Raw genomic sequence first — 72,089 nt, forward strand, 5'->3', positions numbered from 1 at the left:
CATATCACGTTGTTGACTTACAAAAACATATTTCCATTTAAATCAACCTAAAAAAATTAGATTATCATTTTTTTTATTAACGTTTAATTCTACATATTACCTTTTTTGTATTATTTATATACACAAAAATATATATATACCGCGCTTGCAGCAATGTGATATTAAAAGCTGTAATTCCCCGTTTCACACAATGGCTCGATCTCAAATAGACACGCTTTTGGTCTATCTAGGGTGCACGAGCCGTTATTTCACAGCGTTACGTAGTGCGGTTAGAGAGGGAGCACGGAGCCATTTGGGACACAGCCGGTAGCTTAGCAGCTAACTGAAATGGCCGGCGGTGCGTAGCGTCGATGCTAACAGGCTATGCTAATGCGCTATGAGGAGGAAAAAAAAACGGAGAAAACTTCATTTGAGCTAGAAACGCTGGGGAAAATCGTACATTCAGCCACGACGGAACACGTTACAGCGAATCCTTGTGCGTTTATGAAACGAAGAGTAACATTAGAGAAATAAAGTGACTGACAGACTGAATGGCGGCTAACGGCAAAATGAACCTGACAAAAGATGGGCCGGCTATTTGAATACCAAACATCCTCCTAACAAAGGAAATCTTCGGAAAATGTCACGGGGATTAAACAATATACAAATGAATCCGTGTTAAATATATACAGACATGTTAACAAACTCACCAAGGGAAATTTTGACTCCTGTATCCGTAGAGATTCTGTGTGTATTAGTAGATTGAAGTACAATACAACAGCGTCGCGCGCTTATCCCAAGTGCGCGTGTCTGTGTCCTTCTGCCCAAGAGAATACGGAATACAGTGGAGAGTTTCTATTGGCTACCGCCAAGTCCGAGCCGCTTTCGATTGGCTGAAGGCGGCCTATAGGCCATTGCAGGGGCAAGCGTCGATTGGTTGGTTTGTCGAAGAAACGTCACACTTTTTTGAATGGCGGGTTAACTTGAAAAAAGTCTCCAGTCCAATGCTAGACTATATACAGGTTTGTAGTAGCTGTAGCCTGCTACATACACATACACACTGTTACAACAAGTAACTTAGACAGTTAACTATTGAGTTGAAGAAGGCATGTGAAGACATGTGATGTACATTTTGGAAGATAAGAGCATACAGTAGAGTCCTTTGTGATGTTGTGTGGTGGATTTAAATACTAAATCTCTTAACAAGCCTTTTATTACCAGAGAGCAAAAAAAAAAAAAAAAACATCTCACTGTTTACTCACAACCTAAAAATTGTAAAAATTAAAGATTTAATGTTCATATACTTTGCCACACATATCCCAATGGCATCGTTAATGAACTTCATACTACGGTTCAGTAGTAAACACAAACTTACTGCCAGACACAGGAACAGTTTCTTTTCCCAGGCAAATACCCTGATCAACAAGTCACCATAATTATATTCACTGCTTCTTATCATAATTACTGCATTATCAGGACTGTCAGTCATCACATCATCTGTATATTACACACTACTGCTGCTGTATATTGCACAAAAAGCATAATATTGCACAATATTGTTATTTGCACTCCCACACTTTATGTACATAACTGATCGTTCATATTCTACACTCATATTTTATATATTTTATTCATCCTATATCCATATTTTATACTCATTCTGTCTATATTGTATCTCATCATCTGCATTGTTTTTTTGTATAGTATAGTGTTATTTATGTCTGTACCTTTGAGAGTCACAAACTGCTGGAACGAAATTCCTTGTATGTGTCAACACACTTGGCCAATAAATCTGATTCTGATTCTGATTCTTATGGCAAATGTGTAATAAATAAGATAAGATAAGATGTAACCTTTATTCGTCCCACAATGGGGACATTTCACTGTTACAGCAGCCAAGAGTAATAAAACGCAAATATATAAAAATAATGGAGACATAATATAATATACAGTATATACACAACAAAATGTATAAAAAGATGTATATTACACATAGGTAATATTGCACGTTTTTCAAAATTTCTGTTATTGCACGTGTTGTTTAAAATACTTTGTTATTGTATATAAACAGTAATAACAGTGTGTATTATGGTGACTGGTTCACTGGGAGCAGCTTTGATTGTAAAGTCTAATAGCAGCAGCGTGAAAAGACTGTCTGTGTCGCTCCTTCAGACACTTAGGATGTAACAGTCTGTCACTGAAGGAGCTGCTCAGAGCTGGAACCGTTTCATACAGGGGGTGAGAGTAGTTTTGCTACTATCCTCCTACAGTATCCAGAGGAATCCCCAGGACTGAGCTGGCCTTCCTGATCAGCTTGTCCAGTCTCTTCCATTCTGCAGTAGAGATGCTGCTGCACCAGCATACCACACCATAGAATAAATAAATGATCAATAAACAAGTAAAGAAATGCACCAACCCAGAGCCTGAACGCCATGGTCAGCTTACAGTTGTAGTTATATTTACAGCTAAAATAAAGGTCTAAAAGCTACCAGAATTATGATCTCAAGACTAGTAATAACAATCATACCAAAACAAAAATAATAAACAAAATTTATACCAAACTTCAGATTGCATTTCTAAGATCTAGACATGATATAAAACATGTTCATGAACACAGAATTTTATATATATATATATATATATATATATATATATATATATATATATATATATATATACATATAGTCCTAAGGAAACACGTTGTCATTTCATTATGAGAGGAGTTCTAACCTTCAGTGGAGTAAATAATATGTAATTCTCAGTTCTAACCACCAGGTGGCGACACACTCAAACAATTAATTGGAGTCGAATATATTTATGTATGGATATAGAATATTGACATTAATTGTAGACACTGTGTGTGTGTGTGTGTGTGTGTGTGTGCGAGTTTGTGTGTGTGTGTGTGTGTGTGTGTGTGTGTGTGTGTGATTTGACAAGATTTAGTTGACTCTAACTTTTAGAACTTGTTTATCTCATAGATTCTTTTTAACCATATCACCAATATGGATTTGCACTGGTAAAAATGTCAGAATTGCTGTGTTGAAATAGATCTGTAATTAACTTATAGCTTATAGGGAAGATTCATAGTGAATTCAACCACACAATCTGGCAACCCTGCAGTCCACCAGTCTCTCAGCACCCTCTCTGTTGTTGTCATTAGTCTCCTATAACAACTGCACTTTCTCTCCACTGCAACAACGCACTTCTCATTTCAGTTCAATAAAGGTAAAGAATCCCTAGAGAACAAACCCACAAACATAATCTTTTGTTACATTGATATATTTATATATATTTTATCTTCTATCTGCATGCACAAGAAACTCAAGGTTATCAACTGACCAGAATTCTTTAAGTCATCTGTTACAGAAGAGGATCCAGAGGTGACCCAACAACTCAATCCAGGAAAAAGATATGGCCAACAGCGGTTAGTTTTTCAAAGCTGTTTTACTTATTTGATTTTTTATTTGTATTATAATATATTTAAAAAAATGTAAATGTTAAAAGTGTTTAAATGTTAAAATTTAGTCATGTTCATTCTCAAAAATGAAGATGTTAAGCTACATTCAGGTGCTACCATCAAGGAACAATTTATTTGTAAGTATAGTGTATATTGTTTACCTGCAATATATTATAGTGTATATAGTGTATTATAGTAATATAGTGTATATTGTTTATTTGTTAAGCTGCATGTAGTGTAAAATTATGTACCATGTTTTTTTACAGGCATAAGGGTATACATGCTAAAAGTACAAAAGATACAAAGGATTTCCTAAAATGTTGATAGCTTTATTTCAGAGAGTATTGCTAGATTCAGTGAGGTTACATTTAGTAATACCAGACCTCTGTCTTTGGACATTCTGTGGCCTGAGAGCCAGATAAGCATGGTCAGATGAGCATTGTACTGAATTTCATTTTAAAGATGGCAGAAAATGGGACCCGTATGAGACCTCACAGAAAAGGGATTTTGTAAGCAGACCCAGTACACCGGTTCCAGTTTTACGGTAAGCCTAACATCTGGAAAGGTGAAATACACAAACCTCATCACAGATCAACTATGTGTAATATTTTGATTGTGGATACTGCCAAAAGGTTTGACAAGTCTCAGACATGAAAACAGGCGAAATGAATGGTAGTGTATTTTGTTGCAATTATAAATATTGCATAAAACTCAACAAGTGTCTCTGATATGTCGCTTTGTTAGGCCAACTACCTCCAGGGCCTATAGAAATTCATATGCTTTGGATGGATCCATTGGTGTAACTGCATATAGCAAAGACTTTTGCTGGAAAACTCCATCTAAGCCTGAGTGTGTCCGGACTGGGACAGCCTCTGGCAACAGGAGAAACAACCCACACCCAAGCCAGGTGAATAAAAAAAAGGGCATTTACCTTTTTTTGCAGTAACTGCTTGTGTACTTTTAGAGGTTTAGTATATATACAGTATGTATATATATGTATGTATTATATATTACACTTATATATAAGTGTAAACTACAGCATACTTCAGTAATAAACATAGGATTTTTTTGAAAACTATACAACAAAAATCCGAAAAAAAACCCCACGAAATATATTGAAGTCGTACAAACAAATCTCTCTGTGTATGCTAACAAGAATATTTATCTATGTATAACAATATTTATGACTTATTAGTTACCCACTAAACCCAGTGTATGCACAATCAGGTGGTAGTTCTCAGGTTAAGGCAGTGGACTACTGACTGATATGTTGTGAGTTCAAATCATGAGCCCACCAAGCTGATACTGAGGTGCCCTTCAGCAAGGCCCTTAATCCTCAACAGCTTAGTTGTATAAATCAATTAAATTCTCTCTGGATAATGGATTAAATCATAATAGGTGAGGTGCACGTTATACATAGATGATCTCATACTATGCAAAATGTGTTAGACCGACACCCCTGTTCTCTTGTTATATTTCAGTGTGAATCTTTTTGCTTCCAATATTGCTGCTAAATTAATTGCACTACACAGTAGATTGCACAATAGATTACAGTACATAGCAATAGCTTTTCTGTCATCTTTCCTTATTCCCCTGTGTATTTATTGCCTTGTACTCATGTCACACTGTTGTGTATTTGCACTTTAGTCTCATGTCTAGTGTGCTGTGATACTGTATTTTTATGTTGCTCAGCTAATGTATACAAATTATTTATGTAGCGGGATGACAATAAAAAAAACTATTTAAACTGACTTGACATTTTTTGCAGGATTGTTTTGTCACAATTCTGAGCCAGTGGTTAATTCTCCCCAACAAGCCAGCTACTGCTCATGCTTTGTCTCAGGACAGCATCACATAATTGTAGGAAAGCACCCTCTCCCCTCTTTCACATTCACAAGCTCAGAATGACCAGTGCCAATCTGATTAAAAGATCAAATCCCTCCCACTTTGAGAGCACAGGAGTCCTCTGTACCCCATCTGTCAATAGTATGGAACCACATCAAGGCCAGATATGATTTGGTTGATAGACTATTCTCAGAGCAGTGATACTGATATAGTGGTTAAGAAGCATTTGTTAACAGAAATTTCTTAACCCTGCAGTGGCATGAAAGTGGCTAAAGAACACTCAGATTCTTCTGTTTCCACTCATTTATGCATCCACGCTGAGTGTTACTGCTGTCCTGAAAATAGAGCACCACTTAATAATATCTGTTCTGACCAATAACATTAAAATCGCTGATAAAATGAGGATTGAGAGTAATCAATACTGTGAGTGAGAGAACTCTCTATACGCATATATGTCAGAAGTGGGAGGTCAGAGCTCCGAAATGCATGGTTTTGGACCTTCATGAATTTGATCTACCAAAAAGTGGTAAAAAAAAGCATGGATGCTTTCAGTTTAACTTTTGTTTGAAACAATATAGCCAGCTAACTGTCATGCATGATGTATTTATACTGTCTCAAGGCAAAATGTTATATATCTTTTTTAAAAGATCTCTATATGTTGATTAATCTAAAGCAAGTGCTGCTTTGTTTACTATTGATGTGAGCAGCCATGTTGATTTGAAATCATTAGCTGAACTTAGGGTTGAGGAGAACTTTTTGAGTAGAAACTGAGAGTTTTGACTGTGTCTTCTTTGTGTTTCTTTTTTAAATTCTGAGGTCCAGAAAACAAATTACGCATTTTAATCAAATGCAGAATTAATACAGAGCTAGTTGCATTAGTTACAACATATTAAAATGGTATCACCTTCAGGGTTTTATGGTATGGAGGCTTCCCCCCGGATTGAAGCTTTGTGAAAACCCCCCACCAGAGGATGAAGTCAAAAACGCTCTGTCTGCTCAGTACAAGTCAACATACAGAAATGACTTTTTGGGCTTCCCTCAAGGTACAAATACTTAATATACTTAAATAGTCATGCTATTTTACTATTCAATATTATGTGTATTATATCTGCAGCATCTGTATTGTTTTGGTGCCATATTTTCTCTCACCTACAGGCATCATGATGAAACGTAGAGCCCTAAATCCTGTTAAGCACATTTCAGAAGTTCCCCAGAGCATCCAGACTGAGATGAGATATAACTATCGTAAGCCCGTTCAGAGACCTGAATTTCAGGGAAATATATCCCACCGTGAGGCAACAAAGGGGATAGGTAAAATTTAACCACTAATGTGACGCAAAATATATTCTGTTATAATGCTCCCAAAAACAGCATTTATGTTTTTCAAAATTAAAAAATGTACCTAATAAATTAATGTGAATGTATAAGAAAATAATCAATAAGAAGTGTTGATGTGATGAATGCTAACATCCTGATAACATCCTGAAGTTGATTATTGGAACCTGGAAAAAGTTTAGTCCCTGTAATATTTACATTATAGCAGCTATAAACAGCCATCAATCGGCCTCAGTTTTATTTCTGTTGAAGTTAATAAGACAAAAAAAAACAATACACTTTTACTTTCTCAAATAGCAACACATTTTTAATCCATTTATGATTAATCTTAGTCCTAGTATAAGTTGCTAAAGACCCATTTACTATTATACTGAGTACATTAATATAAACTGTCAGAGCTGATGTTATAGGAAATTTCTCACCTTTTGACCAATCAGAATCCAGAATTCAGCAGCATTGCCATATTAATACGTAAAACCTTAAAAAATGTGGTAAGCAGGTGTATTATATTAACGTTTTATTATACTTTATTGTTCTTTTTTACAATTTGTAGCCCATTAAATCTTCCTAGATGGAAACTAAGAGCTTATGATGAATACTTTGTTTAATTTACTCTTCTTTCTTTCTTTCTTTCTTTCTTTCTTTCTTTCTTTCTTCATAAAAAATAGTGCAAAATAAATATTTATTATTATTATGGTTGTTTTAAATTAGACAGTAGCTAGATTATTTTATTTATTTATCTCTAGTTCTTACATTTGTTTTTATATGTGTTTTTATGTTTAAGTCCCTGCAGTAGTTCCAAGGCATATCCACACCCAGGAAAGCATGAAGACTACCTACGACAGGCATTTCTGTGGCAAATCCACAGACTTTGCTTCAGTGCTCAGATCTCTCCAGCCTGAGGAACTCCAGCACTTCTACAAACATTTACCTGAAAAGGGTGAACAATTTTTTTAAAGAATAATGTGCACATCTTTTGTAATAAGCACACTCTGTGTGATTATTCCATTGGTTTCTCTTTTCACATTCATTGAAATGTTATGTGAAATTATTCAAAATGTAGTAATCTATAATGGGCAAAGTGGTTGTGATTTGAAACAGGGTTCTTTCATTTCATTCATTTAACAGAAAAAATGGTGTTGCAAACACTTTTGAAGAAAACCCCAAGTCCCTCTGGTCAAGGAAAGAAAATAATTGAGCCAGTGGCACTCACGCAACCTCCTGCAGTGCTAGACAGGATATCCGTCTGGCCTGGGCCTCTGTGACTGATTCTTGTGATGTGCATGTGTGTGTGTGTGTGTGTGTGTGTGTGTGTGTGTGTGTGTGTGCAAGAAAAAAATAATAAATTGCTTATTTTGCAGTGGATTGTGCTGTTCAGAGTATGTTTTTGCCTGCACATTATAGCACATATTAACATTCACCAGAAATACGTACATGTAGTCAGTTCCTTGCCAGTTAGCAGTTCACTGTTTCTTAGTTGGGTAGAAGGTGTTGATTAATCTGGCAGCTGTTAAGGGTACATTACATTCGACACAAACATATTAACAAAACATGTACAGTCATTGACATTTACATTTTCAGAGTCAGTGCTTTGTAACTTTACATTTTCCAACAAGTTTTATAAATAATAAATAGGGATATGTAATTTCTTTTAAACATGAGAATGTGATTTTTTTTCTTATTAACATTTAAAGGATTATTTAGGACACAGCATTTTATATATGATCCATAACATTTAATGTAACTATATATGGATAAAATGTAGCACGTGTTGATCGTTAATAAAAAAAGTTGTAATCCTTAATAAATTCTTGTATTAAATAAATTTGTATAAGAAATATTAAAAAAAAGTAGTTATATTATTTCCCAAATAATAATGTATATTTTAAAATAATCAGAATCAGAATCAGAAAGGTCTTTATTGCCAAGTATGTTTTCACGTACGAGGAATTTATTCTAGTTCTAGTAGTAAATTACAGATCAGTAATACACTGAATAATTCATGAGCAATCAAATTTAATTCCTTTTAACATATACAGAAAATAATTTTCCCCAATGATATATGAAATGTTGTCAATATTCAGCTTGTTCAAACCAACCGTAAGAATTTATTTATAGAAAATATATTTACTCTGCTATTTTTGCAAATGTAATCTTATGAAAAATAAATGTATTCTGGTTTAAACACATTTAGGTATAATTTGATGACTTCTGACCACCTTTGCAGCATTGAGGTCATTCACCGTTGGAAATGATCAAGAGAATTCCAAGAGAATGAAAATATCTTTTTAAAAAAACTAAACCTACCCTTGAAAATGGGGTACAAGTGAAATAGAGTTTGTCTTGTTTTTTTTTCTTTCTTTTTTTTTTAAACGAGCACGCAGGGGACCGACATTATGTTTCTGAAGGGAGGCTTGAATGTCAGGTAACATGAGACTCAGGTGAGATGTGGGTTGGACTCTGTGCAGCCATAGCTTCTGCTGAACTCTTAGCAAACAACACAATTGAGGAAGCAGTGCAGACGAAGAAAAACCTTTAAGCAAGTCATTCAGAACGCTTCCAGAGATGCTGCTGGGAAATAAATCTCGTCCCACCTCTGCTGCAGGCAAAATCGAGACCCGAAATGTACCCAGGTACTATAATTTTCTATACTTGCCTTTGTAGTATAAGGATTCTCACTCCCATCTTCAGGCTGATCGAGCTTTTCCCCAACAGCTCTTGCTGCCATTTGTTCTTCTTTGTTGCTCATTTTGCTTTTCCCTCAGTGTAAGGACCAGAGTTTATGTTTGCAGGTATTACTAGTCATGTCTATTTGTGCTCTTCTTCTTCTTCCTCGGGTGTTTAGTGATTGTTTGCTGTTGCCAGGAGAGAAAAGCAGTAGTGCATGGTGGCATCATGCATGAAGATGCTTATAAAATGAACATGAACCATATCAGTGTCTGTCCTTGGGGACTAATTATTTTCCGTTTTGATGAATGAAATTGAAGGGTTCAGCTGACTTTCATTTGATTATCTTTGGCCACCTGATATCATTGGGTGAGCAAATCTAATCTGGGAGGTTTAAAATTGTCTCTGTCAGTCTGGAACACTTAAATGAAGAAGCTCAAATGTAAAAGCAGTTGTTAAGAATATCAGCCGGATGTAAGACCTCCTAATACAAATCTGCTTGGAGTCTCTTTAAACATATAACTTAACGTATAACAAGCATTTAATCCCAGCACTTGAATATAATCTATGACTCAGTATCTATTTAATCTATGACTCAGTGTGCACATTATAAAAAGCAGGACTCTGTTTATTTCAGCTTTTCACATATACATTACAGCACAGTGAAATACTTTCTTTGCACATCCCTACTTTGGAGCTTGGAGTCTGAGCACAGGGTCAACGATTATAATTCACCCATGGAGCAGGGCTTGCTCAAGGGCCCAACAGTGGCAGTTTGGTAGTGCTGGAGATTGAACCTCAAACCTCTGATCAAGAACACAGAGCCTTGAGCCACCACTGTGTTTCTTCCACCAATTGTCATCCATAGACTCTCAATTTTGCTCTATTCATCTTGTTTGCTCTATGTTACTTGTCCCTGTTAATAAAAAGCATCCCTACAACCTGGTGCTACCACCACCATGCTCCATTTTTTATTTTTGTTGTTTGTTTTTTTACCATTTTTACAGAGTATCTAAATGCTATTTTATATGGAGTTTTAATGGTTGCCTTCTGAACAGTTTCTCTTATGTGTGAAGATTTACGATATCTGCACAATTAGGTCAATTTTCAGTTAACTTCTTTACAGTTTTTTAAACTATTTATAACAGTCTCTCCTCTTCTGCTGTCTTCTGTCCGAGCTCAGACCTGTGCATGAAGCCAATGCATGCAGCTTGACAAGGCAATCCCAATGTAGAGGTGGAAATGTTGTGTTCCCAAGGGAAAGATCTGACCTGAATGAGACACGTTCTGAGAAAAGCCCAAAGCCAGAGTGGCTGGAAAGGGAACTTCTAAGGCAAAAGCACAGACGACATTCATTCACTTATGGAGATGATGAGAAATTCACCCAGCACCATGTCCATGGTCCCTGCATCTCTAGATTCAAGGTAAATTTGTAAGTTGTTTTACTGTTTTCTGTAGCCAGTGTTTTCACTGTACAAGGTAAAGTAATTTATATTTTCCGTATCTTTTAGATGGCTTGCCTTTTATTGCTATGATAATATATACTGTATGGCGGCTCCACCTAGATAATACCTTGTAATGCCAAGTTCATGACTTGCAGCCTTTGTACACCAATAAGGTACCAGCTTCTCTTACATAGTGTTCACCTGTTAGGCATTACAACGATTAAGATGCAAAAGATGTTTATTAGGTGGACACAATATATTTTTATCATTTATTTTAAAGTTCTTTTGGTTTTAAATATCCAAATTGTTAATCCCTAACCCATTTTTATGAGTTTTTCCTGATGATTTATGCTGACTTGATACTTGTTGAATTAATGCCAAAACAGAACAGATGGGGTTTGCATCTAAAGTACATCATGAACACCAGCAGCTTCATTGCTGCTATTTTTGTTTCTTAGATCAGGGTTTATTCCAGTCTTCTATCTGGCTGTGGACCAAGTCTGGAAAAAAATGAAATGTCAAAAAAAGCCTAGAAGAGCTTTTTTAATAGCTCATAATGTATAACCAGGATTTAAGACCTCAACCTTTATCTCACAGAGCGAATCTGCTTGAAGTTTAACCTTGTTGCCAAGAAGGTCAAATTATTAATAATTTATTAAAAGTAACAATTACTAATTCCCACTTATTAAACCAGTATGTATATATAAAACCATTTAAATTTTGTTAAAAGACCATCCATTTATTCATCTACAAATGCAATGGTAAGAAAAAACATTTTGAATCCAGTTAGAAATTCATTCATCCATTCAACCATTTATCAGTTGACCGGTCAGAAAGTCAAAGGGGTAAATCCATCCTGACCATTCACTGGAATGGTGGACACAATATATTTTTTTAATTTATGTTAATCCCTAATGCAATTTTGTTTATTTTACTTTAACTTACACTTATTTCTCATCTGTCTCTATTCTGAAAACTAGTTTAAATTAAAGAATAATTAAATAACTTATATGCCAGAGTAGGGGGCACGGTGGCTTAGTGGTTAGCACGTTCGCCTCACACCTCCAGGGTTGGGGGTTCGATTCACGTCTCCGCCTTGTGTGTGTGGAGTTTGCATGTTCTCCCCGTGCCTTGGGGGTTTCCTCCGGGTACTCCGGTTTTCTCCCCCGGTCCAAAGACATGCATGGTAGGTTGATTGGCATCTCTGGAAAATTGTCTGTAGTGTGTGATTGCGTGAGTGAATGAGAGTGTGTGTGTGTCCTGCGATGGGTTGGCACTCCATCCAGGGTGTATCCTGCCTTGATGCCCGATGACGCCTGAGATAGGCACAGGCTCCCCGTGACCCGAGGTAGTTCGGATAAGCGGTGGAAAATGAATGAATGAATGAATAAGCCAGAGTAATCCTAGAATAATCTCAATTAACCTGTACAGATATACTGTCTGATTTCCGCAGACATGACATAGCCGTTATTTCATTAGCTAGCTGAAGAGCATGTTCATCATGTTCTATCTTTTTTAACACACTAGCATCTTGACAGAATTTATTTGTCTTCATCTTGTTAAATGTATAAACCTTCAAACTTGACCGTGTATATAATATAATTATACTGTATACTTACTTTTTAATTTGATCATTATACATAATTACAACACTTTTGGAATTGTATACAAACTAAACAAGACAACTCCAAAAATATTGGAATGACAAGGCTACTTGTGATCCACACTGAAGACATTTGGGTTTGAAATTTTATTGATATTCATTTTATGATATTTACATCTAGATGGGTTAACAACATGGTACATGACACCTTTTGTTTAAACACACTCTTTTGTTTAAGTGATTAAAATATAGGATTGTCTGACTGTCAGGTTGTTCTTGCTGCTCAGGTGTGCCCTGATGGATTGATTGTATAAATAGCTAATAGCTCTGGACGTCTGCTCTTGGTTTAAGCCATGGGTTTCACCTGTGAAGACTGCATTTGTTGCTAAGCATAAAACAAACATAAAGATCAGTCAGCTGAGTTTGGAAGAAAAGCAAGCCATTTTGCAGCTAAGAAAATGGGGAAAATCAAGCAGAGCTTCTGCTAAAGATGTAGACATTGGCAATTGGAATGTCCCAAAAACAACAGGCACTGACATCACCAACAGCCTCCACAGAGCAGGGAGAACAACTATTTGATGAAGACTTTGGGAGCAGAAATATAGATGCCATACCAGAATCAGAAGACAAGTTGAATCAGAATCTTGAATCTAAAATATTTTTATTTAATTTATGGCCATCTGTTTCAACACCTTTGCTCACTTAAAAAAAATGTTAAATCTAGATATAAAATATCATAAAATAAAAGCTGAAATTCATCTTTTGGTCATTATATTTTTCTTTTGATCTCAAGCTCAAATGTCTTCAATGTATAACAAAAAAAATTAAGCGTATACTTTTTTTTGTTATTCATTGCAGTTCCAATACTTTTGGAAGGAAATCTAATCTTATAAAGGTAATTAGCAAATTAACATAAAACCTATGAATTACCCATAACTGTGTTTCTCAGGTCAGTGAGGTGATGGTTTGTGCACTGGTTGTGTATCATTCCTATTTCCTAAGCCTTAAAAAAAAAAAAACTAATAAAGTGTTATAAGAAAAGATATCTAGACATAATCGGGAAATAATTGATTGTTTTATTTGGAATGTTTAATATGTTTATGCAACTTTCTCAAGCATCATTTTTGTAATATTGTAATATAATGTTTTTTCCATAATTTCTATGTTAACCTTCATGAGTTCAAAGACCAAAGAGAATCAGTAGACATGTGACTGCGTGTCATCTCTCAATAATTAATGTCATGAACCTGTTTGACCCAACTGTGCTTTCCTTCCTTTTCTTTGTTAGCTTCTCACTAGATAGGTTCATGTAAAAAGGCAGGCCATTCTGTGCCTTTACCAAGCATGTTTCATTGTTAATGATTTGTTAGACATGTATAATATGTACTATATGCTACGGTCCAGTCTTTTCTGTCTAAATGTTTCTTGCAGCTAAACCGAAATGCCACGTTGCTAGGAAACCATGTCAAATTGACAAAGATCCTATTAACAGAGATATTGTCCTTTTTGTTTGTCATGGCTGCTTCCATAACTACAAAAATCCTTGAGCCGCTGCCGCCACATTATACCTAATTTATCCAGCCAGCGGGCCTCCTGAAGCGTTCGAATTTCAATACATCTCTCTGGTGGATCTTTACTTATCTCTTGTTCTTTCTTGTTAAATAGTGCTCAGAATTCATTAATTGGCTGGTAAGCGCAGATTTTTATTCACCGTGCAAATTTGAAGTGTATGTTTTTTATTTCTCTGCAGCGCTCCTGTCCCACTCACCTTTGGTAAAAATAACTTGAAATAAATCACAGCTTGTTAAGGCAGAGAAAAAATAATTGGCTGAGATCACAGACATGAATGTGTGCATGCTTGAGCTCATGCACAAATCATTTTTTAGAATTGTTCAGGAAAATCTGTATTGAGAAAGGAACATTTAAGGTACTGGTTTTGAATTCAGTAGTCTTCATGTAGTCTTGTGTCTCAGTGTAGTCTTGTGTCTCAGTGTTTGGTGAAACGGCATCATTAATGAAAAAAGTATAAGATTTATTTCTTGGCTGCAGATCGAGCAGAAGGTGTCCCTTGAAAGTCTCACGAAGCTGAAAATGGCATTCGAGGTATGGTGGATAAAATATTTTCATATTGTGTGTAATATTTTTGCATTACAATAGAACTGACATGGGTGTCTTTTTGGGCAGGAGTTTGAAAAAGCTGGCACCAGATTTTTGGATCTTCGTAACTTTCGTCTTGTCATTAAGAAGTGTTTGGGTTTGCGTGCCATTGTAAGTCCCAGTGCATTACCGTCAAGTCATTTTTCTCTCTGTGTATGCAAATAACAATTCAATTCTTTTCAATATGTCAAAACATTTTGGATTGTATCTGCTCTCTCACTCGCTGGACCCTCTGACCCCTTTAAAAATGCCACAGAATGATGCTCAAATCCGTGAGCTCTTCATGAAGATTGATTACTCTGGACGAGGCAGCATTGGATGGGTATGAATATTACAAAACTATTTATATACAATTCACATCAGCTTAAACAGTCAAAGAAGTGAGATTTTTACCTAATGTACTGTTCCATATTCTTCACACACTCTCATAATAAAGGCATCTCAAATACAGAAAATTGCACAAAAGAATTTATAATATATGAAAACAATACAGATAAATTCATATGCCTCCATGCCAAAATATCTGATACGACTAAAATAGTCACTGAATTAATTTTAATGAGTGTTAAAATATTTTAAAAAACATGTATATTTAGTGTTGTGTTAAAAAGAAAAACAATTAAATAAAGATAAGGATAAAGGAATAATTTTTCACAATTATGCCCATGTAAAGCTGTTGCCGCATCTGCTCCTTCATGCTGGTCTTTTTATGCCTGCATGCAGTTTTTACACTCATAATATAATTAAAACACATTTTTGAAGGATTTTCAATTAATGCTGCCAAGTATACATAAATGTTCAAATAAAACAAACAAAGAAACATACAATAAAAGTCTGAAGCATTTGTAACTGCTATAGTTATTAATGTCCATTGTTCATCTCATGACTTTTCACAAAAAAGCCCAAAGAAACAGTATCTAAGTAAATTTATGAATACTGTGACATAATCTTACTCAGTTGAATGTAAAGGTGGAAGAAAATATTCCTGAACAAAAAAAGAATGGTAAAATTATCTACACTTATATATACAGAAGTATTGAAGATTAAAAATGTATATTTTAAAGGATTAAAGGTGCTTATTCAACAGTAGTTTATTTTACTAAGCAATCAGTCATAAAGAAAGTATAATGTTGATCCAGACAATCCTAGAACCTCAGTAGATGATTAGCTAATGTTTAGTAACCCCTTTGGAATGAATAATAAGAAAAAAAGAAAAAACTAGCTAAATAAGCTCAGCAAGTAACAAATGTAGCTAAATTACATTACTTTACTAGCTTATTTCACAAAGTTAAAGTTACATTAACATACTTCTTTAGATTTGGTAGCTAAGTTTAAAGGTCAGTGTTTTCACATACAAGGATGAACCTTATCCTGAATGCATATCCTTTTGGGAATTTATTTTAGTAAGAATTCATTTTCAGTAACACCTGATTAAAGTAGAGCTTTCAAAAATTCATTCATTCATTCATTCATTCATTCATTCATTCATTCATTCATTCATTCATTTTCTACTGCTTAACCAAACTACCTCGGGTCACGGGGAACCTGTGCCTATCTCAGGCGTCATTGGGCATCAAGGCAGGATACACCCTGGACAGAGTGCCAACCCATCACAGGGCACACACACTCTCATTCACTCACGCAATCACACACTACGGACAATTTTCCAGAGATGCCAATCAACCTACCATGCATGTCTTTTGGAGGCGGGGAGGAAACCGAAGTACCCGGAGGAAACCCCCGAGGTACGGGGAGAACATGCAAACTCCACACACACAAGCGGAGGCGGGAATCGAACCCCCAACCCTGGAGGTGTGAGGCAAACGTGCTAACCACTAAGCCACTGTGCCCCCATTCCAAAATTCTACTACATTATGAATCTAAAAACAGATTTATCTATAAAACTTCTTTGGGACAATGTATATTGTTTAAAGTGCTATGATAATAAAAAGAAAGTAAAACAAATATAATTTATGTTTTTGTTTAGGATGAGTTCTGCACATACATGCAGCTGGAGTACACAGAAAAAGAAGAGTCAGTGGTTCGAGGTAAGCAGGCAGCATTCACTTTGCCAGCCAGTATGAAGCCCCTCACTCATGGTGAGCCCATTCTGCGGATCCATTCCACCCCTGATGGATCCATAGTGACTGTGAGAGAAGATGGGACAGTCAACTACTGGAGCTCCAAACTTCAGCTAAGGAAGAATAAAAGTGTTTTTGTGAGTAACACTTTTGCTGTTCTTTGATACAGTATGCTTAGTAATAATAAGTCAATGTGACATGACAACATTGATATTCTAACACTCCCTAAAGAACTTCAGCACAAAACATGTCCAAGATTGCAAGACACAACCAGGTGCTTTAGCAAAAAAGATGCTTATTAATCCAAGATTCTATGAATTATAGGTTTGAATATTTTGTTTACAGATTACACAGATTAAACTCACATATTTCAGTATTTCAATATATCAGCATACAACTTCACATTTACAAAGAAGATAACATCCAGTGGCATAATATTGAAGCAATGTTAATTTAAATCTTGCAAAAAAAAATTTTTTTTAATTAAAAAAATCCTCTAAACTATTTTTATACCCCTTAAAGCTATGTACTTTATCTCATTTGTGCTTTCCTATAAAATCATATTTAATCATTTTAATATCTTTTGTTTTTCTTCACGAATTTCTTTTTTTAATGTTATTTTGTGTTATAAACCATGAGCAAAAATATTTGGACACCAGACCTAAAACTATAGGCATCAATGTGAAGTTGGTCCCCCATTTGCTACTATAACAGCCTCCACTCTTCTTCTAGGATATCTATCTACAAGTTTTTGGTGTCTGTCTCTATGAATTTGTGCCTGTTCAGTCAAAAGAGTGTTTGAGAGTTGAAGCACTGATGTTGGCTGAGAAGGCCTGGATCACAATCAACATTCTAATTAATACCAAATGTGGCTATGCAGTTGCTCGGCCATTGAAACCCAATTCATGAAGCTCCCGGGTGACAGTTCTTGTTCCAAGGTGGCTTCTAGAGGCAGTTTGAGACTTGATGATGCAACAGAGGATAGGTGATTTTATGCACTACATGCTTCAGCACTCGGTGTTCCAGCTCTGTGAGTTTTTGTGATCTACCGCTTTGGAATGAGCTGTTGTTGCTCCTAGACACCTCCATTTCACAATAATTTCACTTACAATTGACCAGAGCAGCTGTAGAATGTCAGAAATTACACTGAGTTCTGAAATTTCACAGATGGCACCAGATGACAGTTCCATAGTTAGTCACTGAGCCCTTCATTAGGAACCATTCTACTGCAATTCTACTGTTTGTCTATTGAGATTTCACAGGATTTTTTTGGCTTTTAGAAAGGTACCATATATTTCAAACAAATAAAATTGTTTGCTCTCTGCTATTTATGTATTCCTATTTTATCAAGTATGAAAGACCCATTGGACGGACACCAAAATGGGCCACAGATTTTATCACAATGCCTCAGTACAACAAGCTGATCATTGGAACAGGGTGAGTTGTGGTTGTTATCTTCATTTACGTGTTTATTTGTTGTACAAAACTTATCTTAAGACAAAATGCAATGTAATACACAAATCTTATTGATTCCTCTTTAAAGGAATCATTCAAACATTCTGATTTGGTTAAAATTAGGTTGATTGCAAAAGCTTATATTCTTACTGTCCTTTCCATTGATGAACATTTATCTAGTTTCCTGAGGATGTCCCTGAGAGGTCAGTTTATACCTTAGAAATGGTCTTGTGCTTGAAATATTCATATCATTTTCTGTGCCTTAGGGACAGAGAAATCCAGCTGTATGAGCTTTCTTCACTCGAACCTTACTGTCAGATAAACTCCCTGGAAACCATGCCTCTTAAGTTAGACTACTGGTGAGAATATTTTCAGAAGCATATACCTTATGAGATCATTTTTCTGGAAGATTAAAAGGTTGTTAAAGGAGCCCATAATGCAATATACACTGCTATAATGCAATATATACTGCCTTGCTTTGTAAAGCTATTATCCATTTCAATATCCTTTTAATAAAAAGCCTTATACCTGCTTGTGAGATAGCGGATTTACTGTATACTTGTCTTTATATAGCTATACTGGCCCTGATGAATGTGCTATCATATATGGTGATAGTCAGGTAAGCTCAGTTCTAATGAATACACATTTAGGATGAAGAGCAATGAAGTTCTTGGCATTAGTTTGATTAATTATGTAGCTTTTTCATCCTAGGGCTGTGTGAATATCATACTAATGACATCTGTGGGGGAGACACTGAGGTAAACATGCATATTAATTATCCTCATCAAGTCACACATGGTTTCATATGCAAAATTTAGCCTTTTGAGATGATATATTCTATATGGATAAGTTCTAATATATACATAGAGTCTTTAACCATGGCTTGAATGTTGGTGTGAGATAAGCTGGGTTGAGAATTATAGAAAAGTTATTTCACAAATCTCTAATTTCCTGGGATTATCACAAACAGTAGTCTCTAGAGTTTATTCATAATGATGCAAGCAAGTGAGTAGCATTTCTGCAGGGAGAAGTTCCATGAGGTTTCAAGCTGGGGTTAGGGTGAGCAGGTTCACAGATATTCCTATTAAAGTAGCTATTCGTATTAAAGTACAAACAAAGACATATATAAATACAAAGAAACATTCACATAAGGTCATGCTACATATTAGACTTTTTTCTGTCCCAGAACATTGGGTGGGAAAAATTGGGAGGAAAAAAAGACATGTTGTCAATTGCAATTCACTTCACAGGCAGCAGAGGATGCTAAACTTACAAACTGTCCCTTTAAGTATAATTTTATAATACTTTCCCTATAGGATGTGGAAGAAATTGGCAAAGGTTGAAAATGTGCCCAGTATTGGCATTGATTATGCAGTCCAGTCTCCAAATGTGACATATATTAGGTGGAAAGTCCATCAAGACTGGGTAACAGAGGTAAGAGATTATATATATATATATATATATATATACATATATATATATATATATATATATATATATATATATATATATATATATATATATATATATATATATATATATATATATATATATATTATTTGTATGTGTGTAATACTATGAAGAAAATTTACTGGAGCATTTTATGTAGCATTGCATTAAATATATACCAATAACATAACAGAAATGTATAGTGATAAGTTGGTGGAATCTTTGTGGATTTTTGGAAATAATTGGAAACTGGGATTACATTATAAAAATGCTATTTATTCCTTGTCATTTTAGTTGAAATATATTAAAAGCATTCCTGCCATTGTGTCCACGTCAAACCATGAAGCCTCTGCTCTTGTTATTGGTAAGAAATAAAATGAACCTCTGTTTTGTTTTGTTCATCCGTAATGAGCACTAGTATGAGCTTTGACTTTGAGTGATTTAGACAGAATCTATCGCAGACAAAAGGTTGCTTTCCACCACACTGCCTGCTGGAACGGAGTGATTATCATCTCCCTTTAATCCTTAATAAAGTCTAAAAATAGTGTGTTTTTTAAATATATATTTTTAGTCTGGCCTTACAGAACAGGTCTGCATTTATTTTGCAATTAAACCATTTTATTTATTGCCAGTCAAGAGAACTGTCAGGTACCTTGATGTAATTTAATTCCAGTTAATCTCATTTGAATAGCATCCCATAACACTGAAAAGGGGCTATGAGTCACCTGGTCCTCTGTGCATGCAGAAAATTATGCACGTCATTATACTGTATGTGTCATCATGTAATACTTTTATAGAGCATAATCACATTACTTTTAGGTAAATTACATCTAAAACTGTTCTTACTATTTTTTCCAAGGTTGCATTCGTCCGTCCACCAATGTTGAACAGCAATTAAAAGAGATTAAGGAGATGTGGGGGGTTGAGGGTAAACCAAAAAAAGCCACACTTAGCTTCAGCAGCCCACAGCTAAGAGCACCATGTGACCAGACAGTCTTTTCTATATATAAAGGAGTCAAGACCTTTGACCTCTGCAAGAGGCATAACCTGCTGGTGACAGGGGGGATGGACAGAATAATACGCATGTGGAATCCTCATGTTCCAGGGTGAGCACCTGAGTTGTACAGAAAATAATAATGACTCTTACCTCTGACTCTAACTGGTCCTGTGATGTTATAATGCATGCGAATAGTGGATTTTAAATTAATTAATAACTAGGATCTTAAATGACAAAGTATAAGAATTGATAGTAAAATGTACACATTGGACAAACACTATATACAGTAGTACCTCAATGTTAATATATCTGTATATATCTGATGGCTGCTCCAAATATTCAAATACTATCAGAATATGAGCTCTCAGTTGGAGTGCTCTGCTCATTAGCATCCCAGAGCACAGGGGGGCTTTTTTCATTTTATTATTTTTTTTTTAAAAAATGTATTACCTCCCTGTTCTCAGGATGGCAGCAATGTGTTTGATCTTTCTCGGTTCTGAATAGTTGTGGCACATCTATGTTTAATGCTCTGCCAATGATAGGAGGCCCACAGGCATTCTGAAAGGTCATACTGCTCCCATCTTCTATCTCTGTATCTCCTCAGAGGACAGCCGCATTTTCTCCGTCTCCACAGACAACACTGCCAAGGTGAGTGAAAAAATGGAAATTTTGTTTTTAAAAAAAGTTTTTAGCACAATTCGAGTTGCAAATGTTTATTCTCATAAGGATTAAACTGACAAACAAATTTGCCAGTAATAAGAGATTTGAGTTAAAGAAACCATTATGGCTCAAAAATGCCTCAAAACCTTGAAAAGAATGTAGAATTTGTTGTCATATTGTAAGTCAAGCTTTTCACAAATCCCCGCTAATACATTCAAAATGTAGCTATTAAAGAAGATGCATTTCTCTTGCATAAAAGTCACAAACAAAATGATTCACAAGAGTTTTAAATACATTTATTTTCTAATTATTTATCTAATAATTTATTTATTATTGTTTCACATGGATTTTTTTGCCTTGCGTTGAATGTATTTTTTATTTTTCACATGCTTACTTGAACTCAGTGTGAAATTCCATGGGATAGCATAGTGAAATGCATCTTGACGTTCTTCACATGATCACATACAGTATTTTGTGCCAAATCGCCCGTGGAAAACACTGTACTGTATGATCACGTGGAATGTATATGATTTTATTGTAAATATGTTTTGATCACACAAGCAAATGAAGAAATGATGTATGTATAGGTTTGTATATCCCTATGCTCAGTGTGTAGTGGCATTCAGAAAAACAGAAATATATTGATCTATACTAGATTTGTACAGGTGAAAGCTGGAAGTGTTTTTTTCTTTTCTTTTCTTTTTTTTTTTTTTTTTTTGAAAAGATATGGAACATCCAAGATCAGTGCTGTCTGTTTGATGCCCACCCAAAAGCGAGCTGTGTGCGGGGAGAGCTGTCGGCCTCCCTGTATTTTATTGGAGTGAAGAGCCTTTATGTAGCCACCGATTCACTCTTCTTACTCTCCCTCAAAACCAAGTAGGTTCTGTTGTACAGTATGCTTACTTATAAACAAAATATAAAATGTATTTATTAGCACAAAAATAAAATTGTATATTGTCTTTGAAAAGCTTTTTATGCCACCTGTTTTGATAGAAAATACTATATTTATTATACAATATACTATAAAAACGATATTTCTATATTTTATACTATAAAAAAGAATGTCTATAAATGCAGTTTTCTCAATTTTGGGAGTAATTAGATTTGTGGTTGGGATAAAATATTTATGCTCATGAATATATTAGAGCGGAAAATGCCCAAATTTCTTATAACTTTTTTTACTCTACAAAAATTGGTTCTTTTTTCAACATTTTTTTATTGTTTCTCATATGCTTTTCATGAAGTACTTCTCTGTAATATTTAATATTTAAATATTTAAATTATATTTAAAAAAAAAACAACATTTGTTTATTTAATAACAATTACAACCATCCACTTCTCCTAAGGATGTCATAGTTGTCTGTGACTGGGGCCCCAAGAGAGCCTAATTGGCCCTGCTCTCTGGGTGGAAAGAATGTCTTTCTCCTCTGTGGATCAGAGGGCTAGGCTAGCCAACTGTGGACATCTATTAGCTAACTTAAACAGCAGTGATGGGAATTCTGGCTCTTTTCAGTAAGGAAAAATCAATTAACATCTCATATACTATGAATATGAGAAGATTCTTTCTACCTCTGGTAAATGAGAATTGAGAATTCAATGGTGCTGTGGTAGAACGCAGTACTTACCTTTAAAGTATCTATCTTTGTAGGAACTGTATAGAAATCAAACTGTATGCCTGTATTTATGTTGTGAACTGAAAACATAAAGGTGTGCTTTATTTATCTAGATATCCTGATACCTATTTGCTTACTGCGATACCTATTTGCCTACCACAGCACCATTGAATTCTCAATTTTCATTTACCAGAGGTTTTGAATTTATTTTCTAAAAGAACAGATCTAAAACAATAGTTTCTTGCTTCAAGGGAAATCACAGGTTTATCTTAGTGTGTTTTTTCTAATCTGTTTTTCTACACTAACAACTCATCCACTTGGGGCTTAGATGGCACATGCTCCACATAATTACCGGTTAATATTAAACAGGCTTTTTGGCAGGAGTCTTCAGTGTGAACTCTTTGTAACAGTAGAGCAGTTACTTTAATATTTCTGCCACTGGAGTAGGTAAACTGTTCATAGCTGCCATCACATGAATAATAACTTACATGAATAATGCTACTTACTTTGGACATTCAACAATCAATATCTTCTTCTTCAACTTTCCCGTTACGGGTCGCCACAGCGAATCATCTGTTTCCACCTAACTCTATGGCACTTCCTCTACCCTCACACCACTTAATGTCCTCATTTAACACATCCATATATCTCCTTTTTGTCCTTCCTCTTGACCTCTTAGCTGGCAGCCCCATCTCCAACATCATTCTACCAATATAACCATCTCCCTCCTCTATACAGGTACATGTCCAAACCATCTCAGTCTATCCTCTCTGACCTTGTTCTCAAAACAGACAACCTGAGCTGTCCCCTGATGTGCTATCCTCATCACTCCTAAAGAGAGCCTCAACATCCTCATCTCTGCTACCTCCATCTCTGCCTCATGTCTTTTCCTCACTGCTACAGTCTCTAACCCATACAGCAGAGCTGGACTCACTACTGTCTTGAACACCTTTACTTTGATTCTTGCTGAAACTCTTCTGTCACACAACACTCCTGGCACTTCTCCACCCACTCCAACCTGCCTGCACTCGCCTCAAACTCTTTTCCACACTCTCCATCACACTGGACGGTTGACCTTAAATAATTAAATTCCTGCACCTTCTTGATTTCAGCCCCCTGTAACCTCATTGTCGTACTTTCCTCCTCTAGTTCATACACATGTATTCAGTCTTACTACTACTGACTTTCATTCCATTCTCTTCTTTCCAGAAGAGACCTCATCGTATGCTTTCTGTTTGGCCTTGGCTGCGTCCTTCTTCACTCTGCACTGCAATTTGTGATCCTGTCTCTTTTCTTCAGTCCTTTCTATGTCCCACTTCTTTTTAGCTAGACATTTTCCTCTTACACATCATAATCCAATGCTGCCTACACTATCTGAAACCACCACTTTGCAGTCACTAATCTCTCTCATATTGCCTCGTCTACATAGAATGCAGTCTACATGCATACCTTCACTTGCATATGTAACTCTATGTTCCTCTCTCTACTGGAAATAAGTGTTAACTTCAGCTATTTCCACCTGCTTAGCAAAATCCAACACCATATGTCCTTCTAGGTTCCTTTCTTTAACACCAAACCTGCCCATCACCTCCTCATTACCTCTGTTCCCCTCACACACCTGCCTGTTGAAGTCTGCTATAATCACTACTCTCTCACAACTGGGAATACTCTCTATCACTTCATCCAATTCACTCCAGAATCTCTCCTTCTTTTCTAACTCACAGATTACTCGTGGAGCATAACCACCGATGACATTCAACATCACCCCTTCAATTTTTAACTTCAAGCTGATTTCCCTGTCTGACACTCTTTTCACCTCTAAAACATTCCTCACAAACTCATTTCTTTTCCTATTCACACCATAATAAAACAGTTTGTATACCACTCCAATACTACATACTTTGCTCCGCTTCCCCATGGTCTTCTGCACAAAAAATATCTACATTTCTTATCTTCATTATGTCCACCAGCTCTCTACCTTTCCTTATCATTGTACCAATGTTAAGAGTCCCTATTCTCAGACCTATACTCCTGCCTTTCCTCTTCTCTCTCTGTCTACAAATGCTTCTCCCTCCTCTCCTTCCTCAACCAACAGCGGTCCAGTTTTTGCCGGCACCCTGTAGGTCAAGAGTGCCGGTGGCAGTCGTTGTTAACCCAGGCCTGGGTATTGCAAAATTGACACTTTTTGCACGGATACCCTTCCTGACGCAACCCTCTTTATTTATCTGGGCTTGGGACCGGCAAAGAATTCACTGGCTTGCAACCCATTTGGTTAATGGATTAACAAATGGATATTGGATCCCACTGCTACACTTCAGAGGTGGTAGTGGCTTGAGTGCTTAAGGCTCTGGGTTGTTGATCAGAAGATTGGGATTCAAGTGCCAGCGTTGCCAAGCTGTCACTGTTAGGCCCTTATGGATGGCTGAACCTGTGCTCTGATCCCAATCTCCAAAGTTCACTGTGCTGTATTGTATATGTGACAAAATAAATGCTTCTATTCTATTCTATAAACTGCTGAAAGTACTACTGATATATATGGAGTTAAATAAAATGAACTATTATTCAATGCGCTCCATTTTTCTTTGTGTTTATCAGCTCACAGCCTGAAGGTAGCCATATTGTTTCCCATAAGGAGGCAGTGCTGTGCTGCGGGTACAGTCAGGAGTTTCGGCAGGTGGTGAGCTGCACCGAAGCATCAGTGAGTACAAATGAGCTTTCGGAAACACCTGTACAAAGCAGACATCCCTATGCTGATGTGATGAGGTACTGCCATGCACTGTGTGTGAACAGCAGTGTGTTTGATGACGCGCTGTGTACAAACAGCAGTGTGTTTGATGATGCGCTGTGTGCGAACAGCAGTGTGTTTGATGATGCGCTGTGTGTGAACAGCCTTGTTTTTGATTATGTTAGGATAGGACTGTTTATTCTGAGACTTTAAAAGAGACTGAATACACATACCAATAAGTCAGTAATTTTCTAGCTAGGGACCTTTAACCATACAATAAATTCCACAGACTCAAATGTAATCCAAATGTACAAAAGTCACAATCAATATACAGTATAAATACCGTTAAATACACTCAATATAAATACTGTTTCTATTTTTAATGAGTAATAAAGCTTTTTATTCCTGAAATGTTTTTAGACTATGTTCAGTCTGACTTTATTTATAATAGGCTTATGTGTTTTTTTAGTCATAAAAGCTGGGATTAATTTCATACAGTTAAATAACTCAAATAATGCCATGCATCACAGAGTCCCCAGATCCTATATTGAGAACCACTGTAATAGATTATTGTGTATTGGAAAGCGGTGGCTCAAGCGGTTAAGGCTCTGGGTTGCTGTTTAGAGGATTGGGGTTCAGGCCCGTGCATGGCCAAACTATCCTTTTAATAAAGTATACACCTACTAAGAAAACTAATACACAGAAACTGAAGCTATCAAACAGACAAACCAAAGTCAGGATTCTCTGATATTTACATTTACAGTTGCCTTATTGCACAAAGTTTCAATGGAAAAAAGTGAAATACCATAACAACAAAATCATCAGACAGGATCTAGCTAAATATTTAATGGGCATAAAGTGATCTTGGCATTTGTTGTAAATATTAAAGTTTGTCATGCTACTGTGTAGCTACTCCACACCGCTGCTTAAATTCTAGGTATAAAAACAACATGGGAATTACATTATGCTTTTGTGTTTGTTGGACTTCTTTTCAAACATAATTTGGTCTATTTTAGATTGTAAAAGTCTGGGACGTGGACACAGGAAGTCAGCTCTTTGAGTATGGAAGTGCTCACGGAGTTTCTGCCATAACCTGCATGGCGTTTGATCCAAAAGGAAGAAGGTATGTTTTTTCACCCATGTAGCATTTTATTTGTGTGAAATTACATTTTCCTTTTTTTTAATTCTTTCCACTTTTTTAATACTCTGTTTGTTTTAAAGACTTGTTACAGGTAGCAGAGATGGCTGTCTCAAAATCTGGAACTTCCACAATGGCCATTCCCTGAAGACACTGAGACGAGGTGTGGTAGGCTAAGTCAGTTGTAGGCTTGTAGACACGTAAGAAAATATCCAAAGTACCATAGTACATATCATACAGTAATTTGGCATGCTTACGAAGCAAAGCCCATTTATAATCTCGTCCTTACTCTTAACTTGTCTTCACCACAGAAACTGTGTTTGAGTAATGTTATTACATCCTAATTCAGCCTAATCCAATAGTGCTAATCTGGTTAATCAAGTAAACTGATTATCTGAAGCAAATGTGTCTAATTAGCAGAATTAGCTGATATTCTATAAGAAGGTATGTCTTCAGGAAAATGGTTGAATTATTGAATTTGAAATAAATAGACCCTTGCTGTACACTTTATTACTATATTCGGCACATACGTGACACTGATTTTCTGCAAAGTTTTGTTGAATCTGTAACCACTGTAGTCTTAGATATTTGTTTTTGACTGACAAGCATGGGATCTGATGCAGTCTTCAGCTGTTGAATCCATCCACCTCCAACTCTGATGTGTTTTAAGTTTCTAGATCCGTTTTGCTCACTATGCTTGTAAAGAGTGGCTGTGTGCATCAGCTAGAACCTGTCTGGTCATTCTCCTCTGATATCTCTAATCAACCGTGCTTTGGCTCACTGGAATTTTTTTATTATTTTTTTTATTTTATTTTTGCTTTCTGCACTATTCTATGCTAAACTGTTGTGTGTGAAAATCCCAAAAGACCAACAGTTTCTGAATTTCTGCCTGTCTGGAACCAGCAATTATGCTACGGGCATCGAGAATGAAATCACATCTTCCCTCATTCTGATATTTGATGTGATTATTATCTGACATGCTTGACCTGCATTGTTTATGCATTACACTGTGGCCACATGATTACCTTATTAAATATTTGCCTGACTGTCCTTGCATACAGCTGAACTATAAGTGTATTTTCACATATAATTTTATTAAAAAAAATTTTCGTGTGTCGATCTTTCCATATTATTCACAAGCTGTCGTATGAGTATTTGAATTCATATGTATAATTTGAGTATAATGACATTTTAATAATATGTAATTCTATATTATTTACCTATAAACACATATGAGCTTGTTTAAAATATATGTGGCACTTTTTGTAAGAATACTGTTAGCTGGATATCTGTCTAACTGGCACAACATTGCAGGGGACCACCATGATCAGCACACCAGCTCCCTGTAACTTAATGTAAATGAATAAGAAGGTTATTTGTTTCTTCACAGAGGATGAATGCCATGAGATCTGTGACTGCTCCTATCTGCAAGTGCACATGAACACGTGAGCCTATACATCAGCACAGCCTATTTATTTTCCCCTCTTATTTGTTTTTCACATTTTTAGCTGAATCATGGTTCACATTTATTCTGGCAGATTTGTGATGTCAGTTGGCTGGGGTCGAAGGATTGACGTTTACTTAGTGAGTATAAAGGCCCAAGGCAGACCAGCCTTCCCATTTCATATAAGCATAATTCCCCAGATGGCTCTCATAAAAAGACTGACTGCTGTGACCTGCTTCCCTTCACTGCTCTCCTGTTTATCGCTGTGCAGCGCATTTCCATTTTTCATTTACTGAATCTCTTGCACATCCGCTCTGCACTCTCTCTTCATTTTGCTGTGTATAATAAGGTATTATTCTAAACACTCTGCACAAGTTACAAAAAAAAAAATCTTATAACATGTGAGGGTGATAATATTGTAGAATATGTGCATCAAATTTATCCAGAAGTGGAATTTAGCACAAAAAGTCTTTAATGTTTCCAGTGATACAAGATGAATTTCCATTTCATCGCTTCTTGATGACCTGTTAAATTTCTACATTGAAAACACCTCAGGTTATGTATTTAATGCATTTTCCTTACAAAAGGAATGAGATGCTGTGTCATGGCAATGACATTTTGGGAATGCTTCTGTGAGTGCGGTGTCTAAAGCAGTACAATACAGTTCAAGCCACGGCCGGTGGAACAGTGCATTTGCTTATTGCCATGGGCGGCTAAATTTGTGGCCCAGGGAAGTTCTTTTACCACCTTTGGACCTCGCCATGTTTGGTTCACGTGTTTCCACCTGTGCTTTAGACACCACTCTCACAGACAAGTTCCCACACCACGACACAGCGTTGGATTTTCTCGAAAATGAACCACAGGGAATTCCTACAATGTGACAGTGAATGACATGACAGTGAATGTCACATATGTTAGAAAAGATTGTCTTAATTCATGCTTTTTCCTATTTGTATTACAACCTAGTCATACTGCCTAAGTAGAGATATTGGTAAAGCTGTTGAGGTCACCGCCATATTTTATAATGAGTTGTATTTTTTAGGACATACCTGATGACACTCATCATGTTCATAAGCCACAACCCTCATGGCAAGAAGATCTGGTAATAAACACACACATACATTTGAAAATCACTATTCCACTATCCTCAAATATCTTTAAGCAATATGACATATATTGACTTGATTGATTTATGAAATGTTTCATTTTTATTCAATTGTTGAATAGAAAAATGGGCACAAAGAGGACATTTTGTGTATAGCCCAGCGTCCTCCTTCTCTGATTGCTACCGGAAGCTATGACGGAGAAATCATCGTGTGGAACGTTGTGTCTGGACACATCCTGTGCCGCTTCCTTACACCTCTGCCTCCGCACACAGACCATGCTCAAGGTATCTTTGTCTTTTATGTTTATCATTAATAATCTCTAGTAATTTATAATATTTGTAGCAGGCTGAAAAATTCCTTTAATTAATTTTTTTCCTTTACTATACTTCTGAAAACCATAGGCTTTCCTAAACAGGAAAGGGATTCTCTTCTGCATATAATTTAGTTTTAAAATCTGGTTAACCCCAACAGACTTCCTCTATAACCAACTGTACTTATTAAAGGGAAAAATAACTTTATTGTTAAATGTTAAAGAATTCTATGTTCATGATGGACCTCTCTAATCACCTGAGGTAAAAGTCACTTGCAGCATTTAAACACATGCGTCGTTGTTATCTCGTGACTTGGCTGATCTCTATTTCAGGTGAATTAATTTAGTTAATCCAGTTCTGTTGACTAAATTTCATCTGTTCATCTGTAAATGCTTTCTTTTTCTTGATGATGAATTGAGGTACAGTAACTTCTATCTAAGAAATGCACACTTTACTTTATTTGACCTCTCGTATAAATATATCCTTATATTTACTGCTGCATTTGTTAAACTCTATTTATCCACATGAGCTTAGATTTGTTTTGCTAGAAATTGCAAAGTATATCATGTATGCCTATTTACTACAATTCTACAATTACTGCAAATATATTTAAATAAATATATATTTTTTTCATTTGGAATATATTGACAACATACTATATCTTAATATATTTTCTAGTTATATAGCTTTGAGAAAAAGCAAATCTTAAATAATATGTAAAATAATAGAATTATTAAATCTATTTCTAGGCTTTTCAACTAATTGAACTAGTTTCGTTCTGCTGGTGATAATGTAAGTTTAAGCATTTAGTTTTAAAAGAAGCAAAATGATCTGTCAGTAGAATATAAACATTTTAAGCTTGAAATGTTTAAAGGCATCCAGAGAAACGCTAAATAAAAGATATATATTTTTTTAAGCACTGTTAGACTGAAATCTCCTTTAGAAAACAAGATGTTGTGACAAGGGAACAAGCTGTTTGAGTTTGACCAAAATTCAAACAAGGACTCACACAAAGGGACCAAACATATATCTATTTTTTGGTAACAGAAAGTGCATGTATAATAGGTTGCTTGCAGTTCTTTAGTTCTGGCTCACAGGCTCTGCTCTCCAGACAAGCCTTCTCTCACACAGAGCTGTTTTTTAATAAATCACTTTTTGTGGTCTATTTTGAACTGGTCATTGCTGTGCTTTGCTTCCTCCAATACCCTGGTCCTTCACAGTGAGAACTCTACTCTGTAGGGGTGGATAGCAATGACTTTTCAGAATACATTTTTATATCATTTTGTGTATTTGAAGCTAGGGCTGTGCTGTCACACAGACCCTGGTTACACCCTGTTGTTTCACAGATTTTGTCTATCAGCAATGATGGGAATGGCACTCAACGAGAAAATTTGAAGTATATTTGCATTACGGGCACTGTTTATATATATAAACTACTTTTCTATGCACTCTATACAATAATTTCTACCTTTATTTTTATAAGATATTTTATGTTCCTTTCCTTTTAATTAAGTAACCATTTATGAGATATTTTATAATTCATTCATTCATTAATTCATTCATTCATTCATTTTCTACCGCTTATCCGAACTACCTCGGGTCACGGGGAGCCTGTGTCATCGGGCATCAAGGCAGGATACATCCTGGACAGAGTGCCAACCTATCGCAGGGCACACACACACACTCTCAATCACTCACGCAATCACACACTACGGACAATTTTCCAGAGATGCCAATCAACCTACTATGCATGTCTTTGGACCGGGGGAGGAAACCGGAGTACACGGAGGAAACCCCCAAGGCACGGGGAGAACATGCAAACTCCACACACACAAGGCAGAGGCGGGAATCGGACCCCCAACCCTAGGAGGTGTGAGGCGAACGTGCTAACCACTAAGCCACCGTGCCCCCCTGATATATTTTATGTTCCTTTTATTTAAGGAACCATTATTACAGGGGGAAAAATAATATATCAGTTGTTCTCCAATGTTTGCATACCTTGGAATAGTTTGCAAGATGTGCACCATTTTTTATTTATTATAGGACTCAAGTTAATATGTAAGGCATAGCAGAATGGCACAATCATCAAACAAAACATAACAAAAAAGAAAATTTGCATATCTTTAGTTCTTAATATGTGTATTGCTCCTTTAGCATCAAGGATGGCATGCAGTCTTTTGTAGTCATTTTTTGATCAGCGTTGTTTAGGTGAATTGAGTTATCATTAGGTTTTGAAAACAAAAAAATTTTGCATTATCAGTCATATTTTGCAAATAAATGGCAATGATTCACAATTTCTTTCAGAGTATGCAAACTTTTATACAAACAGTATATATATGACATCTTGATTTTTCTTTGTATTTGTAGCTGTGAACAGAAGTGTGCTGAGTCTCGTCTTCTTAAAGACTCGGGCGTTAGATCCCACCTTTACTTCAGCTGCATCTCTCGTGTCCTCTGGGGCTGAAGGTGAATTGTATTTCTATTGGGTAAAATATAAAATATGTAAAGGCTGCTGTGAGATTTCACCTAAAAGATTCAGCTCATAGTTTATCAGACAAAACACATTTTTTTTCAATGTTAAATGTTTAGATAGACTGTAATACTGGTTTGTGGATTGCATCAGTTTTTTGAAGCATAATTGATATTCTGTAGGTTATATTCATTTCTGGAACGTGCTGAATGCAGGAAAATTGTTGACATCTTTTAAGGCGGTATGTCTCATCATGTTTCTTCCCCTTAAATGTTCTCATAAGCCAATGAGAAAAATAAATGTTGACAGATTTGTTGATTTTCCAGTCTAGACACGAGCAGCAGGTCACAAAATTGGTTGTCACACAAGATGACAGTCTCCTCTTCGCTGCCGATCATGTCGGCTACATCTGTGTTTATGACATTAAGGAATTTGCTATCTCCAATGAACAAAAGTCTCTGAAAAGTAATGCTCTTTTCTTTTTGCTCAGATTTCCTGTAATATTGAATTGTGACTCTAAGGATTTCATTTAATAACCATGCTTTCATTCCAGCCATGAACTTCTGGCGAGCTCACATTAGCAGCATCACTGGGTAGGCTGAGCATTGTATTTATTTCTTACTGCTCGTGTTCTTTCAAAAATTGACAGCTGTACTGATTTACGTTTCTATTCAAGCTTGCAGATCATCGAGAATGACCAAATTCTGCTCACTTCCTCTCTGGACTGCACTGTACGCTTATGGAGCACCCATGGAGAGTTTATAGGTATATTTAATGCCATTTTTTAAAACAGCCTTCCTCATCTTCCTTTGTCTCTGGATCACTGTGATTATTCAATAGCATTATTATTGATAGGAGCATTATTATTGAGTTAGGATTGGTGTAAAGCATACATACACCTGTGAAGGAAGTGGTTATGTGCAAATCAGGATTTCCAGGTTGGATTGGCAGTTTCCTGTCCAGTCAGGGTTTAAAACCTTTCAATTAGACAACTATTATAAATATCCCAGTAAAGGGGAAATATAGGGAAAACATGTTCCCCAGGCTGTGTTGCGAGGGATCTTCAGTATTCTTTTTGTATTGATTTGCTGCATCCCATCCTTTTAACAGGGCTACTTACTTTATTTTGTCAGCCATATAAATCTGTATTTTATAAAAGTGGTATTTATATGGAGCAATAATTTTAGCTATTCCCACTGGGAAAAATATAGACTCTGCAGTTGCTGATGAAAGCCTTGATTTAAAAGATTCATCTGATGATTATTCAGAAAAAAAATCCCTCATCCTCATCCTAAAGTAAGGAAGCCCTAGAGGTGCTGAACTGCATCAAAGGTTAGCAAGTTATGCCACACATAATAAGCTGGATTTTGAAATTGAAGCAATAAAAAATTAGTAGCCAGTAGAACTTAAATAAGAGCGTGTGGGATAGAATAATATCTCCTAACCCTCAATAAGCAAGGAAAAGGATCACACAGTCAGTTCCAACTTCCAACTGGCAGACTTGGCAGCGTGAGGTGGCTTCCAGGAGGCCAGTCTGTGGTTGGCGGGCTCAGGGAACGGCATCCTCCTCTGTTTCATCCAGAATGCCTGCGTGGGCATTATTTTTGTAGCCGAACAAACACTCACCACCTTGAAAGCACCACACCCCATTCAGCTTCCTCTTCTTCTCTAACAGTAAAGAGTTTTTGCTCTACTGCCCCACTGCCATGTGCTTGCTGGCTATCCAAAATATGCGTGGTGCTGAAATGGTGCTGTTTATTCAGCACCACTGCAGTAGTAGTGGGAGGAGCGCTAAAGCAGGTGACAATACATGCTCTGCCATCACAAGGTATATACTCCAAACACTTTTGGAGACCTGAACATGCCTGTGTATACCTTCCCCCAAACTATTGCCACAAGATTTGAAGCACACGATTGTGCATGCTATTTTTGTATTCTGTAACATTGCAATTTGCCTTCATTGCAACTAAGGGGTCCAAATCTGATCCAGCATAATACCCCTGTGCACAAGCATGCTCCATGGAGGCAGGGTTTGCAAAGTTTGGTATGAAAGAAATCAAGTTTCCTGCATACTGCCCTGAACGTAAACCCATTTAACACTTTTGGAATGAACTGGAACACCCAATGTGCCTTAGGACCCCTCGCCCATCATGATCTCACTAATGCGCTTGTGGCTGAATGGGCTAAATCTGAGAGTAAATCTGGAATAGGGTGCACAACAAGCACATATGGAATTGCATCTCATGCATATTTACAACTGTCAAGCTACATTTGTGGATCAGAAGGCAGGACCGACACAGAATGTTATGCGTAATTTTGCTACAAACTGATAAAGCCGCATGCCAAATTTGAGCATCTATTAAGCAAGATGGAAAACACTAACTGAAAAACAATTTTCTACAAGGATAGAATGTATGACATTGTAATTACTGTATGTAATATATAATCTGTTTTTTTGGTGTTCCGTTCAACACTGATTATTTACTCAGCAGGGAAGCCAGCCAGCAAAATATTACAATTTCCAAACTAGGCTTTATGGAGGCATGTACAAGTTGCTCAGCTCTGTGTAGGATTTGCATGTTAATGTTAGCATGTACCATTTTTGAAATGTTACTTATCTGAAAGTATTGAATTGTATGCCGTGTGTGTGTGTGTGAGAGAGAGAGAGAGAGAGAGAGAGAGAGAGAGAGAGAGAGAGAGAGAGAGAGAGATACAGCATGCAAAATACATCTATATCTATACATCTGTATATTTATACACACAAATACAACAGGAACCTTTGGGCAGCCTGAGCAATGGAGCCTCCATACTGCATCATCATGGCAACACCCTGCTGTTCCCTATGAGGTTCTTGTAGATCCTCTGAGCATGCCTGCACATACTGTGCTCAAAGGCAAGACAACCTTATTAGATGAATCCAGCTCTACAAAAACTGAAGACACAAGCAGTGAGGTACCATCACTGAATTCCAATAAAATACATAGGATGCTAGAAGACTAAATATAATGTATGTGAGATTAAATGTATTTTATTATCTCTTTACATGTTGTTGTCAGTGTTATGGTGTGGTGTGTTTCATGATTCTGTCTATATCTTTAATGAAGCTTTGATGTCTTTGCAGTTGGATTCTTCCAACAAAATCAAATCCCCCTTGCCAAGCTATAGCGACCAAGACATCAGGAAAGAGATTAACACCTTTTTTCATCCTGAATGTGGGAAGAGGTAAGCTTGTTTCTTGCATGCATGTTAGCATTCCACTATGGTGAAACATGACCCGGTGTTCTGTGAACTGCTCTTTCCCCTCTGGCTTTGCAGACTACGACATGAAATATTCAAGCACTCTAACAAGTCCCTGAACCATGGGGGCCTTAAGGCTTACCACAGTCTGAGGTATTTCGAGGTTGTTAATGTCCCCACTACATATGAGAAGCCAGACCTCTCACTCGCAGGGATCGACCCCTTCAGAAGCAGCGCAGTGGATGAGAAGACTGCAGGAGATTGAAGAATACATGTGAAAGAATAAAATTACAACATGGATTATTCTTGTTGAAAGACACAAAGCAACACTAAGAAGGGGAGAACATGCAAAACTCCACACAGACACTACAGGAAATAAGCAGAACCCTGGATTAGTGAGGCACAATGATAATCCCAGATTATTTATACTTTTAAAGCTACTTTAAAATGTGCTCACTCTTAGCGTGCACTTTTCAGTGTTCATGCAAAAAGACACAAAAATGCAAAAATTGCTATTTTATTATTTTCTGCATTAGGCATGCATTTGATTGAAGATTTTTGAAAATAACATACAATAAACATAAACAATAAACAGTCATTGAGCATAACTGTGTGATATATCCTGATGATAACTGATAACTGAAGCAGATTGAAAGGGAAGATAGAAAGAGACCAATAGAATTAAAACGATTATCAAACCTCCACTGTAATATCTTTAACATGAGCATTTTGATTCAGGTTTGGTGCAAGTTCAGGTTGCAACCTTGAGAGATCATTGCTTAAGTGTGTACTGTAAATGACCCAGCACTATAAATGAAAGATGTCTCACCCCCTCAGGATATAGTCCTCCATTCCTTCCCTGTATTTCTTTATTTTTCTTGAGAGCTCCTCTAAGATCGGCTGTCTCCTCATAGACTTCTGTTATCTATATTTCACAGCCTCAGCTTCAGGAGAGCAGAAAACAATGCAGAAGTATGCTTCGGTGCTTTCAGGGACATGATAAACCTGAGCTGAGTTTGTATTACACAGCAACTAATTAGCATTCGGTGAAAAATTCCTCTGGAATTGGACCTCTAAGTGTGCAGTGTCAAATGCAGCATGCCCTCCAAGCCTCACTCAGTAGTGACTTAACAGACTGTAATGTGCTCACACTTTAAGATAATAGGACATTAAGACTTCACCTTTAAGAGTCCAAAACAGCCCATTTTGCTCTGAGGGCCAAAAACATATTAGTCTATGAAAGTCTATTAGACAAATTGACATCCATGTTTTAAGAATGACACAGCGAATGCTAAATGAGGCATAAATGGATGTGTTTGTGGTGATAAACAAAGACTTATGACTCACACCGAGCTCTGCCAGTTTGCTATATTGGCCTGCTCCTTCATTATACAGCCAACTCTCTGTCAGATTTAAAAGATGGAAGAACTTCTGCTGAGCCTGGAAAGGAAATTGTCTGACTAAATAACTGTGATTGGAAAAAGTCGGAGAAGTAAATGGAGTGAAGAAATGTTTTTCTAACACAATATGACTGGTAACTTATTTTGTAGTGAAAAATCTGAAACTGAAATTGTCTTGGATGATATATAATGAATCTGCCCAATATACAAAATCTATAATATTGACATGGGTTGAAAATAATGAATAAAAAAAACTTATGATGGGTAAAACTTTGTAACTGGGTAAAAGTATTCACACCCCTAAATTAGTGTCTGTGCACTCAGCTGCCATTAGAATGGAATGAAAGTGTCATGTTACAGTAAATACGCCTGTTAATGGAAGGTCCTAGAATTTCTCTGAGAACGTAGCCAAAGAAACAACACTGAACATCAATGAGAAATAAATAAATAAATAAATAAAACAGGACAAAGTTCTAGAAATAATCAGGGTACGCTAAAAAGATTTGCCGAAACATCCTGTGGAGCACCATTAAATCCATTAGTAAAAAATGGGATGATTTTGGCAACAGTGACTCTGCCTAGAGCAGTCTGTCCAAAAAAGTCAACCAATTGTACCAGATCTAATTTAGGGGTAACTTAGGCATACCTTTATTAATAATTTTGCAAATTCAGTATTATGGGGTGATTTTGTGTAGATTCAAAACATATTAAGCAACTGGATCTCAACAAGCTGAGAAAATAGAAAAAGCATCCTCAGTTTCCTTCTCAATTTGTTATTCATCATCTCATCTCCAGTTCATTAAAAAAGTTTTTGTTTTTTTTTGCAAAGCATTTGAAACAGCCCATAAATATTATTCACATAACATTTCTGCCTGACAACAATTCCAGCAGATGGCAGCCTTAATAAATGTGCAGAACACCCTTCCTCCATTGGAAATGATATATGAAAACCTGAATGTAAGTGGTCACCGGAGATGCATTTATAATTCCAGCTATGAAAGACTCTATATCTCAGCTGTTTCAGATTTTCTTTGTTACTTGTGATCTACCGTTGTTTGTTATGCCATGTATTTTTTCAGCCAAGTCCTGACTCCATCCTGTATTATTCTAATGTGTTCACCTGTCTCACCTGTTTGATTATTTTTGACTTGTTCTTTCTTTTACCCCTTTGAGAAAAATTATTGTGCTTTTTGCCTCCTGAGCCTTGTGCTTTGTATCTGTGTTTTCTGTCTGTAATGCTCCGTTCTTGTCTTTTTTTCCTGCTTATAAATTATCCTTGTTTAATGTTGTCTACCTGCAGTCTGAATGATTAACAGTGATTCTTAGAATGCCCTAAATTAAAGACACCAAAACTGATTCACTAGGTTACAGACTTAGGATTCTATCAACATAAAATTTTGTTCTTTTTTTTTTTTTTTTAAATATATTCATTAAAGAATCAGGGAAAATATGCACTAGTTTAAGTGTTTGAGTTAGAGGTGGGTATTCACCCATCATTTGAAGATGGCTAGTGACAGCTGTTCGGATATCTAGAGGAAGTTCATTCTGTCACCTTACTGCCAGAACAGAAGAGTCTTGCTGCATGCCTACCTCTTACCCTGAGAGATGGTGGGACCAGTCGAGCAGTGCTGGGAGCACTGATGGAGCGAGGTGCAGTGCGAGGAGTGATAAGAGCTTGTGAGCTAAGAAGGAGCTGGTCCATTTTTGGCTTTGTAGGCAAGCATCAGTGTTTTAAATCTGATGCGTGCAGCTAGTGGTGTCAGCGATGCTGGGATAAAAACAGACCCAAATGCAGGATAGCGTAAAATAACCTGGATTTATTAACTAAAAAACACGAAACAGGGACAAGGACTCGACAAAACATGACATGACAAGACGACATAGGACAATGATTCCGCGCCACCATAGGCAAGGGGGCACGGTTAAATACACAACAAAATGAACACATTAGGAACAGGTTTGCAGAGGCAGGGAGGAAGAGACAAAGGCGGGGCAGACACGTGACACAGAGCATAAACAAAAGCATGTGGCCAAAGTCCGGGCTGGAGCAAGGCACATGGCGAGGCAGATAGGCGGCACAGCCAGAGAGGGCTGAGAGACGTCCACGGCAAGGCAGGTGGGGGGAGCAAGGCACACGGCGGCGCAGCCAGAGAGGGCCAAGAGACGTCCACAGCCAAGCAGAAGGGCCGAGCGACGTCCACAGCCAAGCAGAAGGGCCGAGCGACGTCCACAGCCAAGCAGAAGGGCCAAGTGATGTTCACAGCCGAGCAGAAGGGCCGAGCGACGTCCACAGCCGAGCAGAAGGGCCGAGCGACATCCACAGCAGAGCAGAAGGGCCAAGCGACGTTCACAGCCAAGCAGAAGGGCCGAGTGATGTTCACAGCTGAGCAGAAGGGCTGAGCGTCGTCCACAGCCGAGCAGAAGGGCTGGGCGACGTCCACAGCCGAGCAGAAGGGCCGAGTACGACCCCGACACACTGCAGCCAGACCCAAGGCCAGAAAACCAGAAAGGGAGTGAGGGTGGGGAAAAAATATTTCTGGAGCAAAATACGGTTCTGCAACACCCCCCGTGGACAGGAAGTGAGGTGGTGTCCTCCACGGGAAACCAGGAAGTGAATCGACGTCCTCCACCGGACAGGTACGAGGCAATGTCGCAGGGCACTGAGAAAGAAAAAAAAAACAAAACCGGGCTGTGACATCATCCGCCGGCAGGAAGTGAGAGCAGCGCCCCCCATGGGAAACCGGAAGCGGAGTAGCGTCCCTCACCGGAACAGATGTGGACCGATGTCACCCAAAAAAACAAAAGAAAAGGAAAAAAAAAACAGAGTACGGTCCGGAAAAAAAAATGCTCCAACAGTAAGCCGGTCCAGGCTAAAGCTATCCTGCTGGGTCTTGATCTGGCAGAATCCTTCTGTCAGCGTTACGGGGATAAAAACAGACCCAAATGCAGGATAGCAAAAATTAAACAGAATTAATTAACTAAAAAACACGAAACAGGGACAAGGGCATGACAAAACATGCCATGACAAGACGACATAGACAACGCGGCACGATTAAATACACAACACAATTAACACATCAGGAACAGGTGTGCAGATGCAGGGAGGAAGAGACAAGGGCGGGGCAGACATGTGACACAGAACAGTCAAGCCAGTGGAGGGAGGGCGGCGGTGGTGTGGTGTGTGAGAACATTTTTGGATCAAGTGCAGAGAACAAATTGTGTTCATAGTTAATCCTTCCAGCAGTGAGTTGCAGTAACAAGCTCATGAGCAACCGTTGTGGATAACAAAACTTACAACCTCATATATAAAGTCATAACATGCAATTTTGAATACAGTCAGCTGGACATCTGACATAGGTGTGTTTCCATGCTGTGTTTTGTTGTGGATTGGTGTATCTTGTGCATTATGCACCCAGGGCCATCTTAAATGGTGGGCAACAAATGGTTTTAGACTAACTATACATGTGGTAGAATTATACCAAAAGACAGCGTGTCAAAAGGATGTTGAGATCGGATTCTGAATTCTGCAATATAATTAAATAGGAGGTGGCTTAGTGGTTAGCACGTTCGCCTCACACCTCCAGAGTCGGGGTTCGATTCCCGCCTCCGCCTTGTGTGTGTGGAGTTTGCATGTTCTCCCCGTGCCTCGGGGGTTTCCTCCGGGTACTCCGGTTTCCTCCCCCGGTCCAAAGACATGCATGGTAGGTTGATTGGCATCTCTGGAAAATTGTCCGTAGTGTTTGAATGCGTGAGTGAATGAGAGTGTGTGTGCCCTGCGATGGGTTGGCACTCCGTCCAGGGTGTTTCCTGCCTTGATGCCCGATGACGCCTGAGATAGGCACAGGCTCCCCGTGACCCGAGGTAGTTCGGATAAGCGGTAGAAAATGAATGAATTAAATAGGATTTTAGTGAGAGATTTAAATGTAAAGTAAATGTAGATCAAGAACTAATGCAACACAGAGCACTATTTTTCCAGACAACAAGACTACTTTTGCTTCAGCAAGGGAAAGGCTATGGATTGTAGAGAAAAACAGCTACTAAGAATTTTACTACAAGAGCTTATTTGGGGAAAAAAACGTGTATTATAGCACAGACAACGGCTGTGCAGATTCATACTGTCTCTTTGGAACGATTGATAGGGCCCCTGCAGTTTTTGCCGACAGAAGTAAACATTCTCCTTCACTGCACATTTGGCATTGTTCCTCTCTTTTTCTCCTGCTGGTGTTGTTGGATTATTTGGTTTTGTGTTGCAGAACAAAAAAAGAATTGAGAGAGTATAATGAATGCCGAATGTGTGAGATTAACCCACACACATTTTCTTTAAACCTACAAAGGTTTCACATATAACTGCACTTCCAATCCTAATTGAGCTACAATAGATTTGTTTGATGATTATAGTGCGTCCTGGTAACCTGTGATGTCTCAGGTCTGTTTGTCCATTTTGTGTCTGAATTGTAGATCATTATCGAAGATGCCTGACAATCAGATATTCTATCCTGCTATTTTTTTTTATTTTATTTTTCATTTTGGCTGCTTATGCTTTGGCAGCGATTCACAACAAATGAGTACCAGCCAACACATGATGTATTAGCCAGTCAAAAAAATAAATATATTATCCAGCAAATTCAATACAGCTGATTGCTATCTTGTGGCAGTAGGTTTGCTTAAGCTCATGTTTTTACTTCTGAAATGATGCATACTGTAGGTACAACCTCCTATGTTTCAACAAATGCAAAAAGGTGGCGCATGTGACAATTATAACACAATTATAAAAAGGCATGTCACAAAATTTGATTTATTTCCAAAAGCATGATTCCTTGTTATGTCCATGATAATATATGATCCCATGCTTATATTTCAATAGTAAAAATAACTTTCCGGTTGATAATGTAATGTAATGTACTCAGTGCTCTTGTGCTATTTTGTGGATATTTGAATCAGCTAATTTCTCGACTCCGATGGCAAATTGGCAAGTCTGATTTTTAATTACCTCCATTGATTCTGTTAAAAAATTATATGGCAGCTATAATGATGTATCAACTGTCTGATTCACATTTATTAGCCAACTGTACAATTTACTGTATTTAGGTTAAGCGGCCTATCTATATAAAATAAAGTGAAATTCAAGAAAATGGACCCATTGTTGCTATTTTGCGAATACCCTTTTGCTAATTTCAAGTTATACATCACCACTTCATCCAGTAAGTATGTGAGTCAAGGTTAAAAATTGTTAAAAACATTACTAGGTTAATAACACCAACCTATGCTTGTGCAATTCATTCAGATTTGTTCATGCTGTACATTCCCAATGTTAGCAATAAGCAAAAATAATTTTACTTGCATTATTTCTATGAACACTATTACTTTTAAACAGTTATTTCATTGATTATTTGTGTTTAGTACAGTAGTTAGCATACTTGATAAGCTGGGTTTACTTGATGAGACTGCAATACCATAACAAGGTTGACCAAAAATATAAATACGCTGAGGCTCCTACTATTAACCCTAATATTAGATCTTATAGGCGTAAGTTTTGCTCTCACGGGTAAGATGTCCTGATGTCACTGAAAGGAAAAAGATCCCAGTCAAATGTCTTTAACCTTTACAAGATGATGCCATGTTGGGATCTTGTCATTTCAGGCTCTGTTTATTTGCAAATCCCATTTTAAAGTGATATCTTTAAAGCACCAACGACAGTCTGTCACAGTGCCGGAACTTACATAAGGGACTCTCTCCCTTTCCTTTTTTTCTCTCTCTCTCTCAATTTTATTCCTTTTAGCAATCATGGGAAACAACAGGGATCTTAAAGAAGAGTTATCTTGAGCTCTTGAAATGATCTTCTGGGAGATGCAGTGCAATTTTCAACTCAATCAGTAGTTCCACACGTTTGACCTTCATCTTGGCTTCTTTAGCATTAGGTGGTTGACTGCTCATTTAGTTTCTTCATTCAGTTGCACAGACAAAAAAGATTACAATCATTATCTTGTACAGCATCTCTAAGTCGAACTGACAGTTTATCCTAATCTCTCTGTGAAGGAACATCACAGATACACATACATATGTTGGCACACACAGTCACACTCATACAGACACGATTGTACACCTACGCTTTGAAAAGAAATGGAGCTCTTATGTCCAATGATTGAGTATGATCGGGATCTTTATCTAAGGAGAACACCTGGTTGTGGACTTCTTTTCTCTGTCTTTTGGGACTTATGAGATCCATGTATGATCATTTGTTTCTTGTGACTTGTCCTAGAATCACATTCCCAGGAAACTAGCCATTATTTTTAAACATCCACATCACGATGAACTTTGAAGCAAAGCTTCAACTGGCAATATTACAGAGACAAAAAAATTAAACCACACGAGGAGGGATGTTCGTAGAGTCTGTCTAAAGATGGTTCGCACATTCAGTGAATAAAAATGTGTGCACATGTAATGTGACATCATTATCGTTGCATAAACAGGATTTAGAAGAGTTACTGTATTTTCAATGAAATATGGTAACTGTGTGATTCTCACCAATCCTGGCCTCAGGGAGCAACAGCGATCTAGGATATGAATAACATGCCTCTAGGGCAACAAATCTGTTCTTGTGAAATGTGATAACGTTGGATCATAGACAGGCATGATTCTGGCACTGGAGAAGGAAATCAATTATAAACCAACACAAGGGCTTGGTTTATAATGCACAGCTCTTTATATAAAGTGTAGATTATATTCAAGCAGAATTACACTGCAGATATGATTAAGACATTTTTGTAGATATATGCATTCATGTGCTGTTTTTACACTGAAAGCTGATAGCTTTTTTTTGTGCACTGTGCACGCTTACAATTTGGCTTTGTTTGCTTCACTGCTTCAGGACAGAGAGATGGGAAATGGAATGGCATCTGTGATAAAGAACTCTTGCACTTGGAATGCAGTGGACAGAATGCCACACTGTAGAGAGAAGGACACCATTATGCTGTGGTACTATTTGTTGCCTGTATTCATAACCAGCTGATGCCCATGGATCATTCACCACACTCCTACACATGTTTTTAAATCTAACTGGTGGTCTCATTACCCTGTCTCTGGGTAATGAATGGCTTCACTTACAATATTCAACACAATTTGGATAAGTGTTGAATTTGGAATATTTTGAATGCTGGGCTAGACTGCAAATTGCTATTAAACTCTTTATAACTGGATGCTTTTTATAGCATCAACTAAAAACCTTTTACACATGCCTGCCTCTGGCTACTGCTCGCTACAGCTTTCTAGCTGATTAGGGCTTTCAGATCAGGGACACGTGTGGCTCTCCCAACAATTTCCACCATACTGATGTCCTGGAGCTGCACCTGTGCCTTCATGAATGTATCCAATAAAGAACCAGACATTCTCAATCATGGTCGGCACTCCTCAAATTCGTCCCTGCAAATTTGATCTTAGTTAACCACATTAAATGGACAAAAAATAAAGTCGACTTTGCCTGGTTTCATAGATGTATAAGATGGATAAAAAATGTATGTTCATGTAATGCAACAAAAAAAAAACATAATACAAAGCAAACAGGATGTATAAATCAATCCCTAAGTTAAGTCCTTCCATGTCGTCATATTTAAAAGCAATATACTGTATGTAATTATATCTACTGCATATGTCAACGTTAATTGTTTCCCATGATGAAAGCATCATGTCCTTTTGATTTTGTTTCTGATTTTCCTATTCACACCATATCCTGTCATTTGCTTGTTACCTGGGTGTGTTCATCTGTTTTGTGTTAATATTTGATTAAATTGTTACTTCATGCCCTGACGTGTCTTTGTTACTACAGAGTCTTACCAACTGCACTGTACATTTCTGAGCCCTGGGTCTCTGTGTTCCCTGCTTCTTGATGTGGTAGTGTTGTCTGGTTTTGACCAGTGCATCCACTGATTAGTGAGTATGGATTATTCTTATTTCAATTTGCTTCCATATATTCTGGCCCCGGGGGGCACGGTGGCTTAGTGGTTAGCACGTTCGCCTCACACCTCCAGGGTTGGGGGTTCGATTCCCGCCTCTACCTTGTGTGTGTGGAGTTTGCATGTTCTCCCCGTGCCTCGGGGGTTTCCTCCGGGTACTCCGGTTTCCTCCCCCAGTCCAAAGACATGCATGGTAGGTTGATTGGCATCTCTGGAAAATTGTCCGTAGTGTGTGATTGTGTGAGTGAATGAGAGTGTGTGTGTGCCCTGTGATGGGTTGGCACTCCGTCCAGGGTGTATCCTGCTTTGATGCCCAATGATGCCTGAGATAGGCACAGGCTCCCTGTGACCCGAGGTAGTTCGGATAAGCGGTAGAAGATGAATGAATGAATGAATGAATATTCTGGCCCCTGCTATGGATTCTGGATATGATTATTGGATTGACCTAAATAACATACGTACATACCAGCTCACAGTTCTGCATCCTGTCTCATTCCTCTGTATGTTACAGCAGGTATACTTAGAATTTCTGTGCTTTTACTGTCAGTTATTTGTCCTTATCTTGAATAAGCCTTACCTGTCAATCTGTAAGCAAAGATGATCTCACTGATCCTGCCTTAAAATGTAAATCCAAATCATATTATTATGCTTAATTTTTTTTTTAATCTAAGAAATCCAGCTATTAAAAAAGCAAATTATAATATAGATAATACAGTACCTAACCCCAAAAGCATACCATCCTGTCATATTTCTATTATTCATTAGGTCTGTGCATGTTCTGTATAGTTTGATCAAACTTGGTAATCCCTATATGACATACTATTTATGGTTTAATGTGAGCAAGCTGGAACAGTGATAGACAGAAGAATATCAGACAGGTTCATTTAGTACTCCACTGTTTTGTTTTGTTTTCATTTCCCAGGGATTTATAACATTACACATGCTTAGGTTAAGGCAATCACTTTTTAATATTTTTCACTCTACTGCCTGGGCATTCAGGACCAAACCGTCTGATGCTGTCCTAAGATAATTTACTTATTTTCCATTCCAAATGTGATTTTTCATGTAAATGGAAATAGGTTCTCTGAATACAGAGAGACGCAGGCCAGGCCTGGACCAAAGTATAGCCCAATAATGTATATGAACAGTTTTTCACACCTTAATAATAATCCTTTTACATGGTGAATCAAAAGAATATGGCCATAGCTATGGCTAAGTATTCAACAGGAGTTAAAAATAAAGTTAGGAAAATAACTCATATTATTTACTAGACTTAGCAATGGATATCAAATTGATTAGGTAAACAGTATATTTTTAAAATCTTAATAACAAAAAAAAAGGTTACCGTATATTAATGAAGACATTTATGTCATTGTAAACCAACCTAAACTTGGAGTGTGAAGGATTTTCAGAAAAGCTTTTTCTCAGAACACAGAAGCCACATGATTGATACATTATTTTTAAACCGAGAAGTTCCTATTGCTGTGATTACTGGCTCTGACAGCGTTCACTGTGTCCAAGACCTGTTCATTTTCTCTGACACATCCTTATCAGCCACTCGATGTTTAGAGGAATGTCTTTGGAATTGCTGTTCATCAGCTGCACACTCCTGCTGAAGCTGCAACAAAGCTCAATCCCTACACATTATATCCAGCTTGTACATGGCCTTGAACTCAATAGAAGTGCTTTCCTGGCCTGTTTTCAAAGTCTCACCATTACCATCTCAACCCATCCTGTTGAGAGTACCAACGACCAACACAGACACACACACACACACACACACACACACACACACACACTCTGAGCATAAGCATTAGATTGATTGTATGACAATATTTGTGGGTTGACTGAAGTGAGGGTTGTGTAGTGAATGATGCTTTATGTAGAATTTAAATTCTGTAAAATTGCAACATGACTATAAGCTTTCACTGGGTCTTTGAATAGCCCTCAAATGATCCTTGAACTGCTTTCAAACGCTCCTTCAATCGTATTTATTTTTCACATTTACATTTATGGCTTTTCGGCAGAAGCCCAGAGGGACTTACATTTTTATCTCATTTTATACAACTGAGCAATTGAGGGCTAAGGGTCTTGCCCAGGGGCCTAGCAGTGGCAGCTTAGTGTACCTGTATTTGAAATCGCAAGCTTTCGATCAGTAGTCCAACACCTTACCCACTAAGCTACCACATCTCCCACATGTACATAACAGTGAAATTATTATTATTATTATTATTATTATTATTATTATTATTATTATTATTATTATTATTATTATTATTATTATTATGCATATCCCTCCAAACTTCTGATCATTATTTTAACAGTTTGTATTTAAACAGGAAATATTTCAACAGTTGAGCAAAGGAAGACATCTGAAAACCCAGATGTTCACAAAGAAGAAAATCTGCAGTTTCTCCTTAGGACTGGATAGATCTTGCTTTCTATATGCCATAATTTAGTGCCACTAGGAAGATAGATGATGTAAGAACCTCAGCATGACTCATGCACATGGAGAAGACGGTGGTAATAACTGGCAGGATGGGTGTAATAAATCCATAACATACCTGCTGTAGTGCCATTCATCAGCTTGAGGCAATTGGCTACCTTGGCAGTATCCAACACAGACCTCCTCTGTGAATCAGTGAAGAATGAGGGGTCTACGAATGACAAAAACATTATCAAAACAAAAAAAAAACTTTACAAATTCAAATGGTCTCCTTGGTGTTGACTGTAATTGTGCTGTGACTAATAAAAAATGGAGAATACCCGTCACTCATTGTAAACTGAAAATAAAGAAAACAACTACTGTATCAGTGTTACATGCTGTTCAGCGAATTATAAAGCACCCCTTTTATTTTGTCAGTGAAGTTTATCTACAGAAACAAGATTTCTATAACCATTTAATAGTGAGCTCTTACTAAACTCCATTATAACAATTAACTCTAATTCAGCAGGGTGTTTTTTTAGGAAGCCCAACTGTTTGCATCCCCATTCTCCTGTTAATGCTCTAGTTAATTTACTTGACTATGTGTCATTAAGACATTAACTGGCTTTTAACATTCAGCACAGGTTTACAGCGGGAGTGAGGCGTTCTGCTAAGACTTAAAACAGAAAACACTAACGTCAGAGATCTGAAGACGGAGATAAAAACATATCAGAGTGTTTAGGGAGATTGTAAACAATAGGAAGAACAATGGAAGAAGAATAAATGCAAATATACTATTAGAAAACTGCAGAGAGATTTGCATAAATAAATAAATTAATGAATTAATAGAAACAGCAGGAAAGAGAAAGGCGAAATAAAAAAATAAAATGTTTAGAGATATTACTTTTGAAAATTTTACATTTTGACCATTCCTGTCAGTTGTGATGGAAACTAACTTAAATCCAGTGGAGGTTTCATTGTTTTTGATGTACGGGTACACAAACTTTTGCTCTTTTCCGTAGTGCCATTAGACAGTGTCATTTCTAACACTTTCTTCTTTTGTATTTCTCTAAGCAAATTTAGACAATAAAGAAACTATGTGATTATTTTGTGATCGACTCATTATCACTAGAGATCCCTAGACTGGATCCCTAGACTATTTTATAATGATGACTATGGAAAAAAGCCACAGTGTTGTTGGATTAGAATGAGGTGGATATGAGGACAGATATGGTTTAATTGGTGCAATCCACACATGGTACATGAGCAAGAACAACAATGCAAGATAAGAAATCAGAACAGAACAGAAATTAAATAGCCATGCACTTTAGAAATACATGTGATTCAGGCGCACATGGTAACGCAGTCCTGACACATCGATGTGGAAACTACAGATTAGCTACACTTATACAACTAGTGGATATATACTGTAGTAACACTAAGCTTATAATTATTATTCCTCACCCTTGGTTGGAGTCTTATCACCTGGTGTGCACTGTGTTGGGGATTGATTTTCATGGAAAGCCAGTGACTCGTGGGATTGCTGTGGATGGGGCAACCCAGACACAGTCATTCCTTCTCTGAACCACTGTTGTGTCAGTCAGCTTAAAGGTCAGGCCTTCATCAGCGAACATTTGAAGACTTCAGCAGGAAGGAATTAGTATTGGGTCCATGGTGAACTCAGAGTTTGTGCTGACCCATTAGTTCCTAAGGAGCTCTTGGTTACATAATTAGAACCTGCTGTAGAAAGGACATTATTTACATTGACATTATTTCCTGTCCAGTGTCAACCAAATGAGGATGAGGTTTTCTTCTGAGTCTGGTTCCTCTCAAGGTTTCCTCCTCATATCATCTCAGGGAGTTTTTCCTCACCACCGTCACCTCAGGCTTGATCATTAGGGATAGATGTTAGAGATAAATAGTAACTTAATTTGAAACTGTTTCTATACTTCTGTAAAGCTGCTTTCAGGCAATGTGGATTGTTAAAAGCACCATACAAAAAAATTGAAGTGAATTGAATTGAATTATAATCAAACACACACAACATAAATGTATGCATGAATGACTCAGTCCTAGATGAGGTAAATGTAAGCTGGTGGTATTCACATGCCATGTATCTTTTATACACATACACTTGTTTCAGGACTGCTGAATAATTAAATCTCTCCTGCAGCACATGAAGCTCATTATGCACTATTATTCTCAAGGCTATAATAACAAATAAGAGCAAGTGAAGTGAAATGAAATGATGAATTAATTAACTATATTGTACAGAAATAGGGCAAATCTAGCGAGCAAAAAAAAAAAAACAACAACTATTTAAATACACAGGATCACCTGAATTTTTACCAGCACCAGATCATGAGGTCAGTTTCTTGTGTGGACCATGAGAGCAATCTTCTTCATCAATAGATAGGGAAGTGAAGTCTCTCTAGAACAGTAATCTAAAGATACCGTGGCTACAGGCTCACTGAAACCTGAAGGTCACTTAAGGATTAGGAAAATACAAAGTGGCATTTTTATAGTTCTGTGAATCTCTGCATACTGTAGCTTTAGATTCCTGTTTTTGGTCATAGCTCAAACCAGTATGGTTATACTTTATTGATCTCCCTCAGCAATGATGCCTTTCCTGTCTGCAGAACTGCCACCCACTGGATGTGTTTTTTCTTTGTTTGTTTTTTACAATTTTCTGGGTAAACTCTACAGACTGCTGAGTCTGTAAATCCCAAGAGATCAGCAGTTTCTGAAATACTCGACCTGGCACAAACTTCTATGCCATGCTGAAAGTCACAGAGATCACATTTTTCCCTTGTTTTGATGTTTGATGTGAACATTATCTGAAAGTTTTGACTTGTATTTGCATGATTTTATGCACTGGAATTTGACTGGCTAAAAACACCGGTGGCACTATTATTATTATTATTATTATTATTATTATTATTATTATTATTATTATTATTATTATTTATTATGTCTTAATAAAATTTATTGACCTCAGCAAACTTCTAAGCATGAATTTTAGACTGAAGAATTTTCAAATGAATCTGGCAGAATTAACTATAGCTTTTAAAAGATAACAAAATCACATATTTTTCAGTTAAGTTCTAATATTATGTGCATCTTTGTTAAGTTTATGGATTATTTTTTATAGCTGCTCACTCCCCCTCTCTCTTTCGTTCGTTCTTTCGTTCGTTCTTTCTTTCTTTCTTTCTTTCTTTCTTTCTTTCTTTCTTTCTTTCTTTCTTTCTTTCTTTCTTTCTCTTTTATTCCCCCCAAAATCTTATCCAGACCTGAAATATACACAGGATAGTAATAATTTGACATTAAGATACCATTTGTTAATATGTCACATGGATATTGTACTGTATGCCACTGAGCTTTAGATTTTTCTTTAACCTGAGGTTAAAAAAAGGTTTTAATTCATTTTCCATAACAGCCGCTCTGACCTTCATAGTGGATCATTTTATTTCTAAGACATTATAGTTTTTATATCAACTAATAATTAATATAGAAAATGTAATGTGGATGTATAATAAACTGATTTTAGACTTTGTAATAAACTGATTTTTTAAAATAAAGGTTTAACAAAGTTGAGTTTCTCAATAACATGAGCAGACCTTAAACCTGATTTACCTTAAATAAGATATATATATATATATATATATATATATATATATATATATATATATATATATATATATATATATATAGAGAGAGAGAGAGAGAGAGAGAGAGAGAGAGAGAGAGAGAGAGAGAGAAAAGCTGGTGAAGGAACTACTGTTTTACAGACTTGCTACTGTAATGTAAGTGATAATGTAAGGGATTTTCCACAACATTGAATGTAACTAAAAACTCTTAATTGTGAAATGTTCTTCATGAATAAATTAAAGTTTTTAATTGCTAGTAGATTAGTGTGGTCTGATTGCTGTGGTTCTTCATTGTTTTCTGATGGTTTCATTAATTGTGCTGGTGAGCTTGTTGGGTTTATTTTTTTCCTAGAGGCCAAATTCATTTTCATAAAGTTGTCCCTTAGATCTGAAAGATATTAAGCTGAAAGACAATTTGATACACAACTACAAATGACATTTCTATAGCCATCCACATGAAGCATAGAAACACCAATTAATATTTTTGTATGACATTTTCATGGAACAAGCATTTATATAAGTAATTCTTTTATTAAAATTTGTTCTCTACTGGGGGGCACGGTGGCTTAGTGGTTAGCATGTTCGCCTCACACCTCCAGGGTTGGGGTTCGATTCCCGCCTCTACCTTGTGTGTGTGGAGTTTGCATGTTCTTCCCGTGCCTCGGGGGTTTCCTCCGGGTACTCAGGTTTCCTCCCCCAGTCCAAAGACATGCATGGTAGGTTGATTGGCATCTCTGGAAACTTGTCCGTGGTGTGTGATTGCGTGAGTGAATGAGAGTGTGTGTGTGCCCTGCGATGGGTTTGCACTCCGTCCAGGGTGTATCCTGTCTTGATGCCCAATGACGCCTGAGATAGGCACAGGCTCCCTGTGACCCGAGGTAGTTCGGATAAACGGTAGAAGATGAATGAATGAATGAATGAATGATTGTTCTCTACTGTTATTTTGTTAAACAAAGCAAATTTGTTTTGTTAATAAGAATCGATTGTATAGTTGCTTGATCTAATGTTTCCTACAGCAAACTATGCTGACTCATTAACACTTCTGGCACCATTAATCTACTGTAAGAATATAATCCTTGACATGGAACAATAATTCTCTAACTTAGTCATAATTCCTCCTCTGATCATTAAATTGTCTGAAATTAGGCTGACAGCCACTGGATTGGAACACAGCCCAGCTATTAGATGCCATCTTGATGACAGATTTATTGGAAACAACATGGCTTTAACGCCGGCTATTAAAGAGCTGTTTAATAAACCCATTTATCTATTGATGGGAAACTGTAAAATGTCAAACTTTACCACTGAAAGCCCTGTTAATATACATCCAACTATACCTAGACACTCATCTGGAAATGGAAATAGACCATCTGAGCACATTACTTGAGTTGTGGACCATTATTTGCACAGCAGTTAGAGTGAAGCAGCAGTGTGTGATGTTGATACAAGTACATACGAGTTCACTGTGGCTTTATAGTGCTGTATAGCTATGTTTATTAATTTTATTGAGACTCCTACACAAAGTATGCTAGTCTTATATGCTAGGCTGATTGCCAGTCTATCTATCTATCTATCTATCTATCTATCTATCTATCTATCTATCTATCTATCTATCTATCTATCTATCTATCTATCAAGACGTAGAAGTTCTTTGGCTAGCAGTCCTATTGTTTGACCTCTGATCTGTTGGTAAACATACACCAATAATAATGTTGGCTCATGGTGTATAGTGTCGACTCATCACCACTGGTATGCAACACTTCTGAGATCTCCCATGAAAACCCAGCACAGCCATAACCCCTGACTGTTTCCCATGACACTAAGGCTATATCTAAGTAATACTGACAGAGAAAACAGACTGTTATTTTTGCTTGACTTCAGTAGGAAATTGTAGTTGAGTTAAGATTGATCTGTTCTCCTGTTATAGCTTCATTCTTACAAATTTTCAGGTCTTTCTTCATCCCAGGTGGTGCCAGTAAAATATTAGCACTTACTTCCAAATTGCCCCTAAAACAATGTTACTAGCCTGAACACTGTGGGTGGAAAGTTCAGGAATTAAACTATAATTCCTACAATACTTAATTCCTTTAATTTCCTCAGTAAGCACTTCAAAGTAAGGCACAAAAGTGCTTTGGAGTGTCTATCAATGAATATATCAGCACTGGTTCACTAGGTTACAGACTATAAATAAAACAAACAACATCATCAACAACAACAACATCAACATCATCAACAACAACGACATCAACGACATCATTATCATCATCAACAACAACATCATCAACAACATCTCCAACAACAATATTAACAACAACATCAACAACAATAACAGCAACAACAACAATATCAACAACAACAACATCAACCACAACAACAACATCAACAGCAACACCAACAGCATGATCAACAGCATCATCAACAAAAACATAAACAACAACAACATCAACATCATCATCAACAACAACATCAACAGCAATATCAACATCATCAACAACATCAACATCAACAACATAATCATCAACAACAATATCAACAACAACATCATCAACAACAACATAAACATCATCAACAACTACAACAACATCAACAACAACAACAACTAATTTCGAGAAGTATTCCAGTCAGCACAGTAATAAAAGTCAAAATGGTTTCCACCAGAGGGCGCCACTGAGACGCGATTTTGTTTTCTTTCCCTTTTTTTCCTCTAACAGGAAGCGCGTGTGCAGAATCACCCTGGCGTTGAATCTCTACTCTCATAACGGAGTGAAGGCAGTTTACCGGGGATCTCTCGCGGTGAACTAACTCTCTGTAATGATGGTTCCTTACGGATACAAAGCAGCAGCATTAATGTTTTACTCACTCGGTAAGTGTGTTGCAGTCATTTAAAGCCTTTATACACTAGAAGTGTTTTGCACGCGCTACTTTTGGTTGTCAGCTAACGCTTTTTGCTTTTCGACATTCTGCACTTTTCAGCAAAGAAATGCACAGGAAGTGAAGAATAACTTAGATGTGTCACATTTGTGTTGTTCCAGCGTTAGTAAACGCTTATTACAGGAAGTGGGTTAAATTGTTACTGTAGCCAGTCTGATGTTTTAATAGCTGTGTATCAATTAAGTATAAATCTAAACAATGTGCCAAATTCTAGTTTACATAGTGTCTTGCTTATAACTTGGCACAATATACGTGACAGCTTTTTTTTTATAGTGTTACAATATATTTGGAATTTCTTAGCAAATGCACACAATTGCAATGTTCATTTAAACACTGAACACTGATTCAGCAATGTGGGTTCAGTGAAGGCAGCATTTTTGTTTTTCTCTGTATAATAATAGTGTGTTTAACAACAGGATTAATTTAGCTGTTTTTGGTGTATAGGCTTTAAAACGACAATGCAGTGTTCAAGGTGTACAAAGTCTTGGTCATTAACACTCACAGAGTTTACACGTACATTATAACTCGACACATTTCTAAAGAGTATAAAATGCATTTATTACATAGGGACATACACCTTAAAAAAGTTTAATTATTTCCTCCGAGGTGTCGAATTTCCTTTAGCTATGTAGGTTAAGCGTTAATTGAACGCACCACAACCGCATACTAGCAGACTCAATTATTCAACACTACACAAATTCTGTGTAAAAAAAAAAAATAGTTTTAATGATGTTTTAAGTGATTTATGTTTAATGGATATTGTAATTGTAGGAATTAATTTCAATCTGAGTTATTTCTTGCTTAGAAACTATAACTATAATATATATTTCCAAGGAATTTCCTCAGTGTTTTAATGTATACACTGTGGGTGTAAATCATCACTGAGTTTATTGAACACTGCATTTTCCTTGTACTAATGAAATGTGCTAATAAACTAAATGTAAAGCCCAAAATCTTGCTGTTGCATCCTAAGCATACACCACAATATGCATAGTAGAGAACCATGGACTGATGTATTCTGATGTGTTAGTTACTGTGTTACATTAAAGGAAAGTATTCACTAAATAACACCCGGCTTGTTCAGATAACCATCACAATTTAGCATTCAGCAATTAAACTGTATTTTAGACAATCTAAAGAAACCTTGTAGTGTTTCATTAAAGTGTTCATTTCAACACAGTTGGTGTAACTCAACACAAGAGTTTAATAAACACTGAATTTTTCCTCTTCATCCACATATCGCGATGCTAGTTTGTAAGCCACCAACATCTTGTGGTTGTGTACAATTTCATCATACTGTTTACTATCCTAGTATGCTCATTTGTTTGTTTAATAAGATCTTTTTTTGTATCTCAATAAGAACTGGCCAAAAAATATCCCAGCACCAGGGTTTCAAGATTAGATTGACTGTTTCCAGCCCGTTCACAGTTTTAAAAGCTTTCCAATTAATTGTAAGCCAGTCCAAAACTTGACTTTGCCAAATTATAGGCTTTTGTCCAGGTCCCATACAATTTCCCAGCCAAATGGGATTAAAATAGCCCATATGACAGAAAAAATTCATACAGATATCTGCTGTGCTGAATTTATTATATCTAATTTCTGGAATTGCTACAAACTCAGTAAAGAGCAGTTTTTCTGAGAATGCATACTGTGTCAGTTCAATATGCTGTCAAGATAAAGAACAATCTGTGATATTTGTTGCTGAATTTGCCAAATGGTACAAAACATAGGCAGCATAAGAACTTTTTTTTAAATGCATATTCTTAAAGGATTGGCTCTATGCATATCTGCTTTGGAATCAGGATTCCATCTGCTTGCATTGGACATCCAAGTGTGGGTGGCGTGTGAAGGAAAGCCGTACTAAAGCAGTGACATTCTGTATTCTGGTGTTTTCAATTTTCTGTCTTGAGCCGGTTGGCATTTCTCTTGTCCCTGCTTGCAACAACGCCCTAGTATGAACAAACAAAAGTGAGTTCTGATTTATAAGGAGCAGGATTCAAGTGTTTCGTGATCATGATGTTATCTCTCCAGGCATTATATTAACTTTATATAGGCCTTAGACTTATATAAATGCAAATAAAAACTACTCATAACTGTAACTTTATTATAATTAAAGTTAACTCTGACTAAAGCTGAAAATGTTCAGATTCATCATCTCACAATCGGAGTACTAAGCAGTAGCTTTCCTTGTCTTCTTCATGCTATAAAATTACACTAATTGATGTAATGTACAGTAAAGTTTTTAGGTAAAATAGATTAAAGGTATCAGAAAATATTAGTGTACTCCAGTTACAAAGGTAAAGTTTAATATTATTAGAGAGCACACAGCTTTGCTATTGGAGTTCCTCAGGGATCAATTTTTGGTCCTCTTCCTGTTACAGCAAGAATCAAATTTAAAACACTTAACCTTCCCACCATGAAAAGGCTCTGCACCTCATTATCTACATATGCTGGATCAGAGCGATATGCTATCATGATAAATTATGGGATGGCATGGCATATACTTCCCTATTTGTTCTAAGGAAAATTAACCGTTGCTTAAGCCCTAACCACAATGCATACTGGCACTCTGATGACTCATGAACAGAAAAAAGATGTGTTAATTGCTGCTAATTGTGGTTTATTTTCATCCCCATCATCACTATCATCATCAGGTGTTAAAACGTGTTAAAACACTTACATGTTTTTTTAAAGTGCCTTTGTTTAAGTTTATTTCAGCTTTGTTTTGCAAAGAAGTCTCAACACCCCTAGTTTATTATTTATGGCAGGCAGAATATTTACGACAAATGCTTTGGCTGTATAAGAATCATAGACTACTGCAGTTAGTTTTTATTTTTGGCCTGTTGAGGCAGACACAAGCAGGACCAAATACAGTCCCTTCAGGGGACTATTGGAACAGCGAGGCCAATTTGTTTGTTTTTGCTGTAGACTGTAGACATTTGGGCTTGAGTTCAAAAGATTAGTATGAGAAAAGAATTTAGATTTATAGCTTTTATAAATAGTACAGTTTTGTGTCAGACAACTCAATTTTTAGGAAAATGTATGTGATAATTGTATTTAGCCTCACGTTTCACCCAGTTTAAGACCGGGTTTGTTGTGTAAGAGAATAAGCCAACAAACCAATTCTGGGAGAAATGCAAGGCATTTAGAAGCTGAGAAAAGAGAGAAAATCAGTCTGTGGAAGTGGTAAAAACATTGGGCACAAGCAATAAAATGATCTGGATTAGGAATATTCTGATGAAGAAAGAAAACAATGGTGTACCAAGCAACAGATATTGAACAGGTCAGCTAAGGTAAACAGTAGCTGATGACCAAAAACTTGTGAAAGCTGGGAAGAAACCCCCGAAACTGCAGTCACCAACAACCTCCACAGATCTGCTTATGATCCAAAAAACACATTTTTTGCCAATTTGTGGAGAAATGCATCCGTTCTAATTGGTAGGAACTTTATTATGCAGCAAGGCAGTCAACAAAAGCACACTGCCAACACAACAAATTACTTCAGGGGAAAAAGTAGAATGTTTTAGGGCCTTTTTTACACCTGGTCACTTCATGTGTTTTCTCTGATCCGATAGCTATCTGATTTGTTAAAACTGTTCCATTTACATTAGGCCACGTAAATGCGTCTCGGCGAATCGGATATCAATCCGATATTTCTACTCCCGCCCAATATGCAAATATATTTTACCTCATTTCCGGGGTAATTGACATGTAACACGCTTTGGTGTTTGCGGTTGCTACAAAAAACAGTATTTACTGTTTGCTGCATTTTCGTTGGTGGCAGCAGTGCATTTTAAGACCAAACGAGACACCTGGGTGAAAGATCGGAGCCAGCAATGGTGGGAAAACATGTTTTTTTCTGGCGCGATGCATGACTCGCGAGTCACCTGCGAGTGACGTACTTCCTTTTGGGAGGAGTATAGCGCTGACGGATGTGGCTTGAACAACCACATTCATTTACACCTATCCAGTTTCATCTGAAATGCGCCCCAGACCACCTCCTGAAGTGGTTTGAGCGATCGGATTTATATCCGTCTCAAAACCGTTACGGAGGGCATTTACACCTGGTCTTTTTACGATCGGATAGCTATCGGATCACAGAAAACGCGTGAAGTGACCAGGTGTAAAAAACCCCCTAGACTGGCCAATTGAATCACCAGACCTTAAACCAAATGAGCAGCATTTCACCTCTAGAAGAAGATACTGTATGGAGAATCCCACTGAATCAACAACAGCTGAAATGGGCAGGGAGAATAACCAAGCAAAGCATCACAAATGGAGCAAGCAACAGTTTGGTCAGTGAATCCCAGGTTAGATGCAGTTATTGCAAGCAATAGATGTGCAAATTTCACATCCATCTTGGAATAGGCGTTGCTGTTCCAGTAGTTTTGGAGGGAACTGTATGTAAAGTAGTATTTAAAAGCAAGCATTGTTTAGCCAAATATAATACTAAATACCTCATGTTGTCTTGCTTGAGTTGTGTACAGATTTCTGTGTAATGGCGATTACAAAATAACATGGTATCTTCTGTTTGGAAAGACCTGAAGCCTATCCTGGAACAATTTTACAATGAAATTGACACATCAAGCCTTGCACGTTTAACAGGTGAATAATTGGTGGACTGAATGAAGACTACATCATCGAGTGCAGTAAACCAGAGCTGGCATGAAATCACATTGGCTACAGGAATGTAGCCCTGGATTGCTTATCATTGAGAGGCAGAGTCTGGATTTGTCTCAGGACCTGAGGGATTTAGCCTGAGACTGTCAAGGCATTTGATAAGCGAAGAAAACCAGGGTCTAAAAGTCTGAAAGCAGCTGAATTATTTAGGTTAAATCTCGCTTTTATGTTTATAAGCGTATATTTGTGGGGGAAGCTTATACCTCAAGTGACATGGAAGTGAGAGAGAAAAAGCAAGCATAGAGCTGTTAAAGTAGCTGACAGACAAAGAAGAATAAATTACTTCAGTCAACCAGACATAATACTTATAGATGGAATAACATTTGTATAAGTTTCTTAGACTCATAGTTGTCGTACTTGTCATTGGGACTTTTGCTCACGTAGGTCTGTTTTTGCTACAGGAAGGTGTTCTCTTGCAGAGGTATTCATCCACATGTTGCAAAGTTTTAGCTAAAATAGATTTTATGCTGGGGGCACGGTGGTTTAGTGGTTAGCACGTTTGCCCGTTCGCCTCACACCTCCAGGGTTGGGGGTTCGATTCCCGCCTCCGCCTTGTGTGTGTGGAGTTTGTATGTTCTCCCCTTGCCTCAGGGGTTTCCTCCGGGTACTCCGGTTTCCTCCCCCGGTCCAAAGACATGCATGGTAGGTTGATTGGCATCTCTGGAAAATTGTCCGTAGTGTGTGATTGTGTGAGTGAATGAGAGTGTGTGTGTACCCTGCGATGGGTTGGCACTCCGTCCAGGGTGTATCCTGCCTTGATGCCCGATGATGCCTGAGATAGGCACAGGCTCCCCGTGACCCGAGGTAGTTCGGATAAGCGGTAGAAAATGAGAGAGTGAGAGATTTTATGCTTAAGGACGATTACATAACGAACTAACATGACTGAATGACTTTCTATTGATGCTTCATGTTTTCATTTTTTTCCCCAAGCCACTTCAGTAATCAGACCAGAGAGAATAAATAAAATGGAGATTCAACATTGAACATTTACACAAGTGCATCTAATAGTGCATGTGATATACATCATAAGGAACAACATTAATGTATATTTCAGCAAAATGTCCTGCTTTATATAGACTTCAATCTAAAACAATCCTGCTGAGTTAATAATATCTTTGAAAATATCTAATCTGTGCCTTTATTTTAAACTGAATAGGTTTTTTGAGCAGTTGCACAAGTTTAATTTGTGTAGCTGCAGATGAATATTTTATAAACACGGGCAAGAAGGAAGGATTTTTATTAGTTTATTTTCTTAGTAATTTGCGATTTAAAGCGGAACGGACATGTTTAATTACTTCGAATGCACTTATTTAAAAGGATTTTCAAATTGTCATTGAACTAAAAATACATTTAAGTTGAACGCACAAGTAAAATTAAATAATGTTCAATCTGTTAAATGTCAACATCATATAGCAAATATGTTATTCTGTGCCATAGCGAAATAGATTTCATCATAAGCAATTCAGTTTGTAATCGGATCCCAGCTGTCAGCGGCTCGGCGGTGTTTGTGCGCTGAAGTCAGAAGGAAATCTTTAAATGTGTTTTTTTTTTTTTTTTATTATTATTTATTTTTTTTATTTTCCTATTTTCTCTTATGGGGCATAAGAGGATTTTTAAAATGTTTGAACTTTACTTGAGGTTGAGAAACATGTAAAAAAGATGAAGATGAAGTTGTTTTGATGCGGAAACATTAAAATGCAAAATATGTGATCCAAGGCGCTATTCCAGTGTAGAATTAAAAAAAAAAAAAAAATGAATAAATTAAATGGGTATTTCAGATTAGAAATAAAAAAGACCTACAAGCTCATCAGTCAAGCCTGGTGGTGGTATTGTCATAACTAGAGCTTGCACCACAGCTAATGGAACAGTTTCACTAATCATTATTGATGATGTACCTCATGATAGCTGGAAGGAACTTTATTATGCAGCCGACAATGCTCCAAAAACACAATGCCAAAACAACAAAGGACTCATTAGGAGGAGAAAAAAAGTAGATATTTTAGACTGGCCAAGCCAATTACTAAAACTGTCCAAGCCATTTACCAGTGGAGCATGTAATAACAGTTACTTTTATATGAAAACGTATAATTTAACTTGATTCCATTGATGAAAAAACACTTTACTCATTGATTTTTATTTATTTTAGTAAAAGTTTTACAAATTTTCCAAATCTTTATCTGGATACTTACTGAGCATTTTTTTTTACTTTCTATACATTCTGGGGTAGAACAGTACATTGGATCTTTATTGGATGCAATGTGAATGTAATGTAAGTTGAAACTAAAATTGAATGAAGAAAAATAATATTTTATTTCTAAATCATAAACAGGGGGGCACGGTGGCTTAGTGGTTAGCACGTTCGCTTCACACCTCCAGGGTTGGGGGTTCGATTCCCGCCTCCACCTTGTGTGTGTGGAGTTTGCATGTTCTCCCCGTGCCTCGGGGGTTTCCTCTGGGTACTCCGGTTTCCTCCCCCAGTCCAAAGACATGCATGGTAGGTTGATTGGCATCTCTGGAAAATTGTCCGTAGTGTGTGATTGCATGAGTGAATGAGAGTGTGTGTGTGTGTGTGCCCTGCAATGGGTTGGCACTCCATCCAGGGTGTATCCTGCCTTGATGCCCAATGACGCCTGAGATAGGCACAGGCTCCCCGTGACCCGGGGTAGTTCGGATAAGCGGTAGAAGATGAATGAATGAATCAATGAATAAATCATAAACATGCAAAACAGTGCACAGTTTTGTCAGAATAAAACCCAAAAATATCTTCCATTTCTACAAGCAAAGGGTTTAATATAGTAAACAACAAAAATGTACTACATGTTTACCACAGCTTAAATATAAAGTAAATTATTTTATGAATTTTCGCAAAAATTTGATTAACTAAAAAGTTTCCCATCTGGCAGAAAACGATGGACTCGTTTTAATGGAAAAAAGATATATATTGATCTCAAGTGCCAGACGTCAGAGGATTTTATGTGCTCATGTAACCACATACCTTATTTCTAAACACTCAAACTAGCCAATTTGGCACCAGCAACCATGCCATGAATAGTTACAGAGATTATACTTTTCCCCCCATTCTGATGGTTGATGAACATTAACTACAGCACTTGACCTGTATCTGTATAATTCTATGCATTGTTCTGCTCCCACATGATTGGCTGACTAGAAACTAGCAGGTGTACAGGTGTTCCTATTAAAGTGGACAATAAGTGTGTGATCAGTTCATGTAATTTGTATTAAATTATGTGCATTATTATGGCTCAGTAGTATGGTTGCTGCATCACCACACCAAGGTCTTGGGTTTGATCTTGAGGTTTATTCCAGAGCATGTTTGCTGTATTTAAAAAAAAAACAAACAAACAGATTTTAAGTGTTCATTTGTCTCGGTTCATTCACATGAAATCAGTGTACATATTTGAATGAAATACCTTCACTGATTTAAAAAGAATGTATTTTTTTTTTTATTTTTTTAATGTATCATTCACTCCTCGGAAATCACTGATCAACAAAAGTCAAAATTTATCAGTAAGTTTTAGATGTTTTTATCTCCTGAAAAACAAGAGTTTTGTGCATCTACTCGCTCAGTGCTCGAGCTCAGCTCCGTTATAATGAACGTTATAATGATGCGGTTGGACTGCCAAGTCCATACATCGTGCCACCGTATACTGTATCACTGACGTCGTGAAATACGATATGAAATTTCTGATTAAAATGTAAACCTTGTGCAAGTTAAATGTAACCCAGCGCAGCCAGAACAGGCACTGAATATACTGATGGATTACAAACTACATGCATATTCTTAATAATCTGGAACTCTGTACAGGTATTTATCATTATATTTAATAAACCACAGCAAGAATGTGGAGAAATGATTTCATCTTTTTCATCTCCAGTTTTCTCTCTCTCTCTCTCTCTCTCTCTCTCTCTCTCTCTCTCTCTTTCTCTCCCCACACTCACTCTCACACTCTCTCTCTCACACTCTCTCTCTCACTCACTCACTCTCACACTCACTCTCTCTCTCACACTCACTCTCTCTCTCACTCTCTCTCTCACACTCACTCTCTCTCTCACTCTCACACTCACTCTCACACTCTCTCTCTCACACTCTCTCTCTCACTCACTCACTCTCACACTCACTCTCTCTCTCACCCTCTCTCTCTCTCACACTCACTCTCTCTCTCACACTCTCTCACTCTCACTCTCTCTCTCACACTCACTCTCACTCTCTCTCACACTCACTCTCTCTCTCACACTCACTCTCTCTCTCACTCTCACTCTCTCTCTCTCACACTCCCTCTCTCTCACTCTCACTTTTCACACATGCACATTTCTGACGTTATAATATTCAGCACATACAGAATTTAGCGTAGTGACAATTAGAGTGAACAGATACAGCTTAACCGCTCAAGACGAGCCAAATGGGCTTGTATTTCACTTAATCCAGATAAGACTGAATACAAAAAGGTGAAGTGACAAAACAGGATCACCAGCGAACATATTGAGTATCATAAAATGTCAGGATTTACAATTAATTACCTTTGTGTTCCTGCAATCTTAACCCAACACCAACCTTGCCCTGCTGACATTCTCTCTCTCTCTCTCTCTCTCTCTCTCTCTCTCACACACACACTCACACACACACACACACACACACACACACACACACACACACACACACACACACAGATATATTTCATACAAAATTCTGTTGTTATACTTTCTCCTTATTAAAACCTGCTTCCTCTGAGTCATGTGAAAATAACCAACCTCTTTTCCAACTCAAAACCTTTTCTTCACTTGCTGCTCAGGCACTTAAAATAAAATCTGTCTGTCACCTTAATCCACATGCATGAGCTCACAATCTTGATGGTGTTGATTAGGGAGTTTTGATCTCTTACACTTCCAACCATGGATGGTTACCACATCTTCAGAAATATGACATCTTTTCTCCAGGATTGTCAGAGCTTGCAATGTTTCAGAATTATTGCAGATTTTCCATAGATATCGGTCATTCTCTTTGAGTCATAGCACGTTCAACGTTCTTTGATTGACATGCATTACATGAATATGAGTACAACTATCATTGAAAGTACTTATACTGTATGTGTGTCTTCTCTGGTAGGAGCTTAAAAGAAGAGTTCCATGCTTGAAATTTGCCTATTAAAAAGAAAATCACAAAAAATCTACAAGTTGCATCACAAATTTTGGAAAGAGAAATAAAGCTGCACCAAAATACAGCATTTTAAGATGCAACAGTCACGATTGTTATAAACCAGAGCCTGATTTATCAGTGGCAAAAACCTGCAATCAGTACAAAAGTTCAGATTATTTTGACATCTGAATGCTTCTTCATTCCGGTTGGATTCAGTAACTCTGACTTTGATTAGATGTTATGTGGTGGTGCACTAAAGGCCTACAGTTCTTACACTAATGGATTTGCATAACTAGTCTGCGCTCTCAATTGGTGAGTGGTTTCTTCCCACACACAGACGCTAATTAGACATCGGTGCATCAAAGTTCACTTGTAAGTGCTCTTTAGTAGAGAGATGAAAATCAACATAAAAGCCACTGTTCTGATGACAGCCATGTGACTGGACTGATAAAGTACGCCACATTAGTCTCAAATGTCTGATATGCCCAAAGCCAAGGGTGATGATTATTCCGTTTCCTCTGATCGTTACTGCGGAGCCGTTTTTAGTTAAATTTATTAGAAAACTCTTTGGAAAGCTAGGACCAGACTATCAAACTATCAAAGAGAACCATTTTTCACTAAGAGCACAAGTCCAACTATTATTAAATTTAGTATCGAAGTACAAAGGAACACAGCATCGCAATTTCAACACGCTGGAACAACAGTTTTGCTTTGAACCACTAATCATTTCAGTGACTGTGCATATGGTAGCAGATGTGACCTGGTCAAAGAGAATGCAAATATTTACAGCTTGTTTTTTAGCCCTTACACAATATTTGCAGTAGGATTTGAACAGTTAACTGTGACTGTACTGTTGTCTGTACTGTATACAGAATACTCAATACACTAAATTTAAGGTACAAGGATGCCATGATATACAAAGGACATTACAACATGTCTTGAACATGAATCAGCTTCCTGTTCTTTGATGATGCATATCAGCTATATCATATATGAGGACAGGGATATAATGAAGACCGTCTGAGTTACATTAGAAATAGAAGTATTTGTTTGTCATGTAAACATTACAGCATAGTTAAATTCTTTCTTCGCACATCCCAACTTCGGAGGTTGGAGTCAGAGCACAGGGCCAGCTATGATACAGAACCATTGGAGCAGGAAGGGTCTTTTCTCTAGGGCAAAATGGTGGCAGCTTGGCAGTGCTGCGGCTTGAACCCCGATCTGATCAACAACCCAGAGCCTTAACTACTTGAGCCATCACTGCACCATTATCATGCTTACTTGATGATGAGCTATAAGCATAAAATAGTGACTGTGCATCAGCTCTCATGTATGTTAGCTTAGCTGATATTAAGTTTCTGGGAACAGAACTGGTAAAAATCTGACCCAGATTCATTGTCTAAATCCTCTAGGACACCGAAAGCAGATAGAAACGTATTAAATCAGGTTTACTTCTGAACTTCTTCCCCCTGCTCTTCCACCTTCCACAGAAAGTGTATATTTCTATGTTTAAGTTTATATGGTTAACGTAATAGTTTTAGACCAGAAAAATACTAAATTCTTGACATGGTGCTTACTGGAAATGTTAAAGACGGGGTGTACGATGTTTGAAAGCCAATGTTGACATTTGAAATCACCAAAACAAACACGCCCCAACGCAGATGGGTGTCACCCCTGTTTTGATAGCTCCGCCCCACACATACATACGTAACCCAGGCAACTATAGTATCATGGCGGAACCTGCTGGGGCAGCTGGCCGTGGGGATATTTGTATCAATAAATGAACTCGGTGAGTAATACTATGGTAATACAAATGTGTTTTTGTAGTACTGTGTGTTGTACCGTGAAAGGTTCAACACCTACAGTAGAACCAGAGGCAGAGGTAACGGCAGGTATGTATCCGCCATGCCAATGTTTCAATCGCTTTCGGGCTAATGTCACACATGCGCACTGAACACTCTCTCCGCCACATATTGACAAGACACGCCCCTTTCTGCTAATTGGCTACACGTTTGTTTTGTTTGTCGGCCCGACTCAGTTTTCTGACGCATTTTTCAAACATCGTGCACCCCACCTTTAAAGGTTTATTAGCAGATAATCCACATAGTTCAATCTGGTAGGAATGCACTTCAGGTGAGTCTCAGCTGATTTCATCCCTTTCAGTTTCAGACCGAGCTATGAGGATTAGTAACACGTCTTTAGGATAGGTATATACCTAGAATTTTGAGACTTTTAATTAGCTTCAGATAAGAATTATATTCCTTATCATGTAAAAATGAGCACGTTGTGTAGCTTCGCGATCTCGGCTAAATCTCTGTAGAAGGCAGATTTAAGATTACTTCTTAAGACACTTTGACTGGAGAGAAGAAAAAAAAAAAAATCTCAGACGCAGGAGTATCTCTTTTCTTTAAACATGCCGCTGTCAAGTAGCAACTATAGAGATATTACGGAGATCTCTTTCCCTAGCTTGGTCTTCCTGTGGGACAAGCGCACTTCACTTAAGGAGTAAAGCTACAGAGTAGTGATTTGCCATGTACACGCTTATGGCCTGATGCTGACGGGGACTCGAATCTTCTCCCCCTCTCCCTCTCTTCTCCAGGGAGGGCTATGAAAAGATTTAAAGATTGCGACAGATGTTGGATGGACTTGGATGTGCTCCTGAAGGATGCCAAGGACATCAAGCCAAACGCTGCATTTTTAATCTGCTCCGAGCCGACACACTTCGAGCCGGAGTTCTGTTTTCACTATCCGAGGATTCGTCTCCTGTTTTGTTCAGACCCATTCATTTCGAATGAATTTTTATCACTAGCACATTTCCACAAGCACAAGTGCAAGTGCTATTTTATGGCACAAAAGAACCATATAATTTATGTATTTCACCGATATGATCATTTCTTCTTCTACTTCTTGTTCAATGAAAAACCAAACCGCTTTAGGACATATTGTGCAGATATGCAGTAACGAGCGTCTGTACAATATTCAGTACAATACAGAAGCGATACGTCTGATTGTGAGGATTCGTCATGGGGAATGGCACACTTCCATCACGTCTCTGAGTGACAAGAGCTCAGTCAGTGACCACTAGTTTAATTCCCACAGCGGCCATCTGCTCTTCACTTTCAGACACAACACGATGCCCCAAAATGGAAACGCTGCAGCTGAGCCTTGATTACTTAAAATGAATCATTTTACTCAACCAGTTGCACGTAAATGAGCCTCGGTGATTACGGGTCTGCAGTTCTATGAGCAGTCCGAGCTATCTGGGAATTATTTATTGCCCTGCGTGTTTTAGAGTATTTTTTTATTTATTTATTTTTTATTTTATTTTTTTTTTTTTGTAAATTTTTTTTTTGTAAAAACTCAATAAGAAATAAATAAATACCTCGTCTGTTGGTCTGGACGTTGGGTCAGTCGGTTTGATGCTCTTGTATGAATGAAGACGAGCAACATCAGATCAACGTTTTAAAAAAAAAAAAAAAATGATTTTCTTTTTTCTAAAAGACTTCTTTCCCAAAAAAAAAAAAAAAAAAATTTTTATCTCCTGTGGAAAATCATTTACTGGAGAAGATAACGGCTTTGTTGGATTTTAATAGCTGTTTCTTCACTTCCCTGTGTGTAGAACTAATGGGTAAGGGATTTTATTCCTCTGATGGAGATTAATCTTCCAACCTGACACGAGACAAGCGGCTGATGAAGTCAGTATGTACTGCGAGATAAAATCAAGTGTAAACATTTCACATTTCTAGAGTGAGTCAGGTTCCAGGTTCCGTTGTGTAACTTGCATTTTTTTTTTGCAAGGCAAGTTCAAGTACGTGTTCGATATCTGTTTTGTTAACCATAATTCTAACATTATATTCAACTTTTTTGACTATTTGCTTACTTCTTATTGGTGTATATTTTTCCCAACTGGGCTGAGTGATATGATGCTTAATATCAGTATCGTGATGAATGAGATGTCACGGTATCTTGTTCATATATTGATAAATGGTTTTATTTTATTCGTGTTAACAATTTCACACTCTGGTAGCATGTTGGATTACATTTTCTATTGTTTTGTATCCTTAAAGTTGTTCAAAATTTTACATATTAAATTACATGAATTCAAAGTATCCTTAGGCAGTTTTTTATTTATTTTTTATTTTACATTATTTATGTACTAAATACTTTAAATGAACACTAACGTGTTGCTGGCAGATCGTCTTGATGCGTATCTTAAAAATGAATTGAAATATTTTGACATCTTGCTCACTTCTAATTTGTAAAATCTTTTGCTTGGAGGTGGCACTTGATTTTTTTTTTTGTTTTTAAATAAATAAACAAATAAATAAATAAATTGTCCTTAAATGTGCTCGTCTAACTTGTCCAATACTCTACTCATGAACAATCTGGCAACCCTGCTTCCTCATCTGCCTCAAGCTCCAACGTATCACTGGGTTATAAGCATGCATATAGATATTCCTATTAAAGCGACCGGTGCACGATGGACAATAAATAAATAAATAACTCATGTTCCCTCGGTTAGATTATAAAGTACTTACAGTAGAAAACACTTAAATTTCATAAAATTTGCCATTATTTGTTGCTTTACATATAATCTGTAATTGTCAGCCAATGCAAGCTATGTCCTAATTAAAAGTAACGTAATAAGAGGTCATATTTATTTAATAGCCTGCTTTTAAATATCACACATTTTCCTTTAAGGAATTCATCCCTGTGTGCTTCACCAAAAGACTTTTTTTAACCCATATGACTAATTAGAGCTTCATTCCGAGTCACTGTAAAGATTTAATGAGCTCCCATAATTTATTTACATTTACACATGACCTTTTGGGTACACCTATTTTAAGATGGCGCTCGCTTCCTTTTTTTGACGAAGCCCTGGATTTTAATGGCTCTTTTTTTTCTTCCTGCAATTTGTTCCCCCCTAGTTTTAAGGTCAGGTTATTATATTGGCTTTGTAGAAGCCAACATTCTGTTTTCCTATTTCAGCTTAGACAAAAATTTATAAAATTTAATGCGGCCTAGGGCTTTCGAGCCACATGCACCAAATTCGGATAGGTTGTAGACGCTGGTCTGAAGTTTGTTGCTATTACTTTTCTAAGCGATCCGAGAACCGGTACTTCCGGTACCGGGTCTCAAAGTGGCCTTTTTTCCCATAGACTCCCATTATAAACTTTGGAGGTTTATAACTCGGCACGCTTTCAAACGTTCTACACCAAACTCGGCCGGCTCCTTTAGGGTGATACTCTGAACAAACTTTTAAATTGGTACACCAACTTAAAAGTTTGCAGCCCCGCCCCAAAATATGCAAAATCAAAAAACTTTTTACAACATGGACATGTGACATATCAAAACACTCACAACAGTGAGGGGAACTTCCTCACATGTATTCTGATGATGTCACGTGAAGTCACGTGATGTCACGTGAAAATCAAAAATTAGCACAACATGAACATGTGACATATCAAAACAGTCAGCCCAATGAGGGGAACTTCCTCAGGAGTATTCAGATGACATGCTCATCTCAACTTGCCTCCAAATGTTTTGGCACCCTATGTTTCTGTCCACTTGCCTCCAAAAGAAACACTGACCCTTATGTCCACTCGCCTCCAAAAAGCACCGGCCTTTGCGAATACTTGCGAATACTCGTCAAAGCCAACATCAAAGTTTGTCGCGACGAACTTTACGAATCTAGTTTAATTTTGACCTTTCTATCCATCATGTTTTTAAGGAACACCATTTCTAACTCGATTATGTTACAAGATCAGCGCAAGAGCGTTTCATTTTTCATTGTGACGTGAAGGCCAAACTTTTCATTACATCCAGGCTGATTTAGAAATCCGACTTTATTTACGTACTCATGTTAGATTTTCTAAATACAAGTGATTATGCAGCTATTTCGACAAGTGACCTTTTTTTTTTCCTTCAGATGCACTATCTGGGACTGCTGTATACTTTATATATAGTAACACTAATCCACAGCGGAAATGAATAAGACCTGGTCAGCATAAATAATTCACAGCTATAATTAACGGACAAGATCATTTCGGAACATCTTGTTCCATCGTAAAATCGCAGGAAAGCTAGGAGAAAGAACTTTTTATGTTTAAGAAGGAAATGCGTTAAGATTTTGTTAATACCTAACAGCTTGGCAAATGGTGTGATGTTAAGTGTGCTACTAATCCCGTGCATAATGTTAATGAGGTGCAGCATGTCCCGTCCTTAATGATGCTTACACTGCCAGGACATCCTTTTTTTTTTTTTTTTTTTTTTTTTTTTTTTTTTTAAATTCTATACATTTTCACTGCTTTTCCAGGCTGTGTCTGAGTACGCTGTCTGAGCTTGCTACCTTTTTAATATATAGTGCACTATTTTAGATGTCAGGTGTTTTATAATATTGAATGAATTCTCAATGGGAAATGCAGTTCTCTGGCTTCTTCAGGAGGAATAATATCAAGTCTAGCATTTGTATACTCAAGTAGGTTGTATAGTGTTGTGTAGTGGGGATACAGTTAAAAAACAGTAATAATGATATTATAATATAATAGTAATATAAGTGTCAGGAATCAGCCCGGACTTTTGGCCATGTGCAGTTGTTGTTGTTGTTGTTGTTGTTGTTCTGTGTCATGCCTTCGTTCACTCCTCCCTGTCTCCACACCTGTTCCTCATTAACGGTGCTTGCAAAGCAACATTATTACTATTGTGCCGGACAAAACTTCGGCCCGTAACTTGTCTCGCAGCTTTTGTCCTAGACCCATGAATGACATGTCAAATCAACCGGCTCTTTGAGGAGAGGTGTGCTATTACTTTTATAAGCGATCCGAGTACTGGTACTTCCGGTACCGGGTCTCAAAGTGGCCTTTTTTTCCCATGGACTCCCATTATAAACTTTGGAGGTTTATAACTCGGCAAGCTTTTGAACTATCTACTCGTACTGCTCGGCCAGCTCCTTTAGGGTGATACTCTGAACAAAGTTTTAAATTGGTGTACCGACTGGCCTTTCGGTTGTCCCGCAGCCCCGCCCCCAATATATGCAAAATCAAAAAGCTTTTTTCAACATGGACATGTGACATATCAAAACACTCAGAACAATGAGGGGAACTTCCTCACATGTAATTTGATGAAGTCACGTAACGTCACGTGATTTCACGTGAAAATAAACAATTTGCACAACATGGACATGTGACATATCAAAACACTCAGCAAGATGAAGGGAACTTGCCACGTGCAAGCACATTCACATTTTCTTCAGGAAATGTACATTCTAGTTGTTAATTATTGTTGTTTATTTAAGTGAGCCGCGTTGCCGATGGTGGTGCGGATTCGTTGAATGTAGATAATGTGTAGTTGAGTGTCGTCTGTGTTACCTTATTATTTCCTCGTCTTTTGTATTGTTTATTTATCGTCTTTTTCACTGTTTTGTCTTTATCATTTATTAAACCCTATTGATTTGAAGCTATCCTGCATACAGGTCTGTATCCCTCCTTCCTGGATGTGACAATAAGTGCATCATAATATTTTTAAAATGTTTTGTTATTTATCACAAATTGAAGGAAAGGTGTTTAAGACAGTAGTGAGAGCAGCTCTGCTGTATGGGTTAGAGACTGTAGCAGTGAGGAAAAGACATGAGGCAGAGATGGAGGTAGCAGAGATGAGGATGTTGAGGTTCTCTTTAGGAGTGATGAGGATGGACAGGATTAGGAAGGAGCACATCAGAGGGACAGATCAGGTTGTCAGAGAGACTAGATTGAGATCGTTTGGACATGTACAGAGGAGGGAGATGTTATATTGGTAGAATGATGTTGGATGCCAGGTAAGCCAGGTAAGAGGTCAAGATGAAGGACAAAGAGGAGATATATGGATGTGTTAAATGAGGACATGAAGGTACTTAGTGTGAGAGTAGAAGATGTCGAGGATAAAGTTAGGTGGAAACTGTGGTGATTCTTTGTGGTGACCCCTAACGAGAAAACCCGAAAGTAGAAGATTATTTATCACGAAATCTTTAGCATTGCTTTAGGTCTTTGTGTGTATGTATATGCAACACTTGTGATAAGCCTACAGATTTTGTAGGATTTCATTCAATACGATTCCTATTCAATAAAGTTTATTTGTGTAGCGCTTTTAACAATTCACATTCACAAAGCAGTTTTAGATAAGTATAGAAACAGTTTAAAATGAAGTTACTATTTATCTCTAATATTTATCCCTAATGAACAAGCCTGAGGCTGCGGTGGTGAGGAAAAACTCCCTGAGATGATATGAGGAGGAAACCTTGAGAGGAACCAGACTCAGAAGGAAACCTCATCCTCATTTGGGTGACTCTGAACAGGCAATAATGTCAATTTATATAAAGTACTTTTCTAGTTTGTAGTGGAAATGTGTAAGCGAGAGCTGCTTAGGGACTAATGGGTCAGTGTAATTTCTGTGTACTAATTCTGAGTCATTAAACGATCACTGATGAAGACCCGACTATAAAGCTGGCCGACGCAACAGTGGGGCCTCCAGGTGGCCCCATCCTCAGCAATCCCACGAGTCACTGGCTGTCCATGAAGATCAATCCTCAGCAGTGGGTAGGGACCAGAAGAAGAGGCGAATATTCTGTATGGAATATTGCTACGGACACATTATTTCAATATCAGCTGACTGTTTTGACCTTTAACGTGTGCAGCTGAACAAATTACGCTCGATCAGTAGTAGGTCAAGTGTCAAAAAACATCTATGTAGAGTA

At 37.3% G+C, this 72,089-nt stretch overlaps 4 protein-coding genes across 4 annotated transcripts in view; 3 read left to right on the plus strand and 1 right to left on the minus strand.

Moving 5' to 3' along the window:
* Nucleotides 1-842, minus strand: part of hmgb1b (high mobility group box 1b) — a 3,378-nt gene extending 2,536 nt beyond the window's left edge. The window contains exon 1 of the mRNA XM_060888389.1: nucleotides 690-842. The gene's annotated coding sequence lies outside the window, so the exon portion shown is untranslated. The remainder of the gene's footprint in view (nucleotides 1-689) is intronic.
* Nucleotides 843-3,177: 2,335 nt separating this feature from the next.
* Nucleotides 3,178-7,881, plus strand: LOC132857638 (testis-expressed protein 26-like). The gene is made up of 8 exons (XM_060887590.1): nucleotides 3,178-3,204; nucleotides 3,297-3,403; nucleotides 3,899-3,980; nucleotides 4,181-4,343; nucleotides 6,192-6,324; nucleotides 6,437-6,592; nucleotides 7,401-7,556; nucleotides 7,745-7,881. Exons 2-8 carry the CDS (start codon nucleotides 3,391-3,393, stop codon nucleotides 7,879-7,881), a joined length of 840 nt encoding a protein of 279 aa, XP_060743573.1. The 5' UTR covers nucleotides 3,178-3,204; nucleotides 3,297-3,390.
* Nucleotides 7,882-9,046: 1,165 nt separating this feature from the next.
* wdr95 (WD40 repeat domain 95) lies at nucleotides 9,047-35,439 on the plus strand. Its single transcript, XM_060888963.1, has 30 exons — nucleotides 9,047-9,057; nucleotides 10,542-10,707; nucleotides 14,381-14,434; nucleotides 14,516-14,599; nucleotides 14,745-14,810; nucleotides 16,476-16,706; nucleotides 17,921-18,006; nucleotides 18,291-18,383; nucleotides 18,598-18,643; nucleotides 18,736-18,782; nucleotides 19,341-19,458; nucleotides 19,768-19,837; nucleotides 20,333-20,579; nucleotides 21,013-21,118; nucleotides 21,855-22,006; nucleotides 25,339-25,441; nucleotides 26,485-26,591; nucleotides 26,690-26,769; nucleotides 27,997-28,051; nucleotides 28,145-28,190; nucleotides 29,093-29,152; nucleotides 29,278-29,440; nucleotides 31,835-31,933; nucleotides 32,120-32,178; nucleotides 32,264-32,402; nucleotides 32,491-32,530; nucleotides 32,614-32,702; nucleotides 34,711-34,889; nucleotides 35,059-35,159; nucleotides 35,253-35,439. Exons 1-30 carry the CDS (start codon nucleotides 9,047-9,049, stop codon nucleotides 35,437-35,439), a joined length of 3,084 nt encoding a protein of 1,027 aa, XP_060744946.1.
* A 17,870-nt stretch (nucleotides 35,440-53,309) lies between these two features.
* The window catches only part of b3glcta (beta 3-glucosyltransferase a), a 158,675-nt gene continuing 139,895 nt past the window's right edge, over nucleotides 53,310-72,089 (plus strand). Inside the window, exon 1 of the mRNA XM_060888076.1 lies at nucleotides 53,310-53,458. Coding sequence (XP_060744059.1) covers nucleotides 53,407-53,458 — 52 coding nt within the window. The 5' untranslated portion in view covers nucleotides 53,310-53,406. The remainder of the gene's footprint in view (nucleotides 53,459-72,089) is intronic.

The sequence above is a fragment of the Tachysurus vachellii genome, chromosome 15 (assembly GCF_030014155.1).
Source record: "Tachysurus vachellii isolate PV-2020 chromosome 15, HZAU_Pvac_v1, whole genome shotgun sequence".
Taxonomy (NCBI): Eukaryota; Metazoa; Chordata; class Actinopteri; order Siluriformes; family Bagridae; genus Tachysurus; species Tachysurus vachellii.

Bases quoted from the DNA above. Each gene is read 5' to 3' on its own strand.
- LOC132857638 (XM_060887590.1), top strand. The intron at 6,325-6,436 runs GTACAAATACTT...TCTCACCTACAG, and splicing joins CTTTTTGGGCTTCCCTCAAG to GCATCATGATGAAACGTAGA. The intron at 7,557-7,744 runs GTGAACAATTTT...TTCATTTAACAG, and splicing joins CAAACATTTACCTGAAAAGG to AAAAAATGGTGTTGCAAACA.
- wdr95 (XM_060888963.1), top strand. The intron at 14,811-16,475 runs GTATGAATATTA...GTTTTTGTTTAG, and splicing joins GACGAGGCAGCATTGGATGG to GATGAGTTCTGCACATACAT. The intron at 19,459-19,767 runs GTAAGAGATTAT...TTGTCATTTTAG, and splicing joins ATCAAGACTGGGTAACAGAG to TTGAAATATATTAAAAGCAT.